The following is a 67,555-nucleotide window of genomic DNA, read 5'->3' on the forward strand; positions in this document are numbered from 1 at the left end:
AAGGGGAGATGTGTCTGATGCTTTAGGAAGTGATCTAGCAGCAGTGGTTGACTAAGGATGGATGCTCTGGTTGATCTCCATTTTTGGTGTGTCCACAGTACTTTGTCTTTCTATGAACACATGTCATTGTATTATACTTCTGCGTTCACGTTTGCCTTCCTCACTGACACCAGGAGTTCCTTAAGAGAAGTGGCCATGTTTTCTTTCTTTTCCTCTTCTGACATCCTCCTGTCTCATAGTAGGCACTCAATGAACACTGATTAGATGGATAGATCATTTCATTTTACCAACTTAATTATGACATTCCATGTAAGGATCATAACTGTCAAAGAATTACACTAAATTACACACAATGCTAAAACAAGGTAAATCACAATTTGATCTTTTTTTTTTTGGAAATGATTTGTGAAACACTTCAGGAACTTAGTGTCCTACCATCATCTTTGTAAGCAACAATTATTATTGTATAATGAGCCCTGTCTCACAGGATACTAGGTGAGTTTCCCACTGATGGATTTGGGAATGTCATGTGTCAGGTTATATTTCACCAAACCTGTGTGTGTATATAGTAAAAATTGTTCTAGTGCAGTTCATTTATAAAGTGGACATTGGTCCGTTCTATTGTTCAAAGGGGATTTCATTGTAGCTACAACTCCTGGTAAACAAACTCAATATTTTAAAAAATCCAGAGTGGTCATAATTTTCTCTTTACCAAAAGATTCACATTGGCCTGGCTGGCGAGACTCAGTGGTTGAGCATCAACCTATGAACCCAGGAGGTCAGGGTTCGATTCCAGTCAGGGCACATGCCCGGGTTGGGGGCTCCATTCCCAGTGTGGGGCATGCAGGAGGCAGCCAATCAATGATTTTCTCTCATCATTGATGTTTCTCTCTTTCTTTCTGAAATCAAATATATTTAAAAAAAAGATTCACATTGGACTTTTGAAAGTGGTAAAAATTTCCTCTTGATTTAAATAAAATTTGATTTCTTTTTAATCCTCACCTGAGGACATTTTTCCATTGATTTTGAGAGAGAGTGGAAGGAAGGGGAGAGACATGAGAAACATCAATATGAGAGAGACACATCGATTGGTTGCCTCCCACCCCCACCCTGACCAGGGCCAGGGATTGAGCCTGCAACAAGGTATGTTCCCTTGACCAGAATCAAACCCGGGACCTTTCACTCCACGGGCCAACGCTCTATCCACTGAGCCAAACTGGCTAGGGTAGATTTGATTTTTAAAAGTAAATTGAAATGCAAAAAATGAATTGACTTAGGAAACTCTGACTTCTAGTCCCAGGAAACCATCTATAAAGTGAGGTATGCCTATAAGCCTATTTAGATAAAAGGGGTTAGGAGAGGGCAGATTTCTAGTTTGGGGGAGAGTGGGTGGAGCAGTCAAGAGATGATGATCCCTCAAGGAGTTAGTCTCCAGGTTTAGCCATGAAGGACCAGGTCTCTGAACCCTTGTCTCTGTTTGCAGTAAATGTCCTTTCTGCCTCCCTCCTTGATCCCCCACAGGACTAATGCAGTTCTGGGAGGGTGGTGGTAGTATATACAGGTGTTTTTCCAGGTAGAGTCTATCCCACATGTTTATGTGTTCACTCCTTCAACAATGATTTACTAAGTACCTATGTGAGCCAGACTCTATGCTAAGCTCTGGAGATATAACCAAGATCAAGATATTAAAGCAGGGGTAGGCAAACTTTTTGACTCGAGGGCCACAATGGGTTCTTAAACTGGACCGGAGGGCCGGAACAAAAGCATGGATGGAGTGTTTGTGTGAACTAATATAAATTCAAAGTAAAGGAGCGGAGGGGAGAGCAAGAGAACCCTCCGCTCTTTCGGCTCCGTGGGCTGGATAGAACAGCCGAACGGGCCGGATCCGGCCCGCGGGCCGTAGTTTGCCCACGGATGTATTAAAGCCATGATTTCGTCTTCCAGGAAGTGGCAGACCAGCAGGGAGACCTAAGAAAGAAACAGGCTTGGAAGGGTCAGGAAAGTCTTTAAAAAATAATGTTATTGATTTCAGAGAGGAAGTGAGAGGGAGAGATAGAAACATCAATGATGAGAGAGAATCATTGATCGGCTGCCTCTTGCATGCCCCACACTGGGGATCGAGCCTGCAACCCGTGCATGTGCCCTGAGCAGGAATCAAACTGTGACCTCCTGGTTCACAGGTTGACACTCAACCACTGAGCACACTGGCCAGGTAAGGGAAGTCTTCATAGAGACCAGGACCTTCCCAGAGGGGAAAGGGGTCAAACGCTGTGGGCAGACCACAGCTGGTGCACACAGAGAGGTCTGGAGGGGTGAGAGAGAAGTTTGGGGAACTAAAAGGAGTTTAGAGCATGGAGCAGGAAATACAAGGCTGAGAAAAATCACGTACTTGTTAGTAGTTCCAATTTGCTTGTTCTCTGATATGCATGGCTTTCCTCCCTTCACCTACCCACTCCATTGCAAAGAAAGCAGAATTTAATTTAGAAGAATCAGGTTTTATTTAGTGATGTGAACATTAAGAATATGCCTACATCGCTGAAATATTCACAAAGGACATGATCATTCACACTCATACACATAGAGGAAGTCTGCTGAATAAAAAAATGCTCCTTTAGTCATCCAAACTGCTGTCAGGGACAGCAAAGTGCTTGCTTATTCCACTGGGAGGCTTCAGTCTTCATGAATGTTGAATAGTTTAGCTACTTCATTTAGATCTTCATGTTGCTCACCATCCTTAATGATCTGAGGGAGAGGAACAGCGGGTCACTAACACTCTACGTGCAATCTGGCCGGGCTGCACAATGGGGCAGCCTGGGCCAGTCCCCAATCACACTGGGAGGGAGTTGTGGGAACAGCTTTCTACTAACCCCAAATGAGCATGTGCCAACTCCGGGGCTACCCAGCCAGATCCCGAGTGAAATAGAAACATTGCTGAGCCAAGGCTGTATCTTTGTTCTGCTCAGGTACAATCTGACTTGGGTGCCTGGTCAAATGGTACCTGACCAGGGCACCTGATGAAGTCATAGGAGCATATTCCGGCTGCTCCTCCCATCTTCCTAGGAGCTCTGAAAGGCACTTACCTTCCTTGCTATCGGCATTCGGTTGAAGATGTTCCACAGCACAATCCCCACCACCACTTTGTCCCTGAGGTAGAAGATAACACCTTTTCCGTAGTCCTCCCCTTCGACAGGGACCTGGGGCACCCCAGGGTTGCTTGGAAGAACAGGGATTTCTGTGGCCTCCGACTCTGTCTCACTCTCTGATCGAATACCAGTCCCTGTGGCCAAACCCCAAAACAAACAAAACAAAACAGTTATATGAGCTTGGAAAATTCTAGAAGTATCTTTTGACACTTGCTTCAAGCTGCTTTAGATGATTTGTTTCTCTATGCCCTCTCAGTAAAGACTGGCCTTTTTCAGCCCCTCTTCATTGTCAAAGGCAACGAAAGCTCTTCTTTGTCAGCTCTTGGGCATTGCATCAGTCTGATCCAAAACTTCCCTCCCTTCCCATCTCATGTTATTTTATTTAAATATATCTTTTATTGATTTCAGAAAGTAAGGGAGAGACAGAGAAACATCAATGATGAGAGAGAATCATTGATCAGCTGCCTCCTGCACACCCCACACTGGGAATCGAGCCTGCAACCCAGGCATGTGCCCTGACCAGGAATCGAATTGTGATCTGCTGAGTCATAGGTTGATGCTCAACCACTGAGCCATGCCAGCTGGGCTCATTTTAAATTTATACTATGGATATTTCCTGGTATCTGGATTTCTTCAAATTGCAAAAGACTTGCTCTTGTCCTCTGAGAAACATTCTAGAGTTGCATGGTCCAGTACAGTAGCCACTAGCCACATATAGCTATTCTAATTAAAATTAATCAAGTTTTAAAATATTTTAATTAAAATGATATAAAATGTGAAATTCAGTTTATTTGCAGTAGCCACACTTCAAGTGCTAAACAGCCACATGTGGCTAGTGGCTAATGTATTAGAGCAGAGACAGATGATGCTATCAGAATGAAAAGGTCTACTGTACAGTGCCACTAGGAAGACAGTCTAGCCAAAGCAGAAGGCATTTCCATATGGAAAAACCACTGTGGAGGTGTTTCCTCCTGGTGGGAGTGGGGTGGGACAGGGGGTGGCGTGGGGTGGGACAGGGGGTGGCATAGAGAGGGGGCACCTTGTCCTCTGAGAATAACCAAGTTCTAAGTAATATTGACCAGTGGACAGAGTAGTGACCTGGAGTTGAGAAGTCTTCGGGTCCCTCTCCTGGATCCACTTCCCAGGAGAGGTCAGAATTAAGGAGTGGGTGTATGTAATCAACTTGGATTACACAGAAAAAGGACCGACATCCTATATAATAAAAGCCTAATATGCAAATCGACCAAATGGCTGAATGACATGCAGAGCAACTGGTTGGCGGGGGGCGGGGCCCACAAGTGGGTGGCACCAGGCCAGACAAGGCGGGTGCAAGTGGGGGCCCTCCAATCGCCCCACTGGTCGCCCCGCAGAGGGAGTCAACCAGTGGCAGCAGCGGGGGTGGAGCCAGTGAACGAGCGGCTCCAGACCAGCCAAAGTGGGTGCCAGCAGGGGCCCCCGATTGCCCCGGTGGTCACCCCACAGATTGGCCCTGATCACCAGCCAGGCCTAGGGACCCTACCTGTGCACGAATTTTGTGCACCGGGCCTCTAGTATCCATATAATGTCTTGTTTTCTCCTTCTTAAAGAGCAACTTGTCCTTGAAACACCTCTGATAAGAGTACACAGAGGTTAAGTAACTTCAGCCAAGGTCATGAAAGGGAGAGAGAATAGGCCTGGAAGTTAATGAAAGATATGTGGGGGAGAAAAATTCATTCCGAGAGAGTTGCCTCCCATCTAAAGAAAACCTGGCATTAAGATCTGATAAATGGAATTAGAAGCAGCTCAAGAATTATTCAGCCCTGTTCCCACTACCCAGGGTCCATGGAGAATAGCAGGCCCTAAACAACAACAAAAAAACAAAACCAAAAACGAAACAAAAAACATCTAACAAGTTTAGGTTTCCTTTATCAGGCAGGTCTTCCTATTCCCTAGAGACAAACTAAACAACAGAGTAGCTGAGATAGCCACTGCCCAGAATCTAGGATGGAGACCTACAATATCTATGCCTAATGCATTGACCAGGATACCTGATTTTGCCAACTCAAATCACTAGTGAGGACTTTGGGTTTGGTTTATTTATTTATTTTAAATATATTTTTATTGATTTCAGAGAGGAAGGGAGAGGGAGAGAGAGATGACAGAAACATCAATGATGAGAGAGAATAATTGATTGGCTGACTTCTGCATGCCCCCTACTGGGCATGTGCCCTAAGTGGAAATCGAACCGTGACCTCTTGGTTCATAGGTCAATGCTCAATCACTGTGCGGTGCTGAGAGAAGTGGTTGGCTGTCCTTACCTGACTGCTCTGTGGCAGATTTCGGGTTATCTTGTGCAGATGCTTTTGCAAAGACACCAACCGTGGGCAAACTACTGTCCACAAGACCAATAGCTTCATAGCCAACATCAGGGCCCAAATCACTCCTAAGGAAGGAGAGAGAAGAGGTTGCTCTGTGATGGACTGTAAAGAATTACACAGTAGGACATTTTTCTCTAAGACACCACACTTTTATGCCAACCAAGGAACTTGGTATGTGTGACAAAAAGAGAAACGCCAAATTGATCTGTCTCCTGCTAGGGCACTTGGGAACAATCGTGAAAAAGCATGGTTCTCCCAAACAACTTTTATTTTCCTTAAGAAGCCATTATACATATCACATATCCATACAACATTCTACACTTTCTTCAATTTAGTCATGCTTTTATCCCATACCACATTTGGGGAGTGATGGGTTCCCCTCATTTACTATTCACTACCTTTCTTTAACTCATCCTAAAACTGTCTTTTAGAAGTTTTAAAGAGTGATCCATATTTATGGAATTCGGAATCTGGGGTATTTTATGGTTTCATTTACTGACAATTTTCCATCTTAGCCTTCATTTTTTAAGGCCAGAATGCTTTCTATAAAGGGGTACCTCCACCTAGTTGGTCATTTTAACTGTTCTTCTTGGAAAGTTTCCCTATCACTGTCGTACTGTTCTTAATATGCTAGGAACTTCACAGAATATTTGCAGCACAGACACACCATGGTGTGTAATCACCTAGGGTGCTTGAGCTATTCTGTTTCTGGTCCTCTACATTTTGTTATCTTCTTGGCCACAGAAGTTCACTGAACTGGTGTCTTCAGGGAACAGTCTACAATGACTTCTTGCTTTCTGTTCCTGGGACCTAGCTGATAATTGTATAGCTGTGGACTATTTGTTTCCTAGCTGCATTATCTTACATGTATTTATTTTATTTATTTTTTATTTTTTAAATAAATCTTTATTCAGATTATTACAATTATTTCTCCTTTTTCCCCCCATAGCTCCCCTCCACCCATTTCCCACCCCACCTTCTGCCCTTACCTACCCCCCACTGTCCTCATCCATAGGTGTATGATTTTTGTCCATTCTCTTCATGAACCCCCCATACCCCTTTCCCCCTGAGAATTATCAGTCCACTCCCTTTCTATGCCCCTGATTCTATTATATTCACCAGATTATTCTGTTCCTCAGGTTTTTAATTCACTTGATTTTTAGGTTCGCTTGTTGATAGATATGTATTTGTTGTTCATAATTTTTATCTTTACTTTTTTCTTCTTCCTCTTCTTTAAGAATACCTTTCAGCATTTCATATAATACTGGTTTGGTGGTGATGAACTCCTTCAGCTTTTTCTTATCTGTGAAGCTCTTTATCTGCCCTTCAATTCTGAATGATAGCTTTGCTGGGTAGAGTAATCTTGGTTGTAGGTTCTTGCTATTCATCACATTGAAAATTTCTTGCCACTCCCGTCTGGCCTGCATAGTTTCTGTTGAGAAGTCAGCTGACAGTCGTATGGGTGCTCCCTTGTAGGTAATTAACTGTTTTTCTCTTGCTGCTTTTAATATTCTCTCTCTGTCTTTTGCTCTTGGCATTTTAATTATGATGTGTCTTGGTGTGGTCCTCTTTGGATTCCTTTTGTTTGGGGTTCTGTGGGCTTCCTGGACTTGTAAGTCTATTTCTTTCACCAGGTGGGGGAAGTTTTCTGTCATTATTTCTTCAAATAGGTTTTCAGTATCTTGCTCTCTCTCTTCTTCTGGCACCCCCATAATTCTGATGTTGGTACGCTTGAAGTTGTCCCAGAGTCTTCTTACATTATCTTCAACTTTTTGGATTTTTTTTTTTGCTTTTTGCTTTTTCGGTTGAGTGTTTTTTGCTTCTTTGTATTTCAATTCTTTGACTTGATTCTTGTGTTCCTCTATTCTGTTTCTGGGTCTCTGTATAATATTTTTTATTTCAGTCAGTGTATGTTTAATTTCTAGTTGGTCCTTTTTCATATCTTCGAGGGTCTCGTTATATTTATCGGCCTTTTCTAGGATATTCTTAAAAAGTCTTATAACCGTGGTTTTGAATTCTATATCCAGTCATTTGTTTTCCTCCATTTCTTTCGTTTGTGATCTGATTCTTTGACCCCGCATTTTCACTGATTCCCTGAGTTGGTAAGGTAGATATTTGTGCTAGGTTTCCAATATGGCCCAGTGGGTCTGTTTCCCCAGTTAACCTGAGGTGGACACTCTTGGTGCACCCCTTTGTGGACTATGTGTACAGCCTTGTTGTAATTAAGTCTTTATTGTTGTTGGTATCACTGGGAAGAATTGACCTCCGGGCCAGTTGGCTGTAAGGATCAGCTGTGTCTATGCTGGGAGAAGTTCGGTGCTGGAGACAGCCTTATAGGATTAGACTTGCCAAATTGCAATAGCCTCTGTGCTCAGCTTGGATGGGGTGGAGTCTCAATCTTGGCTTCCTGTCAGCCTTGCCCTTGCGCGCATGTGCGCTTTCAGTCCTCCGCCTTCCCCGGCTCCCGAGTCTCCGCCCGAGAGTCCAGACTCCCCCCACAAGAGCGTGGGTCCCCAGGGGCTCGCCTGGAACTGGGGTTCACTGCAGTCAGAACTGGGGCTCAGTGCAGTCAGAATCCTCTGACTCCCTTCCACTAGGGAAAGCCTGTGGCAACTTCCGCAGCCTTTGTGCACACTGGCGCGCGCGCGCGTGCGCACTTTCAGTCCTCCGCCTTCCCCGGCTCCCGAGTCTCCGCCCGAGAGTCCAGACTCCCCCCACAAGAGCGTGGGTCCCCAGGGGCTCGCCTGGAACTGGGGTTCACTGCAGTCAGAACTGGGGCTCAGTGCAGTCAGGATCCTCTGACTCCCTTCCACTAGGGAAAGCCTGTGGCAACCTCCACAGCCTTTGTGCGCACTGGCCCGCGTGCGCCTTCAGACTTCTGCCTTTCCCAGCTCGAGTCTCCGCCCAAGAGTCCAGACTCCCCCCGTAAGAGCGTGGGTCCCCAGGGGTTTGCCCGGAACTGGGGTTCAGTGCAGTCAGAACTGGGGTTCAGTGCGGTCGGAGGCTTCCTTCCCCCTTCCGCCAGAGAAAGTCAGCCAGGCTCTCAGCCGCCCTTCCTCTCTGCGCGCACAAAGCCCCTTTGCTGTACCTCCAATTCTCTGTGAGCTTTTCTCTTTCCTTCTAGTTGTAGAATTTTCACTCAGCCAGCTTTCCTGTGGTTCTGGATGGTGTCCATTCTGTCTTTTAGTTGTAGTTTTGAAATTATTGTGCGAGGCAGCAGTTTAGGTGTTTACCTATGCCGCCATCTTGGTTTCTCCTATCTTACATGTATTGACCCTGAAATCCATCTGTTATGTTTTTGTTGCCCACTCAGAAAACTGTATGTGATCATCCTAAAATGTATTCTCCTCAGCTGAGAATTTCCATTAGAGGTTTCTGAAACATTGAAGTTTCTTAAGTACCCCATCTTTCAAATCAACAAGATGAGAGTGTGCCCCAGTACTCAGGAATGTCCATTGGTAAGTTTTTGCTACCCAGAGAACTGCCTATATACGCCTGACTTTGAACTCTTGATGTTAAGGGTTACAGATGAGTAGGCTGCCTTTTTTGTCAGCCTGTTAGGCTCATTAGGGTTAGCAGCAAAGAAAAAATTAAAATATACTGCTGTCTATACCTAAACAGTACACTTTTGTACCACCTACTGTAGTTTGAATCCTGAGTTATTTTAATAGGAAGTGCCAATGCCCTCTCTGTTCATTCACCTAGTCTAAGCTATGCCAAATGGGACCCTTTTACCAGAACTGATCTGGGGTAAAATGTGTGGACATGAGAAGGAATCCCCCCAACCCGTCCCACATAAATCTAACTGACCCACAAGGAAACCAAACCATAACTCTGGTTCCATTAATTCTGTGTTCTAACTGGTTGAGTCCTCAAGGCACAGAACTATTACCAGAACATTGACTGATGCCAGTATGGCTTAGCAGCTCCAGTCATATTTTCTCCAGCCAATCTTCCGCTCACAACAGCATGATCATGGTGTTCTACCCGCCTCCTACCCAATTTTATATCGTAGAAGCATGCGGCATCTCCTGCCTTTGGAGACAAATACATTACATGAGCACATGATTAAAAAGAAAAAGCAAGTTAAAGACAGAACATAAACTTTTGGGGTTCAAAAATGCTTGTGACATCAACTAATTAATACTTCCATCTACAAGCCAGAATCATATATACACTATCAAAAATAGCTGAGATTCCATTTTTAAAAACTATTCTGTTTCCACAAAGCTAACTTAAACCTTCTATGCTCTAGCTCATACCTATTTCTTCTCATTCTGCCCTTAACAGAGACGGAATATTTAATAACTACGATTTGCAGAATATTCTTTCCTATGTGTGGAAACCAGTTTTTTTAGATGTGACTGCCTCTTACCTAGAAATCTTTTTGAAGATAAGATTTTTTTTTGTTGTTATTTGGTATTCATTCATTCATTCAACAAATATTTATGGAATATTTCTTCTGTATAAAGCATTATACTGTCTGGGTTGCTGAGACAAACCTGGCAGGGACCTTGCCCACAAGGAGTGTATAACCTAGTTGAGGAAGGTACAGTATTGCTCCTCACAATGCAAACAAGAAATGTGCCATGTGAGAGGTACAAATCAAGTGAGCTCAGTGTTTCACGGATGGAGAACCCTTGGCTGGAGGTAAATGAGGCCAGTTTCATAAAGCAGGTGGTATAACCCTTTGCTCACCTTTGTGGCTATTCAGATTTCCCCAAAGACTTCCCTAAAGATCAACACATGGGCAATAATGCAATAAATTATGAAAACCTCTTAATGGAATATTATGCAGTCATTAATCTGTTTACAAAATCTGAAGCAATATGGAAAATACATTAAAATGTTAAGTGAAAAAGAGAAGAATACAAATATTCATACATAGTATGCTCGCCATGACCATCTATGACAAAGGAAAAAAAAAACTATGCACAAGAAAATGAAGGAAAGGAAATACACACACAAAAAACATACATGGTGGGGATGGGCTAGAAGAGGTCAATGGGGGAAAAAAGGGGACATATGTAATACTTTCAACAATAAAGATTTAAAAAATAAATAAAAGGAGAATAAAAAAATAAACAAACAAAACCTATACAACACAAACAGTGGTTGCTACAGGTGATTTCTCCCTTTCTCCTACTTGTTTGTCTTCCACATTGAGTGTGTTTTTCTTTTATAACAAGTTAAAAAAAACAACACTCAGTACACTTTATCTTTAAAAAAAAAAGCTTTAAGGGAAAACACCTTTTAATGTTCCTATGTCCTTCACTGCAGAGTCCATAATCAAACACAATACATTTGTAATGATTTAACAATGGGGAAATTACCTCATGGTTCCTACACACTATAGTGTTGTTTATGCCACAACAGATTTTTAAAAACAGCTAAAAATAGTTCTCAAGGAAAATGAAATTGGGAGTAATTTTCCTTTCTAGAGAATGTCATCAAATTGCCTCATTCTCCATTCCCTGGACTCATGTTCAGGCAAAGGGAACAGCAGATCACTCTGAAAGCCATGCACACGCCCGCCAGGGTAATGCCAATGGCTGCTGCCAACAGCACTGGAAGAGCTCTAGTTCTCTAGGCATGCACACTGCTCATTTCTTTCTCCACTAGTTTGCAGCATGAGACCATACCTGTTCTTGTAAAGCAAGCAGTTCATAAGTATCTGTTCTCTACTCTTGGCCTCCAAATACTCCGATCCTATTGTGGTAAGCTACTAATGAGCTTTAGCACCCCATCGGGCAGACTTGCTCCTAGGCTGGGGACAAGGAACCATGCCTGGTCTCGCTGTAGCATACTTACCACCCAAATGTTAGAGCGTGCTTGGAGCTCTGCATTTACCCGGAAGCCACCGAAATCTGAGTCTATTTCTAGTCCACCAGTCTTAGCCAACTCAACATTGGGCTCTAAGCCCACAGCTGCCACTATGTGGTCAGTTTCTACCTGAGGGAAAAGAGAAATAATTTGGTCAGTTACCAGTTTCCAAGAATGCCTATGGACATAGTAACTGCATGTGATGTCATTAAGAACTGGGGGTTTACAAAAAAAATCATTGGTTAACTCTGATAAACAGATTTTTTATATATATGTATATTTTTTATTAATTTCAGAGAGGAAGGGAAAGAGATAAAAACATCAATGATGAGAGAAAATCATTGATTGGCTGCCTCCTGCACGCCCCAAACTTGGGTTCGAACCCACAACCCGGGCATTTGCCCTGACCAGGAATCAAACCATGAACTCCTGGTTCATAGGTCAATGCTCAACTACTGAGCCATGCCGGCTGGGCTCTGGGAAATGGATTTTAAGTTCTATTTCATAAAGTACCCCTGCCCACATACCCCATATCACTTGAAGAGAAATCTGCCACCCTAGTCAGATATCAAAAATTTGTGATGTGATAGGAAGGGGCAATGTGAAAGTGGGTCACAGGTGTTTACTCTGGCTCTCACCATTCTTATTTTAATGCATGGACAGTTCATTCAGAAATCATGACAGTTTAGTGGTGGCTGCCAAGAAAACTAATCTGCTGGTATCAAATGAAGGAGTCAGAATGAGGAAAGGGGAGGGAAGGGCTAGAAGGTCTTCTGGCAGCCTGTCTCCCCCTCCTTACCTTCCGGCCATCTTTCAGCTTGATGAGTAACCTGCCACCGCTGACTCCAACTGATTGCACAATGGCATTGGGCAGCACCTTCACCCCCTCTGTGAAGGCAAACAAGACCTGAGGTTGAGCCGGTGAGCCTAACAACTTCATGAAAAACAGGGAAACTGACTAGAGAGAAGCCCAATGTCACGAAACCAGTAATCATCAGTATGCAGGCAGTCTTGGAGAGCCGCAAAAAAACCTATACTCGTAGTTCATTTTCAGCACTTCCAGGAATTTGGTGCATCAGATTCAGAACCTACATGAACTTGGCTGACTGGAGAATGGTAGAAACATTTAATATGCCTGGTGATATGGTTTATGTCAAAAGGGTTCCCAAAGAAGCAAACATTGCATTAGGCCTGAATCAAAGGAAAGTGTGGCAGCATATGGAAAGAGTCCCACTACCTCGTCTGACTTTTTCCATGGTCCAGTTGCTGAGGTATTCGGGGAGGACCTTTCCCATATTTCCTTTCTCAGGGAAGAGTTGAATCACTTCGGTGCCTGAGGCCTGAGCTGGGAAAAAGAAAAAGAGTAGGTTTAGCAGGAGGCAAAAGCCAGCCCTAAGACTGGAAGAGAAGTAAAGGACCAACAGGCAGGCGGCCATTTAGTACGGCCATTTAGTACAGAAAGGACAATGTTCTGACTCAGGCCAGAGCTCCCATATGTGGGGCACTGGGGCACGAGGGCATTCACAAAACAAATACAACAGATGCCAGAACTGCTGTCCCTGGATGTGACTACATATTCTCAACACAGCGCACTTGCACCCAGGCCTCACCTCGGGCTTACACAAGTGCCTTGGGACCTCTGAATAGTGAGCACCCCCCTGAGAATATGCTCTGATTTCACACAACTTAAGAAAAATGGTTGCCATGAAACATTCAAGCCATAACTCACAGATATATCATGCTGGGAACCACCATGTGTCTGAAGGAAGTTTTTGACTATTACAGGGAGCAGCAGTTCAAAGATATGTACACCTCTGCAATTTACACTGCTCTTACCATCTTAATAATTCACTTTGCTTAATATTTTATTTCTAAGGAATCTTGCCCTGGAGGCTAGAGGAAAGGAAAGAAAGCACTGCTGCTCGATTGCTCAAATGGCAGCTTTGTGGTCACTAAAGGATTCCCTCATCAGAACTAGTCTCAGAACTAGCTTTTCACCGTATAAACCTCAGTCAAACTCTTTTGACTGATTCTGGCAAATGCATCTCTGGAATTTGTGAAAGCCCCCAAAAGCATGTGATATCAGACCAGAGAAGAAAATTGAGGTCACCCCAATACTCACATTTTCTGCCAAGAGCACAGGCCAGTTCACTACCAAGGAAGCCCCCACCGATAATTGTAATCGACTTGACTTCTCGGGAAATCTTCTCTAAGGTTCTAAAGTCTCCAATCTGCAGGATCACACCAGTTTAGTTCATTGATTTCCCAAAGGGCATAGGATGATAATACCAGGGCATATTTTATGCTAAATCTTTGACAACAGTAATTTGCACATAAAATCTCCTTGTATAAAGTGGCTCAATTATAGCCCATATGCTATTTTTCAGCATTAAAGTAGTGTTCTTATTGTAATACCTTTAATATTAAAGAATTACATCGCTTATGGGGGGCATTGGCTTCTAATATAAGTAAAGCCTGGAACATTATTTCTAGAAATAGGTTTTGTAGCTGAAATGCCTAAGTTTGAAATCTAACTTAGCCATTTATTGCCCAAGTCACCTCACCAAGCCACTTACCCTTCTATGCTTCAGTTACATCTACTATAAAATGAAGAAAATAACTGCAACAGTTGATTTTATAATGAGAAAAAAATAGATGACATGTAAATAAAGCACTTCCTAACAGAAAACTGCATCCATATAAAATGCTAGACAGAAGATAATTTTATTATTGAATTATCGGTTTTTTATTTGAATGATCAGAATAGGAAACCCCAAAGAGGATAGGTGACTTTCTCAAGGTCACACACTTGTTAGTGTTCTTTTTTTATAATTGGAAGATGAGTTTATTTTTTTAAATATGTTTTTATTGATTTTTTTTAGAGAGAGATAGAAACATTAATGAGAGATAAACTTCAATCGGCTGCCTCGGGCACATCCCCTACTGGAGATGGAGCCCACAACTGGGCATGTGCCCTGAGCTGGAATCCAACGGATGACCTCTTGGTTCATGGGTTGACTTTCAATCACTGAACCACATCAGTTGGGCTTGTTAGTGCTCTTTAACTATATATGTCACATTTCAGAATAGCCCATGTTATTGATGTATATTTCTTTCTCCAGTGTCACACTCAATCTGACAAAAGTGGTTCTCAACTGGGGGAAGTTTTGTCCCTTCACCCCAGGGGACACTTGGCAATGTCTGGAGATATTTTTGGCTATCACAACTGGGGGTGGGGAGGTGCTGCTTTTAGCTAGTGGGTAGAGTCCAAGGACATTGCTAAACATCCTACAATGCACAGGACAGCCCCTCACAGCAATTATCCAGCCGAAAATGTCAGCAGTGCAAAAGCTGACAAACTTATTCTGCCCAGAACTTCAAGGACAGTACAAATCTTTTCAAATATCCATAGGAGTAGTTGGAAATTTTCAGCAGTTTTCATAAAGCAAAGCACAGTGATAAGAAGCAAACCCTCTTTCTTTCTTTCTTCACTTAGGTACTCTGAACCTTTCTCTCCAAAGTCTCCACTATTGAGCTTGCAATGAAAAATGCCAAGGGGCTCTAAAGCAGTGGTTCTCAACCTTTCTAATGCCACGACCCTTTAATACAGTTCCTCATGTTGTGGTAATCCCCAACCATAAAATTATTTTCATTGCTACTTCATAACTGTAATTTTTCTACTGTTAAAGCATCATAATGTAAATATCTGTGTTTTCTGATGGTCTTAGGCGACCCGGCTAGCGGTCACGACCCACAGGTTGAGAACCGCAGCTGTGGAGCCTAAGACCATCGGAAAACACAGATATTTACATTACGATTCATAACAGTAGCAAAATTACAGTTATGAAGTAGCAACGAAAATAATTTTATGGTTGGGGGTCACCACAACATGAGGAACTGTATTAAAGGGTCGCGGCATTAGAAAGGTTGAGAACCACTGCTCTAAGGAGTTCCAATGACTCAAATGCATCAGGAAAAAACAACTATGGAAGGGCTGCCGGAAGGAACTATAGCAAGCAATAAAAAACACCAAATGTATTTTTCTCCTAGGAGCTTAAAACCCTTGAGTGAGGTATTTGAGGTGCAGAGAGAGGAAGTGACTTGCTCAAGGCCAAATAACCAGTCTGTAGAAGAGGCATAAAGAGAACTGGAATCTCCCAGTTCCTGGGTGAGTACTTGGGGACCACAGGATTATGCTACCTCTTCAAAACCGACTCAACGAAAGCACTAAAGCAGACAATTACCTTTCTGAAAAGTGTTGTTCTACTCTTCACCTCTGCTCCAGCCCTATCAATGGCAGACAGAGTTCTTGGAGTGCCTCCTGGAAATAAGAGGAAAACCCTTTAGCCCAATAAGCAGGAGCTAGCCCACATGACCCCCCACAAAGGTGGTGCTGTGATGTGTGTGCTCCTGCTGGTGCCAGGGCAGCACAACTGGATAGGAAGCTTTGTTATTTGCAACTCTGCTCACAGCAGGCTTTTATTCATTTCCTTTGAGAAGCAGATTTAAGATTGTCTCTTCAAAGGGCCCCGCCCTCCTCGCAGATGGTCACAAGGCCTAACTTTTTGCTTCCCCTTTCTCTTCCACTAGTTTCTCACCAGATAGCATAGCTACCTTTGTTTAAGCAACTGTTTTGGTCTCCTCTCTTGATTTCTTTTTTTTTAAAATATATTTTTATTTATTTCAGAGAAGAAGGGAGAAGGAGAGAGAGATTGAAACATCAATGATGAAAGAGAAGCATTGATCGGCTGCCTCCTGCATGCCCCACATAGGGGATCTGGAATCAAGCCAGCCCCAAACCCGGGCATGTGCCCTGACCAGGAAACACAACCGCCTGGTTCAAAGGTTGACGCTCAACCGCTGAGCCATGCCAGCTGGGCTCCTCTCTTGATTTCTGATTAGAATGGGCAATGAAGCCACAAAGCTATATCACTTTCAGGGTAGAGGTCAGAGTGCAGGGGCTAAGCAGGGAGAGAAAAAAAAAGCAATCCTCTTTTATACACATCCATGCCTTTTGGGGAAAGAACGGCAAGGACAATCTAGAAATGCTGCTGATGTGATGCCAATAGTTAGCCGGACTCTGTACCAAGATAAAGACACCCACTTCAGAGAATCTGGGTTTTGGTTTTCTTAAGATTAAGTAATACCTTCTATACTAGAACTTGAATGAGCTATATATCAGAGAAGAAAGTCATCTCCAGAATTCTCACCTGTTGCAATCAAGCACTTTTCATAGGTTATTTGAGAGCCATCATTAAGTTTCACCATGTTGCCTCTCACATCTAGATGTACTACCTGGTACAGTCACAAAGACACACAACAAGATATAAGGATAAATTAGCTTTAAAACATTTTTATTGAGATATAATTCACTTAATATAAAATTCACCATTTTAAAGTGGTTTTTAGTATATTCACAAGGCTGTGCAACCATCACCACTGTAATTCCAGATCAATTCCATTACTCCAAAAAGGAACACTGTATCTATCAGCCATCAGGCCCAATGGGAAGAATTAGTTCTTGACCTAAGTTGATCAATCCTTAAGAAACCATTTCTGGATAATCGTTGGCACCAGTTTCTGGTACCCAGTTTCTTCAGGTGGCTCTTATTCCCTAAGCATCCAACCTTAGAGCAAGTCCCTACAGTCTCAAAGTTCCTGCTCAATTTGTAGAGATGAGAAACAGGGACAGACTTATCTGTTTAGTGCTTTTGAACCCTGACTTCCCTGTCAACTTTCCTACATCATATTCATTTTTACAGGATGCTTTGTACAACTTCTAACCCTCACTAAAACTTAGCTGCTTCCCAAGACTGCTCCATCCTCCCACACTCCTTCCATCACAAGGCCAGGAGGGGTGTTGGCTGCTGCTGCTTCCAAATTCCTGTACCCTCATGCCCCTCTGAGAGACAACTACCTATATCCCTACAAATCACTGTTATCCAGCCACCTCCCAGCCATTCCTCCTCATTCATTGAAGACCTGCAAACCTGGCTCATACTTTTCCTGAGTCACATCCAGAATCTTGTTGTTATCTCTTATCCTCTACTTCTACCTCAGATATCCCACTCTTTGGTCACAATTTTTCCATCCTTCCAGTTTTCTCTCAGTCCCACTATCATCTGTAGTTGCTTTTGATTTTCTCTGCCCAGCAGTCTATTCCATCTCACTGTTCTTTTGCCAGCACCCTTAATTCCCTTGCACCCTATTCCATTTTAAGGTGAAAAGCTTGAGCTTTGGAGTCATAGAGACTAGGGTTCCAATCTCTGCTCTACTCCTTAGTAGTGGTGAGACGATTCATTCAAGACATATTTATTAAGCACCTACTATGTGTCAGGCATTGTGCTAAGTGCTGGGATACAATGGTGAGAAAGATAAGATACCTTCCCTACCTTCAGAGTGTATTAGCAAAGCAGATAATTTAACAAATTCTACAATCAAGTGTGAGAAATCAAGTGAGAAATGCTCTGATAAGGGAAGTACAGACAGTGCTAGGAACATAAGACAGGTACACCCAATCAAGCTCCTGGAGGCAATGACATACACTGAGATCAGATGGATGAGTAACTTCTTTAGCAGTCTTTGATTTGTCCTGGGTAAGCTCCCTCTTCAATTCCACCCCACTCCTCAACCTTCATACTGATCACTCTCACAAAACCACCTGGTAGCCTAGTTCAGTGGTCAGCAAACTCATTAGTCAACAGAGCCAAATATCAACAGTACAATGATTGAAATTTCTTTTGAGAGCCAAATTTTTTAAACTTAAACTTCTTCTAACGCCACTTCTTCAAAATAGACTCGCCCAGGCCATGGTATTTTGTGGAAGAGCCACACTCAAGGGGCCAAAGAGCTGCATGTGGCTCGCGAGCCGCAGTTTGCCGACCACTGGCCTAGTTTATTGCAAAAACAAGTGAAGCCATTAGATATGATCTTTCTCAGCTTCCCACCTCCCAACCCCCAAATAAAAACCTTAGTTCCTTTCTTCCAGCTTCTAGGATGAGGTATCTTTTCTGTTATCTTTCTGTGCCTTTCCCTCCCAGAACCTTCCCCTTTTAGTCACCCACTCATTACCCTACCTCTCCTGACATCCTAGATCTTCAGCCCATTAACATGCTTAAGTCTGACCCATACTAAAAGTCTCACTTTTGATTCTAGGTCCTCCTCAAGTTTCTGTCCAATTGCCACCAGTCTTTTCTCATTTAAACCTTTTGAAAGAGTAGTTTATCAACTGTTTCCTAATTTCCCAAAGACATCTGTGCCACTAAATCAAATGAGTCATTTCACAATTCTTACCAGATTCCTTTGCTGCAGTAACACTGTGGATCACATCTTCCTCCTTGAAACTCTCTCCAACTTCAGCCCGTCCTGGGCTCTCCTCATAGTGCCTTTTAACTTCTTTCCTAGTCTCCTTAGTGGACTCTTCTTCTTAAACCTGCTTCCTACATGTTGGGATCCCAGGATTCCATCCCCACCATACTCCTCATACTCCTCTTCTGACTACAGAACTTCTCCATGGGAGACCTCACTCATTCTCATGGTTACAATTTCTACACATATGTGGATAATTCTTGAAACTCTATCTGAGCCCAGACCTCTCCCCTGAACGTCATAGTCATAAGATCCACTCTCACAAAACCACCTGGTATTCTAGACTTGTACTTTCTGCTCTGTCAGTACCTAGCTGCTTATGTTTCCCTACACCAAACATATTTTTCATACCCTTGTGCCTTTCCTTATGCTGTTCCTTTTTATTTGAATGCTCTTAACTTCACTCTAATCTTGTGAATACCTCTTCATTCCACAGATTTCCCATTCTATAAGACTTTCTCCTCCAGGAAGCCTTCCCTGAAACCATCACTATACTGGGCATGCTTCCCAGTAATTCCCACAATATACTGTGCATCTTTTTAAAAATTCTTCACCCAAGAATATGTTTCCATTGATTTTGAGAGAGAGAGAGAGAGAGAGACTGATTGGTTGCCTCCTGTATGAGCACTGACTGGGTATCGAACCCGCAACCTAGGTATGTGCCATGACCAGGAATCAAACCCACAACCTTTTGGTGTATGGGATCACGCTCCCACCAACTGAGCCATCTGGCCAGGGCTACTGTGCATATCTTTCTCATTCTATATCTTTTGTTATGATTATCTGTGTATATTTCTGTCTAATACTGTTAACCTTTAGAGGGCAAGGGCCTGTGTGTTATTTACACATAGGGGATACTTAATACATAATGTCTCAAACATATACCCATCTTCTCTGCCTAATGTTCCTTTATAGAAGTGGGCCTGTCCCTACCACAGGTCCCTCTACTTGTGCTCTGATCTCATCTATTCTGGGCTTTGCTCCTGGTAACCATTCCATTTCTAGTGGAACACCGCCATTAGTTTACAAATGCACTCTAGTACTTCCCATTAACAAAAGTGAAACATAGTACAACAAAACAAACCCTCCCTGTGCCCCACAAATACCTGTAATAACTGCTCCCATTACTCAGGCACTTACCTTTGTAAAGGCTGACAATATTTTCCATGCCCACGTTTCATGCAAAATCTCTCTCTCTCTCTTTCTCAAAATCAATGGAAACATATTCTTGGGTGAAGAATTTTTAAAAAGATGCACAGTATATTGTGGGAATTACTGGGAAGCATGCCCAGTAATTTTATGCCTGAATTATTTTACTATTCTGAATACACATTTGCCATTTTCTTATCATCAATAATCCCAAAAAACTGTTAGTGTGGAGAAATAGGAAGAAGAAGAAAGGACAGAGATGCACATCAGGAGAAGGAACAACTTCAGGGTCATGGTCCTCAATGATTTGAACTTCCTGGGAAAGATCAGTTGGCATGCTACTCTAGGTTCTGGTGCTTTCCCCAAGAAGACACACTAAGCATTGTAAACTGGCACTATTAATCCTAAAATGACTCAATCCTTCTTTGATAAACTACAATGGCAGGACAGAAAAAAATGGTACTGGGAATACAAGTCACCATACTCACTGCCCACACAGGCACATACGTGGAGCCTGACAATGGAAGCAGCCCACTTGCTCACCTTCTTCCCAGTGAGGACAGCCACACCACCATTCTCAATGTGAGGCAGGTCCTGAGCAGAGACGTAGAAAGAAGGTGGCTGGAAATATATGCTGTACAGAGAAAAGGGAGATGTTATAAGCACCTGGAACTGCTATCAACGTCCCCCACAAATTTAATAAAATTGTTTCCATCATGAAAAACTTTTAGGAACAATTTCCAATGTAAGTCTCCAGGGCCACTAAAAATTGGTTGTGACTTACATATACAGAGTTATTTTAAATCAGTGGTTGTCAACTGGGGGCAATTTTGCCCCTTCCCTGGGGCATTTGGTAATGTCTGAAGACATTTTTGGCTATAACAGCTTGTGGGGGAGGAATGCTACTAGTACCCAGTGGGTAGAGGCCAGGGATGTTCTTGAACATCCAATAGTCCACAGACCACCCTTTCAACAAATAATTATTCACCCCCAAATGTCAACAGTACGGAGGCTGAGAAACACTGCTCTGGATTTAGGTTCATTTCAAAATTAGAATAAGAGGTGTTCTCTAGGCACACATTCACCCAACGAGCTGTCCAGATGGCACTGGTCGATGGTCTAGCTCCTGAGATTATTTTGCCTCAAACAGTAGACAGTAACTATGAGATATTAATTAGGGATGGCTAAGATAACTGGAATTATGCATTCTGCTTGAGAAAGGAACATTATAGTGGGGGTGATGGAGGTGGTAGCTTTATAAAATTAAATCCAATATCAAAGGGATCACTAATGAGAAAAAAATTGGGACCCAAAAAAACTGCATGGTACTTGAATCAAGAGATCCAAGCCATCCTTTAAAGGAAAAGGCTTGGCCCAGCCAGTACGATTCAGTGGTTGAGCATCGACCTATGAACCAGGAGGTCATGGTTTGATTCCCAGTCAGGGCACATGCCCAGGTGGAGGGCTTAGTCCCCAGTGTGGGATGTGTAGGAGGCAGCCAATCAATGATTCTCTCTCATGATTGATATTTCTATTTGCTTCCCTCTCCCTTCCTCTCTCAAATCAATAAAAATATAGTTTAAAAAAATAAAAGGAAAAGGCTTGGACCTGCATTTCTAAGACTGTCGTGTAAACATTTTAATAAAGAGGTTCTTCTCTACCATGTGCCTACTCTATCCCCACAATCTGGAATGTTTGCTAGGGTGTTAAAGAAAGTGCCATAAAACAGTGTCTTTTCTTGTGCATTTATGGGACATGCTTAAGGCAAGTGTAAGGAAGTGACAATACAGGCCAAGCTAATCATCCCTGGAGAAGTCTAACATAAAAGTCCTAGAAATAGGAGCACTAGTGCTTCAGAGGCCAACATTATACCTCCAATTGTTGGTAGATCTGGTTACAGAATCCAGGACTCCTGCCACTGTAACCTGCTGTCCCTAAGCTGCATCAAGTGCATACCAGAGCGGACTGCAGTGTGCAGTCATGCCATCCATCCTATGCATTGCCCACGTTTCATGCAAAACCCCAACTTATTCCCTGTTTTTAGTTGAAGTTGCTAGTCGGGCCCATTTTACATAAGTGAACACACCTTCTCTCTTTTCCATTCCACTGCCTGAATCGCAGTGTCTTTGTGACATTTGGATCATCTGAAAACCACAGTTCTTTTGAAAGAGGAGGTCGCATGTATGGCAGCTCAGGATCTTCAGATACAATCAGTACCTTTAGACACAAAATAATGATACTTATCAGAACCAAGTCATTTAAGAGGCAGATGTCAAAGTGTTCACATTGACTAAGTGCTTACAGACTATACCCTCTGTGACAAGCAAAACAATACGTGCCTTACCCTGGCCCCAGGATCCCGAGCCCTGATGGATCTGGCTGCAGCAAAAGCAGCAGTGCCTCCACCAATGAGCAGGAATGGAACATGACTTGGTACCCTGACTTGAGCAACTGGCTCTCCTTCTGGAGCTGTAGGCAATAGACCAGACAGGGTGAATTTTCTTAAAGTCTTAGATGATTCCTTGCCACTTTAAAATCACCTTGCACTTGTCTCAATCCTTTACATAGAGCTGGCAAAACACTGTATCTACAATTATCTTAACAATTTCTCAGCATACTGATGGGACAGGAAAAGCAATTATTCCCTTCATTTCATAAGTGGAAAATACCCAAAAAAGAATTGAACGATTTGGCCAATGTCATTCATTGATTAAGTCTGTCAGAACTAGAACCGAGCTTAAATATTTAGCAATTTCTAAAACACCCAGGAGGTTAATTGGGGATTATTATACAATGTTCAAGAATAAAGAGGTGTTATTTACAAAAGCAATGTAAATCGCCCACCCAGGGTTATGGGGCTTATTAAAGGATTAAAACATTTCTCTCTGAAAAAAGCAAGCCAGTTGTGTGTGATAGAAGTGCTGGCCATGGCTACATGCTTTAGAAAAACAAATACATCTTTAACAACTCAAAACTCCAAAAACTCAAGAGAACAAAATAGACCTAAAATAATTTTTGCGTAGAGAAAAAGGCTTTTATCTCTTTTCCAATAATCTTCCTCTCTAAGCTTGCCTTTTTAATATAAAGCTTGCCTTTTAAGAGTCTAAGAAAAAAATAAACACCCCCAAAAAACAAGGGAAAAAAAACACACAAAAAAAGAAAAACAACCAATCATGATCCTCACTTTCTTCTCAAACATAAATTCCAAATACTTTAACAAATCGCTGTCAGGTGTGGGATAATACCATAGATTCTGGAAGCTTACAATCTCTCAGCATCATCGTGTCTACAAGATAACTACAAAGCATAGTACCAAACTGTTTACAACTTTCCCTTCATATATTGAGCCTCAAAGCATACTTACCAGATAATGCGGCCCTCTTCTGTTTCTCTTCTGGTGTCAGCCCTAATCCTGAAATTCTTTCATTATATCTTTTTTGGTCACTTTTTATAAGCTTGTAGGCCTGTAGATCCAAACACGGAGAAAATTTATTTCATAACAGAACTAGCTCATACCATCAGCAGTTTCATTATTTTCCAATTAAATGAGAAGCTTTTGTCTACTTGAGGTAAGTTATTCTATGTGAAAGTCACTAAGGCAAATTTATTTTCTTAAGAAATAAAAAATATTAAATGTGTACAAACTTGGTGTGGAAAGAATACAGGTTAAGCAGATGACATTTTTCCAGTTTTAAATTTCCTTAGGGTCTATCTTTGTGAAGAATTTTCCTCAGACTGTATTTAATTCTGAAGGTATGAAGGAGTAAGAAAAACATTTTATAGAAGAATAAAGTGTTAGGAAGGACTGAACTTTATAAAAGGGATTTTGGACTTTGTTGGATACTAGCTGTGAAACCAATCTACATGGGTAGGAAGCTAGGACACACGTTTCGCTGGTAGGTGTCCTAAGTTTTGTCCCTGAAACCTGACCGCAGTATCCTAGTCTGATAAGAGTAACTAATCTTTCCCTCAATGGTCTATCCTTTCATGACACTCAGATATTCATTAAGGGTCAAACACCTTGCTTAAATACCAGTAGTATTTCAAATATACTATTTTCTCTATGTTTTCAAATTAAAGAAGGGTACTTTAGCATTATGACTAGCTGTTTTTTATATACAGCATCAGAACTTATCGGGAAAAAAAATAAAAAGCAGTAGGCAAGAATGACTTGTTTTTAATTAGAACACTTTTTGCTCTTTTGTACCCCACAGGGACAACAAGACAGGAATTTAAATGATGTTATGTCAATTGGAATCCCAGATTATTAATTAATTGGAGGAGAAAGTACAGAAAATCAGAGGAAGTATAATAAAACATGCTTTAAGAATATTTCTATGAGCCCTTACAAAGCAGCTCATTAGGCACTGTGCTACAATAAAGAACCTGGCCCCTGAGACCTCAACATTTATCAGCCTGGAAATGTCCAACATATGATAAGGATGGATTAAAAAATTAAGTACTGTATGTTAAAAGGCAATGGTTATACCGTGAATTTTCCACTAAGTTCATCAAAATGAATTCAGCTAACATTAATTAAGAAAGTTTATTTTTATAAATATATTTTTATTGATTTCAGAGAGGAAGGTAGAGGCAGAGAGACAGAAACATCAATGATGAGAGAAAATCATTGATTGGCTGCCTCTGGCACACCCCCTACCAGGGATTGAGCCCACAACTCGGAATCCAACTGTGACCTCCTGTTCATAGGCCGATGCTCAACCACTGAGCAATACCGGCCGGGCTAGAAGTGTTTTGTTTTTTTTTAATTTTGGCATCAGATACTATATATATATCTATATCTATATATCTCCAGTATTTACCCATACTCTAAATACACACACATATATCTATATGTATGTGTGTGTATACATATACATTTGTTTTAAGAGACTTTTACCTAAAAAGATGGCTTAAGCTGGTCAACATGAGTGAACAGAGAAATAAGCTGGGGTTATGTTCACAATCAGAGGGATATCCAAAAATAGGCTAGGCCCTCTCACACCTCCTAATAACATCACACATGAGAGGAAGAACAGACCAAGAAATGTCTTGAGGCTTAGTGGGGAAAGGACAAGAATGAGGTTTGTCATATATTTATAACCATATATATTTACATATTTAGCTTTTAAGTAAAATGTTCTGATATAAAAACAAGTTTGCAGACATACTAAATAAAAATTTACCTTTCCCCCAAGTGTTTCTGTATTCTCAGTTTGAACATATTTTTAAATAGTGATGTGAATACATGTAAGGTTAAGAAAAACTACAAATTTATGAAAAACATTAGTGGAGCCTGGGACGGTTGCTCAGTGGTTAGTGCGTTGGCCCTGTGACCAAATGGTCTCGGGTTCAATTCCCAGTCAAGAGCACATACCTCAGTTGCAAGTTTCGCAGCGTGTACACGAGGCAACCAATCGATCTGTTGCTCTCACGTCGATGTTTCTCTCCCTTTCTATCTCTCTCTCTCTCTCTCTCCCCCTCCACCCTCCTTTCCACTCTCTCTAGCAATCAGTAGAAAAATATCCTCCAGTGAGGATTTAAAAAAAAAAAGAAAAAATATTAGTGGAAACAACTTTTGAAAGCAGATGAATATGGTGGCATTTAGTCAACTTAAAGGAATCTGAAAGGAAACAGGCCATTTTCTCAGAGGGAACATGATCCTATCAGTTGAACAAGGGCATGCGGCCCAAATACTAAATCTCATTAAGTATTCTAAAGGCCACTTGACTCTGCTCACTGACAAATAACAGGACTAAGATTAGGGGATTTGCCTGTGGTCCTAGAGAAAGTCACTAGCAACAGAGGGAGGAACCGCTCACATACACACGGATTAGGAGTTTCTGTTTGCGATCTAAGTTGAAGTGTTCAAATCAGTGTTTTTCAAACAGAGGTTAAAGCCCATTAATGGGCTGTAAAATCAATTTAGTAGGTTATGACCAGCATGAAAAAAAACAAAAAACAACCCAAACACAAACAGAAGAGAAGAGAAACTACTGAAGTATATTACAACTAGTATTATTTCAAAAATTTTCTGTTTTACATATTTATAGTTATATAACTGTTGCAAGATAAAATTTATTTCTTCTTGTGGATTGTGGTAAAAAGAAATTAAAAAGCTGCTGGTTTAAAGTATAGACCCCTGGCAAACATTTCAGAAAACTTGTTCTTAGTGCTGCTCCCTTATTTTGGGAGGGTGGACTGTCTGTGTGGGGGGAAGGTAAAGGGCTCCACAATCAGGAATTATAGTATTTAAACTTTAATTAGAAACATGTTGTCATATGAGAAACATTATGAACACTGTTATGGACAGAATGCTTGTATCCCTCTCATCTTCATATGTTGAAGCCCTAACTTCCCATGTGATAGTATTTGGAGATGGGACTTTGGGGAGGTGATAAAAGTTAAATGAGGTCATAAGAGTGGGGCTCTAATCCCGTAGGGCTGGTGAAAGGGAAGAGAGAGCTCACATTCTCTCTTCCCCATGTGAGGACACAGGAGGGGGCCATCTGCAAGCCAGGAGAGCGCTGTCAGAACCTGACCATGCTGGCACCCTGATCTTGGACTTTCAGCATCCAAATTGTGAGAGAATAAAATTCTCTTTTAAAAATATATTTTTATTGATTTCAGAGAGGAGGGGAGAGGGAAATATAGAAACATCAATGATGAGAGAGAATCATTAATTGGCTGCCTCCTGCACACCCCCTACTGGGGATCGAGCCTGCAACCCTGGCATGTGCCCTGACTGGGAATCAGGAATCAAACGGTGACCTCCTGGTTCATAGGTCGACGCTCAACCACTGAGCCACGCTGGCTGGGCGAGAATAAATTTCTGTTATTTAAGCTACTGAGTCTGTGGTACTTTGTTATGGCAGTCAGCGCAGACTAATACAAACACTAAACAACTTATAGCCATAGGTCATCAAGTCTGAACTCTGATTTTAAGTTAACAATTCTCTTTAGACTAATATCAATTTCAGAGAAAAAAAAATCTAAGCCATCTCAGGTCACATTTTAAATGATTTAAAACCTAATATAAAACTCTACAAACTAAAACCAAAAACAACTCTACAAACTAGATAATGGCTATAGGTAGACAAAAGCTTATCATTTAACCTGAAACCATTATAATATGGTAGCTTTATTATTACCAGTGTTGGATAAACACAGAGGGCAATGAGGCATTTAACTGAATGGCTTAAGAGGCACTGGTGCTTCGTAGATACTTCTAAGGCAGGAGAAAGCAACAGTGATGGCCGGATCTTGTGGCCTGGGGTCAAGAGATTTGCCTGGCCAGCTCTGTGGAGGCCATCCAACTCTGGTACAGCAACATAAACCAGAGGTTTAATAGGTTTAAATTTTACAAACATATCAGATGCAAACACTTTAAATCTATTTTTGAATGAATGGAATGGAACTGATAGGAAAAGTTGAGAGAACTATGGAATGGGAAAGTTCAGACTCAGAGGGTGGTATCTGAATTATAAATGAGAGGCACTTAAGAAAGAAATCTATAGGAATATGGTAGCTTATACCACTTCAGCCACTAGTTTGACCAAATTAGAGATTACAAAAGGGACACTGCCAAATGAATTTACTTTGAAATAGAAGCTGGGGGCGAATGGGGAGGATTTCTCTGACTTTTTGGACTTCCTCAGAAGCATTCGATAAAATGCCTTTTATCAATAAAAGTAGAGTTAATTGATTGTTTGGCAAAAAACACATAATTTTACCTAAAATAATTCAAAATGGATGCTGTTCATGTTATCTTTACTTGCTTAGTCAATGTTTACTCTTTGAGTCTGTCTTGGTTAGGTATGCAGCACTAAAGCACAATATAATTTAGCATCATAAAAATAATTACGATATGAAATTAGCAAAAATTTTAAAGAAAGGGTTAGTGATGAGTATTTATAATACTCATTAAATGTATGGCTTTGGATATATCTGGTAGGACTTCAACAGTTTGAAGAATGAGATATGAGGACTCCCTAGTGACTGACAATGTCCCTTTAATAAAGACCTAGAAAGCACATGCTGTGAAAACTTCATTGTGTTCTAATGTATCAAGTTTTCATTAGTGCCGTGGTCTCACCCACCCTACCCCAAGATATATTTTAGTGTAAGCATCTTACATAATAAACTCCTGCCCCAGTGACTGTTGCTCCTACAATTAAGAAGTATACTAGTCTGCTGCCATCTTTCCCAGAAGCACCTGCGGACGCTAGTGATCTAGAAGGGGATCCTAGGTGATGACACTGCACAACTGTAGGTAAAGATAAGGCCAAGAAAGAAACAAAAGGAAATAGAAAAAAGAACTAAGTATTAATGAAGAAACATTCAACACAAAGGCGGGGATGCATTTTTGGTTACCCTGTGCTAAAAAAGAAAAAAATGCTGCTCCAGGATTGAAGGAGAATGCCTATTTCCTAAAAGTCTGTTATCTGACAGAGCTCACCTACTTTTCACTCTAATTTGACTCACAACTTGCAAGAGCCACCTACTTTTCTTGTGCATTTGGAAGTCAGGTCAGGGAATGACAAACTAGATAAATTCAAATAATTTTCACATCTCTTTTTTTAACCTAGTGATCAAGAAGCAAGATAAGTTCACTGTCTTACCAATGTAGAAAGAACTAAAATTGTAATGGCGTCCAACCATTTGCTCTCAGTAAGTAAAACAAACAGCTTCCTTCAATCGAGGTTGTTACTAGGTGTTATCTAAGTTGGTTCCCTCAACTTTATATGATCCAACTTTAGACTGACCTGCTTAGTCGCAGTAAACCCTGCCAAGTTAAAAAAAAAAAAAAAGTACACCATAATTCCTTGGTAACCAATTAAGCTGATCAGAGTTCATTCAAGGAGATGGAATTGTGCTATAACTCATAGCAGTGAAAACCGTATTTCTCACCTCATACAAACTCCATTCTAAAATTGGAGATACTAGGACTAATTCTATAATTTGGTCTTTGGTGAGATTCAGGAATAGTTTTCCTATTAGGAACGATTACTATTTGAATTGTAGGCTGTTTTTGTTTTTAATGTCTATCCCAAGCTGAGGAAAAATAAAACATTTGACAAATGGGTCAATATCAAATATTGTGCTAAGTAGCTGCAATGAATTTTGTCCTTATTCACAGGTTAGTGTGTCACATCCAAGAGCAAAGGTACAATTTTTTGGTACTTGGTCAAACCTAAGAAAACACAGTGGCTTTCAAGTAAAGAATAAAAAGACAAGTGAAAAGAGCAAAGATAATCAACATGAGATTAAATTTCAGTCATTCCCAAATTGGCCCTCATAGGATATTAGACAATAGGCACGTTAAAAAAGGCCTCCAGGAAATTTTTTCAAAAGGAGGAAGGGTGATTAGTTGCAAAAGTTTTAAAGCAGAGGCTATTAATATTGAGGCTATTAATGGGAACTGTTTGGCAGCTTCTTTTACACAAGCCACTTTTCTACTTACATATGCACCAGCACCTATTGTTGATAAGCCCACAAAAAGGACTAACACAGAATTATCGATTTTGCCCCCTGATGCACCAGAGCTAGCCATTTGTCTTGTCATCTGGAGTTCTAGAGGAACATGCCATCGCTGGAACAAGTTGCCTAAGGAACACAATTTATTAAGACACACACACATAAAAATAAAATAGTTAATACATGTTTATGACTAAATGTCAATGCATTGTACAAGTCAGGACTTACTGCCCACTGGCTGCGTGATGTTGACTGTTCAATGACCAAGAAAAAACCCCCACCAAAATTGTATACAAATACGACAGGTATCAGAATGCATACTCTTAAAGTGGTTAGAGTTGTTAAGAATGCTGCCCAGGGAGGAAATTTACAGTTTCCAGAAAAGATAATGAAAAACGTATGGGCAATTCATCAAATACTTCCCTCGTTACTTCTTCACCATAAATGAAGTAAACACGGAGAGTTGACTGGATAGATATAAAAAGTTAACTACAGGCTACCTGGAGCATTATAACAACCACTTAAGGAGAAATCTAAACAGCTGCCTCAAGCCTTGCACAAAATAAAACCCTGCCACACAATCTAACCAAGACACAGCTCAGTCTTTGCATGAAAGGTAATACATCTTGGAAAACAGGAATGTTAAAGCTCAGAAGAAAATCAGAAAAAAAATTTTAAGTGACTTTATCTCCCCCAAGAACTGAAGAATTTTGGGCTATGAAGTATTTTTTAGAATGACAAAATTTAAAACATCCACCAATTGTTTTTTTCAAATATATTTTATTGATATTTTACAGAGAGGAAGGGAGAGGGATAGAGAGCTAGAAACATGGATGAGAGAGAAACATCCATCAGCTGCCTCCTGCACACCTCCCACTGGGGATGTGCCCACAACCAAGGTACATGCCCTTGACCGGAATCGAACCCGGGACCCTTCAGTCCGCAGGCCGACGCTCTATCCACTGAGCCAAACCGGTTTCGGCCAATTACTTGTTTCTTAGTCCTCCGAAATAATACGAAGTTTATGCTGATGTAAAACTCTGTGCAGCTATGGAATGACCTGGTGATCCAGGTCATAACAACTTTCACACACTGAAATGTAAGAATCTGGTACATTTCTTTCTCCATGAGGATGCTGGCATTTTCAGATGAGGAAGGTCTCAGAACCTTCTATGCTTATGATATTCCTTGTATTAACTATTAACCTAGAGCAGGGATTCACATACGTTCTCTGTAAAGGACCAGATAGTATATGTATTTTCAGCCTTGGGGCCCATACGGTGTCTGCTGCAACTATTCAATTCTGCTGATGTTGAACAAAAACAGCTGCAGACAATATATAAATGAATGGATGTGACTATGTCCCAATAAAACTTAATTACTGGATACTAAAATGTGAATTTTAAATCATTTCCACGTGTCCCTAAATAGCCTATTTAACATTTTTCTTTAGCCATTGAAAAAAATATAAAAAAATCTTAGCTCAAGGGGTAGTAAAAAAGCATGTGTTTGGCCTGTGGGCTGTAGTTTGTCATCCTGATCTAGAATACTGATTCTAAAACTTGCATCAGAATCCCCTGGAGGGTTTGTTAAAACACAGGTGGATAGACCTAACCCCAGAGTTTCTGTGTCAGGAGATCTGGGATGGGGCTCACGAATTTGCATTTTTCAAAAGTTCTCAGGTGATGATGCAGGTCTGCACTTTAAGACCATTGGAGGCAGGTAGATACGTTCCTGATCTGACCAGGCTTTGAAAGACAAACAGGATGGGCACTGGTAGTAGCATTCCATGTGTACTTACAGAGGTCAGAAATAGGGAGCTTTCCCCCTTCCTCTTACAATGTCAGGACACTGCACTCTCTTACCAGAAATCCTTGGGAACATGTGCAATCCAGAATGTTAGAAAAAAAGGTTTTTAGTTCTAAGAGTATAGGTCCATAGTCTCTTATCTATAATTCAAAAATCAAAATAGACTAAAAATCAAGTTTTTATAACTCAGTGGCCAATAAAACCTGATGTAACAATCTCCTTGGAATCTTTTGTTTATCCCACTCAGTATGAGTATGACTGGTCATAGACATATGAATATGTGTGACTGTGGCTTGCTGAGTGCTACTATATGGTATATGCACTATATACTTAAGACCAAACAATTCTTTGGGGGAGATAAATTCATGTAAAAATGTTTTTCTGGTTTTCTTCTGAGCTTTAACATTTCTGTCTTCCAAGACATATTGCCTTTCACGCAAGACTGAACTGTGTCTTGGTTAGATTGCGTGGCAGGGTTTTATTTTGTGCAAGGTTTGAGGCAGCTGTTTATTTATTTTCTTACCTGCTTTAGAATCCTTCATTGCCATGTGAAACAAAATGGTTTATATTTGGAAAGAACAAATCATGAAAATAAAATCATGTACAAGGGTGGAGAAGCTTATCTCAATCTGAGTAAGCTTTTGATTTTCAGAAGTCGATAAGAATGATGAAACATAAGTAGAAACTAACAACTCTCAGAGGTTAGCAAATGAAACTGGGTAGAAAAAGTTTCACGTAGTTAAGTTTAATTCAATGAATTAAAGTTTAGTTCAATTTCAATGAGTTTTGTCCCTCACCCCACCCCACGTTTGGTTGCTGAAATTTTTTTTAAGTTCCATTGATTCCTCTAGAAGATCCTAAATTCAGAAATGATAACTTTATCTATAATAATAAAAGGGTAACATGCTAATTAGAGCAGACATCTTCTGGACGTCCTTCCTGATGAAGCTGGGGCGGGAGAGAAGCCAGCCCGCGTCCTGGGTGCCTGCAGGTGGCCAGAGGGAAGCCAGCCCAGGTCCCGGGTGCCTTCCTGCGGCTGGAGGAGGGAAACCTGGGTCCCAGGTGCTGGAGGGAAGCCAGCGCCGGCAGCCAGGAGAAGGCAGGCCTACCCTTGCATGAATTTTCGTGCATCGGGCCTCTAGTTTTAATATAATAGTAATGTGTTTATTCTGGTTTTGTTTGCTTTTCACAAAATGATAAAACCAAGAGTGTAGATTTGGGAATGTTCAGCAGTTTTTGCCTCAATATGCCCCCCAAAAGGGCATTTATAAGTAAACTAATTTTTTAAAAAGTAAATTGGTTAACATTTAAACTACTGCTTGAAAAAACAAACTACTGCTTGAAAAGAAGTGCAATACAACACTATTATCATTAACAAACCAACTTTTTACATACCTACAAAGTGACTTTAATTTTGTAAAAGGTGGTAAGTATTGTATGGATGTTATTTCCCACCAGTTTTCTTTTACCCACAAAATTACTCCTACACTTCTCCCCACCCCCAGTGCTTCAAATTTTAGGAAATTTTATATCACGACTGAAACATGCCTTTTCACTTGTCTTACTGATGTGGGAAAGCCAAATTACTCCTTGATTTCTCATTATTGCACCAGTCTACTTGTTTTAGATTTTCTTCAGTCAGACCACAAATAGAGGTAGCACTTCCTTTCTCACACTTAGGACTCAATTCTTTTATTTGATACATTTATATATTATAAAATGATTGCCATTGTAGTGATAGTTAAAGCCTCTATCATATCACATTATAATTTCTTTTTACTGTTTGGAATAATTAAGATCTAGTCTCTTAGCTAGCCTGATAATTATAATACGATACTATTATCTATATTCATCATATTGTGCAAGGATTCACTTCCTGAATAAATGTTACACAGAGCAACATTGTCTAACAGATTGGAGGTTTGTTCAATAAATATTTGTTGAATTAATGAAGGAATGAACTAGAAATTCTTCCCAATTTTAGTGATAAGGAATAAACATTTTGAAGAATTCTTTGCAAAGAAGTTTTAGCCAGACCCTATTTACTTCAGGTTGCTTAATAATAAATCAGTAACTTCAAAACCACAGACTAGTATTAGAATACTACCTAAATCATCACCGAGTTCATTTCTGTAGATTTCAAAATCTCCTGTTTATCCATACTCCTGGAAGGCCTTTCCCAGAAATACATCCACACAATTGAAACACCTATGAATCTCAAATAAATAGGTCTATATGCTCTTGAGTCTTATCTTTGAATGTCAAAGAAAACTGATTTTTCTCTGACATGGATAAAACACAAGCAGGACAAGTCTAGATGATCTATTCATTGTAGCTAGGCAGCTCTTCATAAGGAATCCAACAACTATTTACCTTTATCAGTCTCTTTTTTTTTTAGCATCAACCTTTGATTGAATTTTAGAAGAATCAGAATATAATAGCTATAGTAGAGTGTGAACCACTCTGAAGAAAGGCCAGAGGAAAAATTATTCAGATGACAAAAAAAAATAAATAAATAAAGAAAATTTAACTGTTCTGCAAAGTTAAGCCCTTTAAAGTAACTAGAGTTCAATCACTGAGAGTTTACCACATGTCAGAGAATGTACAAAATGTGAGGACAAAAAATAAATAGGACATGATCCCTGACCTTGGGTAGTACATAGTGTAGGAGGGGAGAATGACTGCAACTATTCTATCAGAAAATGGGCTTGATACAAATCATAGGAGACTCAAGGTCACTCAATTTTATTAATCCTTAGGTCAGTGGAAGAGAAGGAAAAGAATCATTATTCACTCAAAATAGTATTTTCCAAATTTGCCTGATCATATTAATTACATCAAGGAGTAAAATAGTAGAGGCCCGGTGCACGAAATTCGTGCACAGGTGGGGTCCCTAGGCCTGGCTGGTGATCAGGGCCAATCAAGGCCTTCCGGCTGCTGGCCAGGGCCTTCCTTCGTTCCACGCCACCTCCTGGTGGTCAGTGCATGTCATAGCGAGCGACCGAACTCCCAGTCTCCTGGTCAAACTCCTAAGGGGACAATTTGCATAGATAGATGTAAATTCCCAGGCCTCTCTCCTGAAGATTCTCATTTGGTAGGTTTGGGGTCCATCCTCCCCTCAATTTATATGACCATGCAACTTTGGAATGATCATATTGTAACTGTAGCAATTCCCTTAAATGTTAGAAAATATATTAACTGGTTGCTGACTTGCCATAGATTTTCTTCTGCAAAGCTTTGCCTCAGCAGAAAGAGTGGGAAAACGCTCATCTTCTAGGCTTCAAAAGAAAGCATCATTTGGCAGTGTCCAGGAAGTCTGGTTCCTTACACACAAGAAGTTCAATTTCCTTTTTATTTATTTTATTTTTTATTTATTTTTAGAGAGAGGAGATGGGGGGGGGGAGAGAGAGAGAGAGAGAGAGAGAGAGAGAGAGAGAGAGAGAGAGAAACATCGATGTGAGAAATATCAATTGGTTGCCTCCTATATGTGCCACAGCAGGGGATTGAACCTGCAGTCTGGGGATGTGCCTGACCAGGAATGGAACCGGCCACCCTTTGGTGCAGAGGATGAAGACGCTCAACCAACTGAGCCACACCAGCTAGGGCCCGATTTCCTTTTTAAGGAGTTGAGAAGGATTCTGAGTAGAGGAAAATGTTCAAATATTTGACCCCTCCGGTCAGGGATCGGTGATCAATTTGATCACATGGGCAGCACAATGTTTGTTGACCAAATAAAAATACTACAGAACAGAAAATATCCATTTCCTAACCTATCTGCTCCTCCTTGGTGCTGAATGCAGACATACTGGTAAAGTGGTGACTATTAATTACCTTCAATTATTTTTGGAAAGAAGCAGAACACCCAAAATAAAGTAAATAAATGGTACCAATTATGGTTTTAAGGGAAAAAAAGGCAACATAAAATGAAAATGAACCTGACAATGGTGACAGATGTGGAGGTAGATTTAAAGTTTGCTAACATCCTGGCAGAGAATTGAAGGGGAAGAAGGGAAAAAAGGAGGAGGAAATGACATATAAACAAACAATGCCTCTTCCCCACCTATGCAAAAACATATGGCAGATAAAACTATGTGAAAAAGACATCAGATTAAAAGCAATTTGTAATGAAGCCACAAAGCATGGTAAATTCATAAAATGACAATTGTTTCTTTTTGAAATTGTAACCTCAGCCCCATCTATTTCTAAAGACATATGATGTTATATTCTGGTGCTTGGCCAAAAGACAAAGAATAAGTGTATACAAAGAGATGGATGGATATGTCAAGAAGTCAGAATATATTCTACAGCAGAGCACCTTCATATAAAGTTATTCAATGGGGAAAAAGATATTTTGAGTCTGTAATTTTTCAGTACTAGTTCTAATATCACCAACCACCTTCAAATATCTAGTAAGTCAATATAACTTTGGAAATCCATATTTAATTGCTGAGAACTTTTGGTCAGACTTCAGAATGCTGGTAAATGTTTGAGTTTTAAGCAAAATAAGTGCACAAAGTTAGAAAGGCCAGTGTGGATGAAAAGCTTCAGCTTACCAAAATTTCTGTGCAACTTGCATAGAGCAACCTCATTTCATTGCACAAACCCATACATACAGATGGCATCACAGACAGGATGTTAGTTTAAAAGCCAAGGTAGAGGTTTTTTAAGTTCCAAGGGCAATATGTCTTAGGACATACCTCAGATACACACCCATCAGGAAACATTTTTCTTTTTTTTAAAATATATTTTCATTGACTTCAGAGAGGAAGGGAGAGGGAGAGAGAGACAGAACCATCAATGATGAGAATCATTGATTGGCTACCTCCTGCACATCCCCCACTGGGGATCGAGCCCACAACCTGGGCATGTGCCCTTGATCGGAATCAAACCCGGGACCCTTTAGTCTGCAGGCCGACACTCTATCCACTGAGCCAAACCAGCTAGGGCAGGAAACATTTTCTTGAAGCACAGCAACTGGAAAAACTTTTCAAATGCACTTTTACAAATATAACAATATAAGAGAAGCATTTTCCACTTTTTATTTTTAAATCACCCAGAAGGTGATTGCATGTTAGAAAGGTCTTAAGGATAACTTCTGACATTGCAAATGTGAGTGTCCTAAATGGTCAATCAAAAATTATTGATTTAAAAATAAATAAACCCACACCTCCTACAGTGGATAATTCTTTACCACCATGAAATTGTGCTGATTGAAAATGAGCAGGCACAAGACATGCTCAGATAAATTCAGAGATATCTGATGCACAACAGGCTAAAGAGCAGTGTAGAGTTGAAGCAAGGGTTTAGGGGCCTAGAGACTGGCAAACTATCCTTTGCTCTACCTATTAATTAAGTACATGACCTTGGGCAAGAAAATTTCACCTCTCCATGCCTCGGTTTATTATCTATAAAATGAATGGGTTGAACTTTACCACAGAATCCCTTCCAGCTCTAAAATTTGATGAAACAACTTCATGGAGGGCAAACACAATGCGTTCTGCAAACTCTTTCTTGGAAGCATTAAAGACCACCAAGAATTACACTGACCAGACACCTCAAATTAATTAATGGGTCAACTCTCCTGGTGTCTGGAGCACAACTCACTCACTCTTTACTTGCAATGCACTGTTTGTGTTTCACAGGCTACTCAAATCTACGGATCTCATCTGGGATTTGGAAGGTAGTGCAGGTAATATCCTGATTTACAGAAGGAACTAAGGCGTGGGGCTTAAATGTTTTGTTTAAAGTCTCACAGTCGTAAATGACAGTCTACTTGACCTCATTGTCTAAAAGAAGTGGACGAGGGGTGGCCCAGAGGTGGCATTGGATAACACTAGACATCCAGCTATTCTGTTATCATTGAACAGCAAATCCTCCCAGGAAAAGGCCTTGAGCCAACTACTGGGTTCAATTCCCTTGAAGGTCAGGTGCGCACACCTTGCAAAACTAATGGATCCGGCCAACTTGAAATTCACGCAACTGTGAGCTTGTTAAGTTTATCCCGGGGGTGGGGGCGGGAAGAGCTGCGAGGCTTTGGGAGTCTAAGCAACCCAGGCCCTTGATCTACGGAGGTGGGGGTTGCCCGGTATGGGTCAGTCACCTGGAAGCCGGTTCCTTTGCCTCGGGCCTCGGACGCACACTGTCCGCACCAAGGGCGCCAGCTTCTGCTTCAAAGCACCCGCTGCCAGGCTTCCACACCGGTACATTTCAGCAGCAGCTACTGGGGACCTCCTCCTTCCTTTCTTCTCACGCACTGACGGGTCAAACACCCTGGGCCCCGGCCCACTCCCCCCCTCCGCTTCGCGCACACGCACTCCACGCAGGCTCCTCCTTCCAGCTCCGGTTGGGCATTGGACAGTTCTGCAGGCTTGCTAGAGCCAGGGAAAGGGAAGTGCTACCCAAGACCTACTGCGCAGGCCTAGTACTCAGCGCCGCATTGTGATTGGCCCGCACGGGAGAGAAGGTTTGCGCATGCGCCTAGTTTCTCCCAAGCTTGCAAAGTCCTCCCTGGCCTTGACTGTAAATTTCCACGGATTAGGGACAGTGAGTTCAGGAGAGCGAGTTCAGAAAGCCGCCCAAACTGAGACCCGTGGGTCCGCTTGGCCTGGCTTTTGTGGCCGGTGCTGCCGCTGTGTTGTTGGAGGAAAATGATAATAGCACCTCACAAAGCATGGCGCCAGCGATGAATTTTGTTCTTTTGTTTTATACAACAAGCTACTAGGTACTAAGCCCGTGGTCGGCAAACTGCGGCTCGCGAGCCACATGCGGCTCTTTGGCCCCTTGAGTGTGGCTCTTACACAAAATACCACGGCCTGGGCGAGTCTATTTTGAAGAAGTGGCGTTAGAAGAAGTTTAAGTTTAAAAAATTTGGCTCTCAAAAGAAATTTCAATCGTTGTACTGTTGATATTTGACTAATGAGTTTGCCCACCACTGTACTAAGCCTTCGGGATTCTCTGGCTTGACTCCACTTCCAGTCTTAACGTATAGGTCCGAGCTGGGTCTCTCGGCTTCCCAGTTTTAGATTGATCTTTTACAAATTGCTGGCACTTTCCCACCCAACCTCTGCTTCTAGGGCAAGTATTCATTCCGCTCCGTCTTGCCCCATATCGCTTTTATATTGTGCAATTCTGATTCCTAGAGGCTGTATCAGGTGCTGCGGATAGTCTCCTGTCAATCTTCCGTGCTTGAGAGCAGGATGCTGGCAAAGCGTTCATGCTTCAGACACTCTGTGAGAGAATTCCTAAACAGGACTTTTAGAGTTCCGGGGAGGAGGGGTTAGGTGTTTTGACTCTACAAAATGTAAGCTAAATTGGAAATAAAATTTTGGCTGTATGCAAAACATAGCATGTCTTTTCTCAGAGTTTTGTGTTACATATTCATTTAACAAGTATTTATTGAGCACTTGCCACTTGGCCATTACTATGAAGGGGGATCTAGAGGTTTATGAAAAGTATAGGAAGTGGTCACTGTATAGTTGGGGAGATGATAAACTGGTTTTATATATATATAAAACCAGTTTATCATCTCCCCAACTATACAGTGACCACTTCCTATACTATATATATGATGTAGTGCCAGAGCAAGAGAAAAGACTATGGGATGGAATAGCTAAGGAAAGACTTCATGCAAGAAGTATTACTTGAGCCTGTCTTCAAGAATGAGTAGTAAAATTCAAATAGTGGAGGAGGAGGAATATTTCTGATGGTGAATACACTGGGACCAAAGGAAATATTTTTAGTGTTTATACGCCGCTAACTGTGGATGCAGTCTGCCCCAGGTTGAATCCTGGCTTTGCCACTTGGGCATGTCACTTAGCTATGCCTCACTTTCCTTGTCTACCAATCTCACAGGTTTGATATGAAGATTAAATGAGAAAGCTCCATGCTATATAAATTAAAAGGCTTGGAGGTATAAAATGAACACAACCCAGTACATTTTCAGGCGACAATGGCAGGGAGTACATACTAGGAAGTTAATAAGAACAGGTTAATAAGGTGGGGTCAGATTTGAACGAGCCAAATAGTTTGTCCCCAATCTTGTAGGTGATGATATTATTATTTTTTTTGTAAAATAGGGATAGAGGATGAAATTAGAAAGGCATTGTTTTAGAAAGTTTAACTCAGGAAGCAGTCTTTACTGGGTGAAAATGATCCAGAGTTCCCTTACGCATTTAGAATAATGTTCAGGAGGGGCGGAGAGTGAGGAGGGTGGGAAATCAACCAAAGAATATATATGCATATATGCATAGCCTTTTGACACAGACAATAACAGTAGGGTGAAGGCCTAGGGGGGCGGGGGCAAAGTAGGAGGCAAAGGTGGGGAAAATGAGGGACATCTGTAATAGAGTCAACAATAAAAATAGAAAACAAAAAAACAAAAAAACAAAATATAGAATAATGGGTGTTCAGAAGTACAAGAATAGGTGACTTTTTTTAGATTTTTAAATTGATTTTTAGAGAGAGGGGCAGGAGGGGAGAGAGAGAGAGAGAGAAAGAAACATTGATACAAGAACAAAACATCCATCAACATCCATGGGCTGTCTCCCCCCCCCCCCCACCTCCACCCACACCCCACCGGGGATGGAGACAGGCTCCTGCATTCAAACCAGCAACCCCTGGGTGCACAGGCCAACACCCAAGCAACCCAGCCTCACCGGCCAGGGCTACTCTTCTGTAGATAATGATCACCAGATTTAGCTTCACATACAGAGAAGAATGATGCTGAAAACTATTACCTAGACATCAGCCAAAAAAACAAAACAAAACACAACACGATGATAGCTATTCACACTATAAAATGGGAATTGATATTCATAATGATGACCTTGGTTTAACCAACAAAGATTAAGTCCTTCTCGAGATGGTTTTAATATTGAATAGCATAATCTAGGATTTTAGAAATAGGTGACCCACATATATGTGTAAAGAGTTAGCTATAACTATATCTGCTAACTCAGCTAAAAAGCTTGTTAACTAGAAGACCCTATCTTTCTAGCCATTTTGAGTAACCTGGACTTGGCTGAGCAGTTGCATTACAGACCTATCACTGATGCACTGAATTGTTTTTCTTTCTTTTTTAAAAAAATTGTTTTTCTCATATTGGGATGGATTTAGTCACGTTTGTCTCTTCTGCAGCTCAGCCTTACATACAAATAAGATGGCAGCTCATGTGTGCTGCTGGAATCCCTGACCTTGATGGCATTAGCAAACAGCTCATGTCGGTGCTATTGGCATATGTCAATATTACTCCTATGAAATATGTGGGAGGATGGATAAAGTCTTAAAAGCAAACATTAAAGGGGTACAATTTATTGTATGTAAATTATACCTCAGTAAAGTTAATTTCAAATAAAGTCTGAACCTGAAGTCACTTTCAGGGGACCAAGATGTGTGATGCTTAGTAAGCTTTGGGAAACTGCCCCCCCTAATACTGTAAGAAAGTTCTGTTCATTTATCATCTTGCAAGCATAATCTAGGCTTCTGGCAAATTAGAGCCGACCACTTTCTTCTACATTCAGTTGTAGAGGGGTGAACCCTCCTAGGGGTTTTCAATTCCTTTTGACACTCCACCATTCTAGAAGGACTTATGATTGTATGGAGAGCTCGGGAATGCAAGACACTATGAGGTTTATGCCTTGTCCCAAGATCCCTCCACCTGGGCCTGAAATGGTTAGTTCCGGGAACAAAGTCCCCTTTTGCTGGAGCTTCCACCACTAGCTTCCCTCCTCCCCTACTCCCTGTTTGGCCCTCTCCCACGGCGGGCCTTCCCCATTGGCCAGTCAAACACAACCGACTGCAGCAGCCAATGGGAGTCGCTCTCCTGAACATTCAGAGGATGGGTGCTCGTGGTGTGATGAGGGGGAGGTTGGCGCCTGGCACGCGCCCCTCTACATCTGGCAAGTCTGTGACAGAAACAGTAACACCCCCTACACACGCACACCAGTGTCCCCTGCCTCCCTCCTCTCAGCTGCTCGGGCCTCCGCTACCCAAGGCTAGTCTTGGCAGCGCCCTCCCAGGCTTCTCCTCGGGGCTCGGGAGTGCACCTGCTTCCTCAATAAGAGAGCATCCCTTTATCCCAAGGCTTGGGAAGGGGCAACGGAGGCGCGGCTCAGCTGGCCGCTGCTCCTGAAGTGAAAGAGGTGTCTCCGCCCCGCTCAGTAGAGTAATGTTGCTCCAAAGCCAAAGTGCTCCAGAGATGCCTTAGAGTGCAGCTGTGTCCTCCCCAGCTGTGCTCCTGGCCCGCTGACCCCCGCGTGCTTCAAGAAAGTGGGGGTGGGGAAGGCTGAGATCTATAAGATAAATGGGGGCGAGGAGAAGGGAAGACCATCCCTGAGTGGTGTGCGCCCCTCTCCCCACCCCCTTTCCTCGTAGGCTTCCTCCCTGCGGTGTATCCTTGGGGATCTGGCAAGGGAGGATCCTAGCCTAAGGCGCGGCAGCGGCTTGGGGCACGCTGTGGGTCTCAAGCCCGAGTCTGGTCTGAGGCACAGGAAGGAGAAGGCTCACGGCTTGCTGTCTCTCTTTCATGTCTCCCTTCCCTGCCTGGCTTTTGTGTTGGTGCTTCGGAAATGTGAGGAGGGTGAGCTGGAGGAGAAGGAGGGGGACCTAGGTTGAGAGGCACCCACTGCACGCGCGCGCGCGCACGGGGCCGGCGCACGCACACACACGCGGACACACACTCACGGACACGCGCGCACACACACACACACACACACACACACGCACAAAGCTCGCTCGCCTGGAGCGCACTAACGTGGCCGTTTTCTTTGTGTGGAGCCCTCGAGGGGGGTTGGGGCCCCAGTTTGGTCCCGTCCTGGGGAGATGGCGCAGCCCATCCTGGGCCATGGGAGCCTGCAACCTGCCTCGACTGCTGGTCTGGCATCCCTGGAGCTCGACTCGTCGCTGGACCAGTACGTGCAGATTCGCATCTTCAAAATCATCGTGATTGGGGACTCCAACGTGGGTAAGACCTGCTTGACCTTCCGCTTCTGCGGCGGGACCTTCCCGGACAAGACTGAAGCCACCATCGGCGTGGACTTCAGGGAGAAGACCGTGGAAATCGAGGGCGAGAAGATCAAGGTGATCCAGCCGGTCAGGTCCAGGAAGGGTGGGCTCTGGGAGGGGTCCTCGCCTGAGGCTTGGATCTAATGGTTGTGAAGCCTCAGACGCATGGCTGTGTCGCTGTTTGCTGAGCCCAAGACCCTTGGCACCTCCTCATCCCCCTTTTCCTCTCTCAGCTGCCGGGTTCCAACCTCACCCGTTTTGGGGGGCAGGCCGGAGTGGGTGCATTCATGCCCTCTGCCCCTACCTGACAGCTCCTGCCAGGAAAAGCATGTGTGATCCCATCCTTGACCTTGCACCAGGAGCAGCGGCACCTGTGGGCAGAGGGAGGCAGGAGGGAATCCGTCCTGGTGTGGGATGGATCCCAAAGCACTTTATATATCTTGAGGTCTCTTCTATCTCTTGGGTGCCAATAGGCTGAAAAACCCCACTTTGGTTAAGGCACTAGAGGGGAGGAAAGGATGGAAATCCATAGAAAATTACAGTTTATGGTTAATGTTGGGGCTGAAATGGAATAGGGGTGGAGTGGGGTGGTTTTGGCACAAAGTCATGAACCCTTTTAAAGAAATTGAGACAGGGTCACCCACCTTCATAATAGACAAAACTACTTCTTTTGGAACAGTCTTCAAATGCTATCTTCTGTATTTGTCGCTATTCGCCATTACTCATTGTGCTGTTATTGTCTTCAGCAGGCCTTTGTAAAAATGCAGAGCAACTTATCTGAGGGTCAACAGAAGTGTCTTGGTCCTCCCTTCTCGGTAGTTTATGAAGTAGGCTAAGTACAGATATTCTTGTCTGACCATTTGTACTCACTTTTGGTTCAGAAAAGGTGGAAACTCAATAGAACATGAATAGTTCAATGCGCAGAGGCTAGTGGGAGGGAGGACATGACAAGGGCAGCTTCATGTGTCAGGGGAGTAGAAAGGGGGCAGGTCCATGGGTAGGAAAGTCACCTCAAAAGACACTGTGCACTAAAGACCAACTCCACTAGACCCATAGCTCACCTTTTCTTGAGCTTATGGTCAGACCTTGTCAGGTAAAGGTAAAAAGCTCCCTCCTGCAGAGTGATATGGACAGAAGGGTTTAGCATCTGGGGAAAATGACGAAAAACATTGTAAACTCTGCAAGACTCTTGACTTCTTGGTTTTTATAATGAACGTGTTTTAAAATGGCTTCAGAAACCAGGCCAAGATGCTACATGTGTCAGGAAGATGGACAGCTCAGTATTGATAAGGGGGAGCTCTCAAGAACAACTGAGTTCCAGGGTCAGGAATATAGGACAATGTTTTGAAATAGTGATCGTTTTCAGCCCTTGCATTTTTGGAGGAATTACTACATTTATTTTTTAAAGTCGAAGTAGGTATCTGTCTTTCTCCTTTCCCAGGGCTTTATGTTGATGGTTTAGGACTTTCTCTAGGGTGTCTAGCTTCTTTAATGTGAAGTTGTAAGATTCTGTAATTTCTAAAGCATGCCTTAACAATCCAAAGTAGAAATAAACTTATGTATGTGCTCTAAGACCCTTAAGACCCTTAAAATGTAATGCTACTGCCTGTTTAAAATCAAGTGTCACATTGAGCCAAACAACTCTCTGGATTTAAGAGAGGGAAAAGAAGCCCACCTGAAATTTACATAGAGAAAAAAGAAAGTGTTTGGGAGTCTGGGGGAGAAGAGAGGAGGAAACTAGAAAGTGTAAAATGGGAGGTGAAAATGAGTGGAAAAGGGTCACCACCCAATGCCCTTGGGGAAATTTTTTAAAGTTCCCTTCCCTTACAACAGCCCAATACTTAGCCAAACTGGATTTTACAGTCTCTGCCAAAGATTCTGGACTTTTTCCCAAGGGGCAGAGCCTGTGACAGTGTGACTCACTAGAAACAGAGCTGAGCAGGACACCACATGCAGAGAAGTGCTCAATACAGGCTTTTTAGGGGAAGATGATATTTCAAGAGGGCGAAACCTTGTGACACTTCTGAAGGAGCTCTTTGAGGGCAGATTCTGAAGGATCTCAAGGTGGGGTATGGGAGTGGGGAGATGCTGACCCTGCCTCATCTAAAGCTGCTGCAACCTCAGGGCCAAAGCCAGCAGGTGAAGACCAGCTTGTGCGTGGGAAGATGGCCGAGCATGGCAGCGAGCACATGATCTCGAAGGAGATTTGGCCCCACACTCCGGCTGGCCTGGAGTTTCTCAAGGAACAAGTAACAAAACCACACTAGGAGGTGGCTGCCAAAGGCTTCTCCCTTTGGGGGAGAGAGAAAAGTCCTGTGTGCCAGGCTGAAGTGGCCCTAGACCACAGCCAGCAATAGAAGGCTGTCAGGCTATAAAATGCCAGCTCTCAAAGGAGACTGGGAAAGAGGGCTCAGTGAGCTCTTCTCAGTCCAAGAGTAGGGTGTGGCCTCTACTGGGCTGCTTCCCTGTGCCCTAGGGTAGTATATACCGTCAACCCCTGTAGGGAGATGACTGATTCAGTACATTTGGGACAACTCTCTTAATTACCAGGGCCATCCCTTAGGCTTTGAAACCCAATTTGGTGTCTCCAGTCAAGGTGTCTTCACACCCTCCCCATCACAACATTTATAATCCAATGTTTCCTAGTTAACATGAGCATCAAGAAAAGCCTCCAATGAGTAAATAATAATAATAATAATAATAATAATAATAATAATCTCCTGCTTTGTGAATAAATGAAGAGCCCAGACTGGATACTCTACATACACTACCATATTTGATCTTCACAGCAGACCTATGAAATTAGGACTGTTATTATCATTCCTGTATATAGATAAGGAGATCAAAGTTAGAGAGATTAAATAACTTGCCCAAAGGCATATGGATCTGAGCTTCAGTCTTTGACCCTTGAACCTAACTAAGCACTTCACCATGTCATTATCCTGCCTTCCCGTGACAGGACCAGTATTGCAACCTAGATTCAGAGCCCAGGCTCTCTACCACCACACTCTACCCTCAGGGGCAATATCTGGCCTGGGGGAGTGTGCACAGGGGGAAGTGGCTTCCCTCACAGCAGCCTGGTAGTCTCTTCTAGGCCAGGGGTCCAGGGTTATAGTCCCAGGACCCAGGATCCTTCAAGTTGTCTCCTTTAACTGCACCCCAGACACTGAGCTGAGTACCTAGGTTTTACTTTTTATACCTTGACTGTTTCACCTTAGCCGTGAGAATCAGAGAATGTTCAGAGATGGAAGAGACCTTAAAGAATCTTTAACCCAACATCCACATTTTACAGATAGCAAACTGAGGTTCAGAGAGGGAAAGTGACACAACTAAGATCACACAGGGCCAGGCTTACAACTCAGCTCTCCTAATTTCCCTTCTGGTGATTTTTCAATATAAATGCCTGCTTTGGGCTTGTCCTGCTGTCCAGGCAGCCTATGCAGTCACCTGTGACAGGGATACAGAGACACATCATATGGGAAAGCTGACAGTCCTTCCTGACATCAACCTTGGTGGAGGCATGTCCCAACCTCCAAAGAAAGAGTGGAGCTTCCCATAATGACCATTATGGATCTGTCTCCTTTAGCTTTAGCTAAATCATATTGAGCCTGTCTCAGACTAGAAGCACTGGAAAATGCCAAATAAGAGTGTGTGAGGGGTGGGATGAAGGAGGTATTAGAGAGGAGACTCAGAACTAATTTTGGAGCCATTCTTTGTAAATTCTCATGGGAGCACCCCTTCCTCCCTAGTTTGGTTCCTTACACCTAGCACCCCCTCAGCCCTAACCCTGCGGACCAGGCAAACTGCAGGTTAGCCATGGCTGTGGGCAGGCGCCAACCAGGACTGTGGATATCTCTTTCTCTGCTGATCACTTGGAAAATCACCTTCCTGTGTTACATTACCAAGTGGACCAAGGCTGAGCTAAATGTTCCCTCTGAAGCTGCCTGCAGTCAGAATGACATCATGTCTTCCTTAGGGCTTCTGAGCTTCTATCTTCTGCCAGTTAGCTTAATGGTTAATTATCCATCAGTGTGTGTTTCTCTGTCTGCCTTGTTTCCTTGCTTTCTGTGCATTAGTTCCTCTTTGTCTCTGTCCTTCTTTGCCAATCGCTGGGGCAGCCTTGTGTGTGTATCTTAGATGCAGATGGGACAGTCTAGCTAATTTAAAAAAATATTTGTTTTAAACTATTCCCGTCATCCACTCAGGCACCCTCCGAAGGTTACAGATGTATTTTTCTCCACTTTTCCACATCTACACTCCCCTGCTGGCCTCCAACAAAAGGAAATTCATGCCTCATCTATAGAAAGATGCCAGATATGTTCCCTAGGGAAAAGAAATATTCGTGTCAGCTATGAGCATGTGCAGGGAGTGGAGGACTTGCTGAAGCTTGCTCAGGAAAATGATGAAAAAGGCTAGATTTATCTTTGGTAGCTCCCCAGGATGTGCCCCTCGACCATTCTCCAACATCTCTGTTATATTGGGCCTACCCCCAACTACCCATGGCAGGTTGCTGGCATTCCTCTCTCCTCCCCTCCCCACTGACTGCCTGTGCCTTGGCTCTATCTCATTGTCAAGAAGCCAAGCTTTCTGGGCTTTCCAGGATGAGAACCAATGGGTCCAAGGAGCAGCTACTAGGGCAGGGCTGATGGGCCTTCTGAGTCAATAGCAACAACTAACATGTGCAGAGCACTTTATATTTTGCAAAAGCTCTTTTTCGTGTGGTATTTCATTTGCCTAATCATTTACTTAGCTACTAAGTGAAGGAACTAGGAGCCAGGTCTCCCAATTCCAAAACTACTGCTGCATTTCAACAGTGGGCCCGGTCAATTACTTGTCGGGTCAGACTTGATGGTGGAGGTTTGGGGTCAGGGTGGAAGGGAGAGTGTGTATTAGGCACTGTGCCATGTGCTTACAAGTAATGCTAATCCTCACAGCATCACTACAAGATTCCTGTGGTTATCCTCAGTTTCCAGGGGAAGATACTGAAGATAGACTAAGTTACTTGCCTAAGGACACCTAACTAGTAGTATGTGATTGGGCTGAGATTTGCATCCAAGTTGGTTTGACTCCATTACTCCCCACTGACCCTTGGAGAGAAAAGAAGACCGGAGGAGCATGTATGTGGCTAAGGGGCAGTTGTCCCCCCAGGGTCACCATGTGGATACAGTGCCCACAGGAAATGAAGGATGGATGAGAGGATTGCCAACTGCAAAAGAGGAAGGAGGTGACAGGGGCTTATACCAGTAAGGATGTTGAGAAGAATAGGAACATCAAACTTCCAAACAAAAATGAGGTCATTTGTGTGTCCAGTGAGCCTGACTACTGTGCTCTTCCTTTGTGATGGCTTTTCTGATTTTCTGCTGTGAGTAGCCTGCTTCCTGGCTCACTTCTCACCACAAACAGGGGTTCAAAGAGTTTAGAGTGGGGTTTATAAAGAGCTAGAATGAGAGCAGTGTCTTCAGTTTAAATTCTGAGTCTCCAAATAAAAGCTTCAAGGCTCCCTGTATCATTGAAAAGGCAGAGTTGGTCTCCAGCAGAGAGGGCCCTCCCTGTAGTTCCGGCAGCTTGGGTGGTGTACACAATTTTGAAGCCAAAGAAAAGCCAAACAACCAACCTACTCAGCCCCAAACACCTCACACACTCCCACCCCTGTTCTTGCTAGTGGCAGGTATTTTTAGAGTCCTGAGCTCATGGTGGTAAAGCATCTGCCACATGCCTGAGGGCTGGTAGGGATTCAGCCTTACTCAGAGGCAAGAGTTAGAGATCAGGATATTCTTGTGCTATACCCTATCTCTTCCCACTGACCTCCATTCCTTTCCTGGCCTGCTCTCTCTTTCTTCCTGCTCAGAGGACCAGAGCAGTGGAAGAAATGAAAATCTTTTCTGGCTCTGCATGCCAAAGCAAATCAGTCTCCAAGGACTTATGTTTTTTGCATAACCAGGGTTGAATGTTGTCTCTGAAATCGCCTTGGCAGATACCTAGGATGCCAGACTGCTTGTAGTTTTGGTAGCTCAGGCCAAAACTGCTTGTTGATAATGATGACAGTTTTGACGACAACCATATTGATAAGTGATCGGATGCAGAAAAAGACAGCTTACAGTTTAGCTGGAGTTATGCCAAGAGCAATGATGAAACATCTAGAGAACAAATAAATATATTCTGAATGGTGTGGTATGGACTCAAAGTGCACTAGAAATGCCTAAGAAAGAGAATTGAAGAGAAGGTGGAGAAGGTTTTAGGAAGAAGGTGGAGGCATGAACCGAGCCTTGAAGAATGAGCAAGATCTAGGTAGGGTAATGAGGGGGCAACTGATTCTGTAGGGAAGCATGAACTAGCAGGACCAAAGGTACAGAGGGAATGGACCAGGTGTAGCTGAGTAGTTTGAAACAAGGTTGGGTAAGGTAAAATTACGACAGACAAAACTTTCTATTTGATGCCACATGCAGAAGAAGGCTAACATAATTTCTTAATGAGATGGATGACATGCTGAAAAAGCAGGGATTCAGGAAGGCTAGTTTGAAAGCAGTATGAGGAAGCATGGGAGTAGAGACATCTAGAATCCAAAAGACTTCACTGTAGTCCAAAAGTGAGGAGAGAAGGGTCTGTCCTAGGGAAATGAAAATCAAAATACAAGAGTGAGTGAATCTGCCCTAGTTGGTGTGCCTCAGTGGTTAGAATGTCAGCCGGTATAACACAGAGTCGAGGGTTGGATTCCAAGTCAAGGGAATGTACCTGGGTTGCATGTTCACTCCTCATCCCCTGTTGGGTCACTTGCGGGAGGCAACCGATTGATGTGTCTCTCTCACATAGATGTTTCTCTCTCTCTCTCTCTCTCTCTCTCTCTCTCTCTCTCTCTCTCTCTCTCTCCCCTCCCACTCTGTGCAAAGCAATGGGGAAAATATCCTCAGGTGAGAATAGCAACAACAAAAAAGAATGGGTGAATCTGAAGGTCATGTCAAAGGCATGTAGTGGCCATGTCCATAGAGGGAATGAAGGGGAGCCTAGACAATGAAAATTGATGTTCAGAATGATGACTCTGGGGCCCTGTTAAGATCTTCATTCAGCAAGAAGATTCAATTATATTTACTAGATTATACTGACTGACCAATAACTCCAAATAAAGGCTATACTTTGTTTTAAGAACCATAGTAGTCAATTAGAGACCATAATCAAATTTTCTTTGATAACAGAATTGTATAGGGCCTTGGGACCATCATTCTGTGTATGAATTTCTCTTGTCCAAGACTTTGGATGTATAAAGAGAAATAGATTGGGCAGAATGTGTGTCGACTCCAGAGTATCCCTTGGGAGTTGTGTCCTGGTATATGTTATATCAGCATTTTTCCTTCATAATTTGGCCTTTATCCCAAAAGGTGAGATACAGAAGAAAAATCCAGTGAGCTAAATTACCATTTACATAACAAAGAAGTGAACTTAAAGTAAATTGAGCTAAAAGCTGAAATTTAAACACTAACTTTGTTTTCTTTAAAAAGTCATCAAAAAATGCCCCAACAAAACCCAAAACAAAGTGATGAATACAGTAAAAAATTTGGAAAATACAACAAAAAAGAACTAAATAAATATTACCTATAGTCCCACTGCCCTTAAATAATCATTAATGTTCTGGTGTATACACTTCCAGTTTTTCCTATGTATATGACTATGCTTAATTTTTTTTAATTGGGACCATAGCATATGAAGAATTTCATATCCTGCTTTCACATATTTTGTGCACACTTCCTTCATCATTTATTATTTTAAAACATTTTAATGGCTGCATAATAACCCACTGTATAGATATATACATAAACTTTAGCTATTCCTCTCCTACTGAGCATTTAGGCTGTTTGCTGTTTTGTTTTTTTAATATCTTTATTGATTTCAGAGAGGAAGAGAGAGAGAGATAGAAACATCAATGATGAGAGAGAATCATTGATTGGCTGCCTCCTACACACCACACACTGGGAATTGAGCCCACAACCTGGGCATGTGCCCTGACCAAGAATCGAACTGTGACCTCTTGGTTCATAGGTCGATGCTCAACCAGTGAGCCATGCCAGCTGGGCCTGTTTTATTTATTTATTTATTTATTTATTTTAATCCTCACCCGAGGATATTTTTTCCATTGATTTTTAGACAGAATGGAAGGGAGGGAGGAGGGGGGTGAGAGAGACACATCGATTGGTTGCCTCCTGCATGTGCCCTGACCAGGGCCTGGGATCGAACCTGCAACCCTTCGGTCTGCGGGCTGATGCTCTAACCACTGAGCAACCGGCCAGGGCTGTTTCCTGTTTTTTAAAAAGTATAAATAACATGGTGATTAAGACTTTTGTACAAAATTTTGACCACATATCTACTATTTCTTTTGTATAGATGATTGGAAGTGAGATTATAGGCTCAAAGAGTTTTTAACATTTTTTATTTTTTTTTTAATATATTTTATTGATATTTCACAGAGAGGAAGGGAGAGGGATAGAGAGCTAGAAACATCGATGAGAGAGAAACATCGATCAGCTGCCTCCTGCACACCTCCCACTGAGGATGTGCCCGCAACCAAGGTACATGCCCTTGACTGGAATCGAACCCAGGACCTTTCAGTCCACAGGCTGATGCTCTATCCACTGAGCCAAACCGGTTTCGGCTGTTTTTAACATTTTTAAGGTTCTTGATAATTTTGCCAAATTGCCCTCAGAAAAGTTGATTAATGTACATCCCAGTTTTTCAACTAAAAATCTTAAGGTTTTTCAACTCAAGATTTTCAACTAAAAATCTTAAGAAAAACTTTATAAATCCTGAAAGAAACTTCTCTCTATATTTTTATATATATACTAGAGGCCCGGTGCATGAAATTCATGCATGGGTAGGATCCCTAGACCTGGCCAGCGATCAGGGCCAATCTGTGGGGTAACCGGTGGGGCAATGGGGGGGGGGGTTCTGCTGGCACCTGCCTTGGCTGGCCTGGCGCCACCCACTCACCGGCCCTGCCCCCTGCCACTGCTGCCAGTCACCTCCCTCTGTGGGGCAACTGGCGAGGCAATTGAGGGGGCCCCAACTTTGGCTGGCCTGGGGTCTGTGGGCTGGGGGCAGCTCCTGCATTGAGCGTTTGCCTCTTGATGGTCAGTGGGCATCATAGCAATCCGTTGTTTGGTCAATTTATATATTAAGCTTTTATTATATAGGATAAAAAGGCTAATATGCAAAGTGTCCCCTTGGGAGTTCGACCAGGAGACTGGGAGTTTGATCACTCACTATGATGTGCGCTGACCACCAGGGGGTGGCACAGAACAAGGTGGGTAACCAGCAGTGGCGGCAGGGAGCTGAGGGAGCAAGGAAAGGAGGAGGTGGAGAGGCGGGGAAGTGGGGAGGAGGGGAAACTGATTGGCCCTGATCGCAGGCCAGGCCTAGGGATCCTACCCATGCATGAATTTCGTGCACTGTGCCTCTAGTACTTTTATAAATCCATCCTGCCAATCTGTCAAAGAACTACTTCCGGTGTTAGGGCTTGTCACCTCAGCTCTATAATGTCACAGAACCATGTTTTCTCCTGTCTATTCATGTTTCCTTTCCTGACTCCAAACATGGGTTTTTATATCTTTCAGGTTCAAGTGTGGGACACAGCAGGTCAGGAACGCTTCCGCAAAAGCATGGTTGAGCATTACTACCGCAATGTGCATGCAGTGGTTTTTGTCTATGACGTCACCAAGATGACATCCTTTACCAACCTCAAAATGTGGATCCAAGAATGCAATGGGCATGCTGTGCCCCCACTAGTACCGAAAGTGCTTGTGGGTAACAAGTGTGACTTGAGGGAACAGATCCAGGTGCCCTCCAACTTAGCCCTGAAATTTGCCGATGCCCACAACATGCTCTTGTTTGAGACATCGGCCAAGGACCCCAAAGAGAGCCAGAACGTGGAGTCAATTTTCATGTGCCTGGCTTGCCGATTGAAGGCACAGAAATCACTGCTCTATCGTGATGCTGAGAGGCAGCAGGGGAAGGTGCAGAAACTGGAGTTCCCACAGGAGGCTAACAGCAAAACTTCCTGTCCCTGTTGAAAGCAAATGATGTAAATACAAGATCAGTCATCACTAGTTTTTTCTTTCCCTTTTTCCCGTGTCTGCATAATGCTGACACCTGCTTGTTTCCATAGAAATTGATATTAAAATAAAATTTGTATAGATTATCACATGCCTTCATGTCTTGCTTTCCTCTAAGAAGACATTTCTGATTGTGATGAGTAGAAGAGGCAGCTTACCCCACTGGAATAGTATGTCTGTGCCAAGGCATACTCCCTATCAGCCTTCTATGCCGCCTGAAGATCTCATTGTCTGAGTCACTTCTTCAGAACTAATTCATTGTCTCACTGAGTGTCATCAGTGGACAGAAACATCCAGAGGGGGTGGCATACAGTCCAGATATGGTTTCTTGAGTGCCAGTGCAGGCAGCAGGATATATAAGACTTGAAAGATGTTTACTCACAAGTATTTCCTAGGTTCCCTAGAGGAGGCTGCTCTCTCCTTATTTCCCAAAGTTTTAAAATAAAAAGTATAGATTGCCCAATGGGCCCAGCTGCTTCCAAAGTAATTAGGGTCTTCTTCCCATGTTCTACTAAGCAGTCTCTAACACCAAAAGTGTTTTTGCCCCCCTTTCTTAGAGAGGACAGGGCTCAAGCTAACAAATATCTATTATGCCCCCAGATCTTTGCTGTGTGCTATGGAGCAAACATAACAAGAGGAGGATTCATCCCCTATGTTCAAAGACACTTGGATCTAGTTGCGGGAACATTGTACATACTGAAACTACTTGGGAACGAAAATTAGACAACTATATCACCAAGTGCATGGTTGTGTTATGGGAATTGAGAGCGTTATGTACTCAACATTGGGGGGGGGGGCACTGAAAAAGAATTGTACTTATTTCCTATGTTGAATAAAGTGTAACGTTTGGATTGGTAAAGAGGTGAGGAATGGGCAAAAGTCAGGAAGCAATAATGACCTTGGGGGTTGAACAGGAGGACAACTAGGAGTGTGGCTCACTGACAGCTGAGCAATCTTAGTGGGAGAGCCCAGCGTGGGGAGGCCTGCACATCAAGCCAGATAGTTTGTTGCCTTTTAAGCCAAGGGGGGGCTTTTGGTGACTCCAGTAGGAGTCCTGTAGGAATTTTTTATATGGCTGGTCCTAGGTATGTGAGAGTCCCTTGTCCAATTGTTAGAGTACCTAAATGGCTATAAAGGCATTTCTACAATAGCCCCGGGTAGATCTCTTTACTTGGGGGGATGCTCCTTAAGGTGTCTCTGTTGTCAGAAGCCTGTGGAGAGAGAATCATAGGCAGCCCCTTAGCATGTTTCTCTGGTAGGTAAATGCAGGTCTGCCTCTTGTCCCTTGCCAGCAAAGAGTAGTACATCCCAGATGCACTTCCCACCCAAACAAATAGCCTGTTTGATCCTTCCAGATTGTCCCTACAACCCTCTTTCTCCTATATGGTTAATTCCCCATCCCACTTCCATCTCCACCCAGCTTCAGTCTCAGCCTAGCCCCCAGGCTGGTTCTCATTACTTGGCTTGTGCCTGGATCCCAGTCTTTGGGGTCTTCTTAGTATCTCAGTGAGTGCTGTTTTCTTTTTAGTTGTTCCCTCAATGTCCAGCCCCTGAATCTCACCCAAGGGGCTGGACTGTCTGTTGGTGAACTGTCTGCTGAAACCCTCACAGCTATACTTCTCCCCACGGAATACACTAGGGACTTGTCTCAGAATTTAGATGCTGACTCCTTGCCCAGGACACGAACTCCTGTTGTGTTATTTGGCTCTTATGACCTGACTGCAGAGCTAGGCCACCTCTCAGGGGCTGAATGTATACTTGTCCATTCTAATGGGTACATTTCAGTCTGGGCCCTGGCCTGTCTTGGACAGGGCGCCTTTGTGCTGTGACAGGGTCAAGATGACAACATTCCAAGTCCTCTAACCAGGATTGTCACTTCTAGACCTGAATTACCTCTGACATCTTTCAGCAAACATATACTGGGCACTTACTATGTGCCACTGTTCTAAGCCCTAGAGGTACTTAGGTCAACAAAATAAAGTCCTGCTTTCATCAAGGAGACAGACATTAAATCAGAATTGAGACACATAAATGAGATAATTTGAGAGGGTAATAAGGACTCTAAGGGCCATAATGGTAATTAAATAGAGAATGAAGAAAGTGGGGGAGGGCTACATATTAAGTAGAGTGGTCACAAAAAGCATATCTGAAGAGATAACATTTAAACTGAGGCCTGAATGAAGAAAAGCAACCAACTGTGAAGTCAGGGAGAAGAGAACCCCAAAGGAAACAGTAGATGCCAAGTTCCTGAGGCAGAAGTGAGGTTGGTGCATTTGAGGAACAGAAAGAAAACTAGGGTGGCTGAGCAAGAAAGGGAGAGAATGTGGAAGATTAGGCAAAGAAGTAGGTAATGCCAGGTTGGGATTTTATTTAAATGCAGTGGGAAGCCAGTGCAAGGTTTTAGTATCATCTAGACTCAGTAACCTTGGGAAATATTGAGTAGGCTTGCTGACCTGCAAGAGGGTAACACCTCTACTTTTCATAGCATCTCCGAGAGAAATAGACACCCCTTCCTGGGTGTCTCCTGCATGTGGGCCGCAGGGCTGCAACTTCCAAGCTGGCTGTTTCCCACCTTAAAAAATAGTCTCTGAAAACTTCTCCCAGATTTTTACCTTTGGTCCTGCAGAGGCTCTGGTAGTTTTGCTGTGAATAGCAGGCACCCACCAATCCTACCTGCCTCTATTCACTGTGTCTCATCTGCTTGAACCTGTCCTTTCCTGCAGTATGACAGTATTCTTCCTCAGGTGCCTGGGGACAGCCAAGATGCCCCAGGACTCCCCACTGTGGCCCCAGGGATCCCAAGAATCTCGGGGGTCCACCCACTCTCCCTGCCCCAGAACTTCCTGCTATTACCCACACAGTGACGCTCAGGCCCCCCTCAGATTGAGCAAGAGGACTTGGGAATGGACTGTACCCAGGGCGCACCCAGAGGAAGGGAACTCCTGAGGCCAGAGAACCGTGACACCCTTGATGTTATGAAGGTGGTGAGGGGTAAGGGTATTCAAGGGAATCAGGGTGCTTCCAGGTGCCTCATTCAGCTTCGTTAGGTCTCTGGAAGAATCCATGATTGCCAAAAGCTCTTGTCCAGGCGTCCTCAAACTACGGCCCGCAGGCCACATGCAGCCCACAGAGGACATTTATCCGGCCCGCCGGGTGCCGCTGCCTGTCCTGCTTAGCAGCTGACTCGTCCTGGGCCCGCAGTGCGCATAGGAATTTGTTCATAATTTTTTTTTAAAACTATAGTCCGGCCCTCCAACGGTCTGAGGGACAGTGAACTGGCCCCCTGTTTAAAAAGTTTGAGGACCGCTGCATCTTGTCTATAGCTCCTCTTCACTTTCCTACCTTGAGTCTTCACCAGTGCTACAGAGACAGGACCCGGATAAATAACTACCAACAATTGAATGCCTATTATGTGCCAGGCCCGGTGCTAAAACATGTTACATTCTTTCACTAGCTCATTTAATGCTTCTTCAACCCCATTAGGTAGGGATGATGATTTCCATTTTACAGATAGGAATATGGATGCACTGAAAGATTTTAGTGGCTTGTCTAGGGTAGTAAGTGGTGAAGCAAGATCTGTCTTACTACACGACTAAGTTCTTTGTATGATATCGTCCTGTCTTTCCAGCTAGTTCTAAGCTGCAGGACCCTTTAAGGGATTGCAGGTTGACTCAAGCTAGTCCCTCTGACCCATGGGGTTAGGTGAGCATGACATTCAATGTACAAGACTGGGACATTCCTCCTTGAATGGGATGCCCCTGACCAGATACCTACAAGAAGCCCAAGTGGCTGACAGAAGTGACAGCTCTAGATCAAAGGAGTTCCTAAAATGTCCTTGCCTTGGACAATAGCTGGGAACCATACAGCCAGCAGACTCTGCTGCTCATCCTTAGGGGCTATAGGATCTTGTCATTGCCCCCCCCCCACCCACGTAGTACCTGTGCATTTGCTCAGGTTCCCAGATTCAGACTGTGGACTTACTCTGGCCAAACTCAGTGCAGCTGAGAACTATCTTAGCAGGATCCTTTAGTTAGCGAGCCCAAGACCAGATGCTGTTCTGAGCACCACCAGCTAGAGCAGTGCCTGGGAGGGATACACAGCCCAGAACAGCTGGAGAAGTTGATTGCAGCCCATCCTGAGTATGTGTGGGGTGAGGATGGAGAATGTGGAGACGTGCTGAGAGCCCCCTCAATAGTAAGGTTCAGCTTCTCCAACAACTTCGAGTGGCAGATGCAGAAAGAGAGCAGTTATTCTCCTGTAACACCTGAGGGGACAGAGTTGCTGCCTTAGCTTAGAAACCTCCTTCCACTCACTGTCCCTCACCCTCTCACTGGGAGGGGCCTTGCTTTCTCTGGAAGGAATGGCCTAGGCTTCCCTGGTTTCAAACCTTGTTCTGACTCCAAGTCTCCTTGATTGTCAACGCCCCTAAGGGCAGGCATTGGAGCAGCAGGACTGAGATAGGGGTCCCAGGGATTCCCCTAGATAAGTAGTTCCCAAATGCTGATTCACAGCCGACAGCATGAAGTCAGTTGGCAACTTGTTAAAGTACAGATTTCTGGAGCACGAGCCCTGAACACTCTGATCTACTATATACTAGATCTGGGGACAGGGCCCAAGAAGTTGTATTTTTAAAATGTCCATAGTTGATTATAATGTACCCCCAGGTCTGTCTCTGTGTCTCCCCCCTCTTTCCCTGCCCCCATCTCAAGCCAATACATTTTTAAAAATTAAAAAATAAGAAACTACCTTTCCTGAGCCACAGCTTCAAAACTAGTGGTCTAAGAAACTATGAAACCCCAGCCTGGTGAGGTAGATACTTTTTAGAGAAATACAACTGTTCCTTCCAGTCACGCCAAATGTCTTAGGCCATTCATCTAGAAACTAGTAAACAAGAGTCTCTTAATCATGAGAGACAAGTGAAGAACTAAGCAGAATATAAACACCTCTACACTGCGAGGACAACTCTGGATGCCAGACACAAGATTGATAATTCAATAGATTGCATGTCTGCTGTGCGCCCTCTGCTGGTAAATAAAGGTGTTTCCCAGTAGGAGTTTTTCTGACTTGTACTGACCATTTCCTGAGATGGAAGGCCATACAGAAGGAGCTAATCCTGTCCCAGTCTGGGCACTTAGACACCTGGAATTAGAAGGGTTACTAATCTAAAACCACATCTCTTTATTGAGGTATAAGTAATATATAAAAGTGAACTTAATGTATACAGTTTGATGAGTTTGCACATATGCATACATCTGTGAAACCATCCCCACAATCAGGGTAATAAACATACCAGTATCCATCACTTCCAAACGTTTCTTTATACCACCCCCTTTTTAAAAAGATCTTTAAATTTATTTTTTAGAGAGAGAGGAAGAGAGAAAGAGAGAAAGAGAGAGAGAAACACCAATGTGAGAGAATAACATCAATTGGGTGCCTCTTGCATGCCCCCTACTGGGGATCGAGCCTGCAACCTGGGCATGTGCTCTGACCAGGAATTGAACTGGCAACCCTTCAGTACACAAGACAATGCCCAATTGAGCCACACCAGCCAGGGCCACCCCCTTTTTTATGATAAGAACTTAAAATGTGTTGAGGGTAGATCTCATGTTAAAGGCTACTCTTATAAGTAAGCTACTTATGTCCAATCACTGGGGCTTTACTCTCCCAAGGGAAATCTGTGAAGAGGGCAGCAGGGAGGGAAGGGGACATTGAGAAGCACTTCACCTGCCCAGGGAGGTAGATTTTGAAGCTGGGTAGGTAAGTAGCTCTGGAGTCTTAAGAGAGACCATTGTGGGTAAAGGAAGATTCCAAGCCATGAAGCAGTAGAATTAAAGTGAGAGAAGGACCTCATGGCCTGAACTGACTCTGTGGTTGGTGCTTAACCCCTTCCCCAGTGACAAAGTATGTACTGTAACCCACCACATTTACTTTTAAATTACTGGAGGGAGTATCAGGTGAAAGCAGGGATACAAAAGCTGGCCTGCTTGATCCTTACCCACCAATACCAGGTGGAAACCCCAGTGCTTCAGATAAAGGGGAGGAGGGTACCCCAGGTATTTTGGCCCTGCTTGTCCTTCCAGGGAGATCATTAGATGGGGAGGATATCAGACCTAGCCTAGTTTTCAACCTCTATACCTCCAACTGAAGTAATGACGATTCATGGCAGCTCATATTTATTGTTGACTATGCACTGCTCTGTCCTCTGTTATGTGCTTATGATGGACTATCTATCATGCTTACTCCTCATAACTTCTGAGGCACAGAATGCTCACAGCAGCTTGCCTATGGTTATACTGCTGGCCAGTGTTAGAGCAGACATAACCCAGGTCTAACTGCAGAGCTAGGACCACAATGCTAACTTAGTTTTCTCTAATTCTCTTAGTTTTCTCTAATTTTGAGAGGAGGATGTACTCTTGGGCTTGAGACTAAGGGCTCCACCTCTGCTGTGTTCAGGACTAAGTAGCAGATTTGCTGGCAGCTGATGCTAGATGCCAGGGCTTAAGCTGATGAAATCACTATTAGCTCAGATGCAGGCTGAACCTAGGGTTTGGCCCCTCAGGAGCAAACTGTCCTCCTAGGAGGGGAGGCCAAGGCAGGGGCTGGAAAATCTAGGAATGGACCAGCTCAAACAACTGTAACTTTTAAAACAGAGGTATTTTAGAAAAGCTTCTTGCACTATTTGAGAGATGGAAAAAAATTACCTCTAAGATCCTTTCTAGTTCTCCATTCCCATGAACAACAAAAATAGTGTGATCATGCACTAGCTCTATTTGATGGCCATAGGCATTTTTAAAAAATATTTTTATTGATTTCAGAGAGGAAGGGAGAGGGAGAGAGAGAAACATCAATGATGAGAGAGAATCACCTATCAGCTGCCTCCTTTATGCCCCTACTGGGGATCGAGCCTGCAATCCCTGGCATGTGCCCTTGTCCAGCCAGGGCACTATAGGCATTTTAAGGCAGCTATGAAGATAATGAAGTCTTAGGCCTCTGTATAAGGATTGCTTACTTGTCTACAGATCAGAAGTCAGCTTTGAAATTGCAGATCTCCCATTTAAGAAAATGCTCAGATTTGACCAAAACTGGGACAGGGAGGATGATGTTTCTATAAGGTGAACAAGTCAGTACTTCCTGTTACCATTGTATTTTCAGAATTACAAGGGACCTCAGTTTGCTCATCTGTAAAATGGGATTGAAAATCATCTTTACGTGGTTTTTAAAAAGATTTAAATAAAAAATGTTATGTGTGTGAAATCTAGTTTATGATTTATGAATAAATGTTTGCATATTATACTTTAATTCCCCTGATATAAAGGGCACCAGGAAAAAACAAATACAGAAGACCATTCACGTTTTTCCTGATCATTCAGTTTTAAAAATAAAGCTGTGTTGAATATATTCTTCTTTTAAATTATTCAGAACTGAGGTAATTTGGCCATAAAGCCACTTGAAAGTCACTAAGAGAACTAAATCAACTTTTAAAAATCCCTTCAAATTGTGGTCTTGAGTGCATTTGATTTAATCAACAGACAGACAATTGGTTAAATAGCCTAGTTTTCTAAGCTTGAGATATTTACTGATTTACTCAAGGATTCTTATGCTCTGAGACTCTGAAGATTTTCTAGAGAGAAATATACCATTATATTCTGAATATTTTATCAGGAAAAAGAAATGTGTACAACTTAAAACATTCCTTCTATTCTAATGTCATAAAGTCCTGCAAAAAGCAAGGCCACTTTATTGTTGGTATTTACAATTATACTTTTCATAAAATTCATAGTATTGGATAAGTGACCAAGATTTCTGAAAATGAAATGCTGGTAATAATTACTAAAAAGTTTCCTGTAAAGAAGGGATCCTCTAGGCACAGAAGTAATACTTCATTCCAAAGCAGATTTGATTCTGTACTAGTTTTCAACAAGGCAGTGTTGTTTCATAGTCTTTAGGCAGGAAAAGCCAGAACTAGACTCATTTACAATTTTAGAGACTTCTAACACATGTAATTGAAGCACTGTGATAAAATGTCATCCACCCAGAAGTTTGGAGGAATATATTGCAAGACCTGGGAACTATAAGCCAAAGTTATGGATAACCACAGTGCTGATGGATTGCCACTAAAACTGTCAATGAGAAGATTCCACTGCTGTGTAGTTTCCAGGGTCTCCTCTCAGCAGTGGTAATAGTAACAGCAATGATAGCAACAACAGTGGGAACAGCAGCAGAAAGAGCACTAACATTAGTGGTAATAGTGTAAGCAACAGCACTTGAGTCCCTACTTTTTGTCAGGCCAGTACCAAATTTTATCTATCTGCCTATCTATCTACCTACATATTTATCATACATTATCTGTGGTCCTTATCATTACAGTAGAGGCCAGTGCACAAAATTCATGCATGGGTAGGGTCCCTAGAGGCTGCCGGCCACCAGCTGGGGCCTTCTTTCATTCTGTGCCACCCCCTGGTGGTCAGTGCACATCATAGTTAGCAATCAAACTCCCAGTTGGTCAAACTCCCTAGGGGACACTTTGCATACTAGGCTTTTATATATACTAGAAGCCTGATGCACGAAGATTCGTGCAAGAATAGGCATTCCTTCCTCTGGCTGCCAGCATGTGGCGGGCTCGCTCCAGCAGCCTGTGCAGCAGCGGCGGCAGTGGCAAGCCCTGCACGCTCCGGTGCTGCTTCCTCCTCACCCTCCTTCTCTGGAGAGTTCCTCTGTGCAGCGCTGGTGCTCCCGGGGAGGCACAGAGGGGAAGAGATGGGGGGAGCAAGGCAGGCGGGGAGGACTGGAAAGGTTGGGTGCCCTAGTGTGTTTCACTTTCCCATTGTGAAAGTGGGATGCAACTGGTGCCCTTCCTCATCCTCTTCCTCCTCTGCCCTCCGAGCTCCGCCTCCTGCCCGCCTGCCCTTCCTCCATGCCCATCACCCCTCCCTTCTAGATTTGGTGAGATAGGGAGGAGGGAGATCTGATAATTTGGGTTACTGTGTAGGTGGCCTCTTTCATCTATTCAAAACAAAGCTGAGCCGCCTGCCACTGCCGCCATGGCCGCTACCATCGTCCCTTGGCTGGCCCAGGGCTCCCGGGGCACACTAACTGCACCAAGCGAGCTCCTGTGTGTATCCGTGCCTGCAGGGCTGCTCCAACGCTAGGGTTTTGTTTACTAGAGCAGCAGGACAGGGGTGGGGTAGAGGGAGATGCCAGACACTGGGAGCTACTACCTCAGGCACCAGAGGGTTGCCTCTGAGGCCAGGGGCTGGGCCACAGGGAGGCTGCAAGGACAGTTGACAGGTGTGGAGTGTGGCATGGAGGCCCTGAGGAGGCGTGCTGCCCAGAGCCCGGAGCGGTCAGGGGGCAGGGCCACCGCCATCTTTGTCAGGTTAATTTACATACTCACTCCTGATTCGCTGTGGTCGTTGCAAAGTGACAGTCAATTTTCATATTTCTCTTTTATTAGTATAGATAATAGAGGCCCAGTGCATGAATTTGTGCACAGGTGGGGTCCGTCTGGCCTGGCCCCAATCGGGGAGGATCAGAGCCAGGCCTGTTGGGAGGAGGAGACAGCAGGAGGTTGGCTGGCTGGCCCGCCCCGATCAGGGCCAGGCAGGCTGGGGGAGGGGCTGCAGGTGATTGGCTGGTGGGCCCTGCCCCCGATTGGTATGGGGGGGTGATCAGGGGTGGAGCTGGCTGGGGGGAGGGGCCGCAGGCCAATCAGGGTGGTGGGGGCTGATCGGGGGTGGGGCTGGCTGTGGGGAGGGGCTGTGGGCAGTGGGCCAGCCAGCCCTGCCCCTGAATGGGATGGAGGGGGCTGATCAGGGGCCGGCAGCCTGGGGGAGGGGCCATGGGTGGTTGGCCATCTGGCCCTGGCCCTGATTGGAGTGGGGGGGGCAATCTAGGATGGGGCCAGGTGCAGAGAGGGGCTGCAGGAGGTTGGCCAGCCAGCCCTGCCCCCTATTGGGATGGGGAGTGCAATCAGGGGCAGGCTGGCCAGGGGGAGGGGCTGCGGGCCTATGGTGGTGGGGCGAGCTGATCGGGGGCAAGGCTGGCTGGGGTAAAGGGAGGGGGCATTTGGCTGGCTGGCCTGCTCTTGATCAGGATGGGAGAGTCCAATCAGGGGCAGGCTGGCAGAAGGGAGGGGCCATGAGGTTGGCCGGCCGGCCCCATCCCCTGATCAGGCTGGTTCGCTGGCCACAGTGGGCATCATAATGACTGGTTGTTAAGGTCGTTATGGCCGTTAGGGTTGCTGGCTTTTTATATATATACTAGAGGCCCAATGCACGAAGATTTGTGCAAGAATGGGCCTTCCTTCCCCTGGCTGCCGACACCGCCTTCACTCCGGCTGGAGCCACCTTTCCGCCTTCCCACGCTGCCCAGAGGCCAGGAGCGGCTGGGGCAGTATGGGAAGCCTGCATTGTTGCCATGGCTGCTTGGCACCTGCATATGCATATTAACCTTCCATCTTTGTTGGGATAATTTGCATACTCACTCCTGATTGGCTGGTGGGCGTTGCAAAGGTACAGTGAATTTGCATCTTAGTCTTTTATTAGTGTAGATAGACTAGTAGCCCTGTGCACAAATCAGTGCACCAGTAGCTCACTGCCGCCCTCCTGTAGCTCCCCCCACCCCCCCCATAGCTTGCTGCCCTGCCCCCTCCTGTAGCTCTCTGCCCACTGCCCCACCCTCCTGTAGCTCCCCTCTGCTCCCCTCCTCTCATAGCTTGCTGCCCTGTCCCCTCCTGTAGCTCTCCACCACTTGTACCTCGCTGCCCCACCCTCCTGGTGATCCGTGATCCTGTTGTCATGCGGTTGGTTGTTACTTCAAGGTGTAATGACCATTTGCATATTACATCTTTATTATATAGGATACCTTTCACTGATAAGGAAGCCAAGGCTTGACAAGTTTAGGCAATTTACTTGAGGCTACCTGGCTGGTTAGATACAAAACCAGGATTTAAACCTAGGGTTGTCTTTCCAGTGATTCAAACCCCTATCATCTCCCACTTGGATTAACACAATAGTATCCTAACTGATCTCCCTGATTTCTGCCCTTGGTCCCCTGAAGCTTATCTTTAAGATAGCAGCTACACTGATTCTGTTAAGACTATACTTAAGGATTTTTGTTTTTCATTGAGGTGTAAAACACTCATCTACTCAAAATCCACTAATGGCTTACTATCCCAGGATAAATGCCAAATCCTTACAATTGCTTTTAAGGCCCTGTACTACATGGTCCATATCACCCCTCAGGCCCCATATTGTACTATTCTCTCCTCCCCCACCCCCCCAATACACACTCTACTGTAGCATCATGTCTTGTTGCTATTCCTTGAGTCAGGCATGATCCTCCTTCAAAGCCCCCCTTTTTACCCTTCCTCGTCATTATGTTAGCTATAGATTTTTATTAGATTAGGTTAAGGAGGTTGCCTTTATACTCCTAGTTTGCCAATGTTTATTTCTGATTGACATTAGAGAGAGGGAGAGACATCAATTTGTTGTTCCACTTATTTATGAATTCATTAGTTCATTCTTGTATGTGCCTTGATTGGGAATCAAACCTGCAACCCTGGTGTATCGGGACAACTGAGCTACCTGGCCAGGGCCTGATAAGTTTTTTTGGTACAAGATTCACATACCATAAAATTAACCATTCTTAGTGTTGGAATGGTGTACCTGAAATCTGTGTCATTTTGTTAACCTGTGTTACCCCAATAAATTCAATAAAAATGAAAAAAACAAAACAAAACACCCCACACCTTAAAATGAACAATTCAGTGGCATTTTGTACATTTACAATGTTGTGTAACCACCATCTCTATCTAGTTCCTAAACATTTTCATCACTGGGAAAAGAAACCCTGCAACCCATTAAGCAGTCACCCCCCATTCCCTCCTCCCTCTGCCCCCTTGTAAACACCAATCTGCTTTCTGTCTCTATAGATTTGCCTATTCAGAGATTACATATAAATGAAATTATGTAATATGTAACCTTTTATTATTTTTCCTTTTTTATGGCTAAATAATATTTCATTGTATGGATATACTACAATTTATCTCTTCATCTGTTGTGACGTTTGGGCTGTTTCCATCTTTGGGCTACTGTGAATAGTGTTGCTATGAGCATGTATGTACAAATATGAGTCCCTGCTTTCAATTAATTTTTTTTTTTTAATTTCAGAGAGGAAGGAAGAGGGAGAGAGAGATAGAAACATTAATGATGAGAGGTAGAGAGAGATAGAAACATTAATGATGAGAGAATCATTGTTTGGCTGCCTCCTGCATGCCCCCTCCTGGGGATCGAGCCCACAACCCTGGCATGTGTCCTTGACCGGAATCGAACCCGAGACCCTTCAGTCTGCAGGCTGATGCTCTGTCCACTGAGCCAAACCGGCTAGCACCCTGCTTTCAATTATTTTGGATATACCTAGAAGCGGAATTGCTGGGTCATATGGTAATTCTATGTTTAATTTTGGAGGAACTGCCAAACTTTTTCCCACAGTGGCTGAACCATTTTACATTCCCACCAGCAATGTATGAGGATTCCAATTTCCCCTTCAAGGCTTTTGCATTTGCTATTCTTTCTCTGGAAGGCTTTTCTGATAGATACCCAAGTAGCTCACTTCCTCACCTCCTTCAGATATTTACTCAATTGTTACCTTCTCATGGAGGTCTACCCTGACCATCAAATTAAAAATGGCAGCCTCCCAACCCCCAACCTCTAACTCACTATCCTTCCCTACTTAATTTTCTCCATGGTATTAATCATCATCTAACACACTATATAATTTTCTATGGTTTGTCTTCCACAACTGAAATGTAAGCTCCACAAGGGCAGAGATTTCAGTCTATTTTCCAGCACCCAGAACAGTGTCAGGCACATAGTAAGTGCTCAATATTTGCTGAACAAATAAATGAGGCTCAAAGAAGTGTTTTAGCAAAGTGTGACAATAAAAGAGCAAGAAACTAAATCTCTATAGTTTACGGGTTATTTTTCTAGTAACGGTGATGGATTGAAACTGAGTCAATCACATCTTTTACTCAGCTGTAACCAAAAAGCACACATGCACAAGATGGCCATTTCTGAATCAGCTGAAAGCATGACTGTTAGAACAGCCATCAAACCAAAACTCATTAGCACCAATTAAAACTCAACTAACCACCTGTAAATAAGTAAGCTTAGTACTGACCATCTAAAATGTTTTAAACAAGTAAAAAAATTATGCTATAGGAAACAGAATTTTAGGAGTATTATACTTTAAGAAAATGAGAAATTTGCCATAAGAAATTGAGTCTTATGGAAGAATACAAAGCTGTACCCCTACCTAAAATATTGCTATAGCAAGAATGTAATTTATATTTTTAAACTATGACAGAAGCAGAGAAAATATATAAAAAGAGAAGCTATGTTAAAACCACAAAGAAGTTATTTCTGGCAAAAGCTTAAAACTTGGTATAGTTAATAATCAATGCTGCTGAACTGTTTACTTGAAAATGGTTAAAATGGCAAATTTTATGATATATATATTTACATTTTTAAAAAAATATATTTTATTGATTTTTTACAGAGAGGAAGAGAGAGGGACAGAGTCAGAAACATCGATGAGAGAGAGACATCGATCAGCTGCCTCCTGCACGCCCCCTACTGGGGATGTGCCCGCAACCCAGGTACATGCCCTTGACCAGAATCGAACCTGGGACCCTTCAGTCCGCAGGCCAACGCTCTATCCACTGAGCCAAACCGGTTAGGGCTATATTTACATTTTTTATTGTTAAATGTATTACATAAGTCTCCTTTTTCTCCCATTGACCTCTCCCCAGCCATCCCCAACCCCCAGCACATGCCCTCCTCCTTTTGTAAAGTAAAAAAAAAAAAAAAAAATAGGTAGAAAGATGGTGGATTAGCCTGGCCAGTGTGGCTAAGTGGTTGAGTGTCAATCTATGAACCAGGAAGTCATGGTTTAATTCCCAGTCAGGGCATATAACCAGGTTGTGGGCTCAGTCCCCAGTGTGAGGAATGCAGGAGGCAGCCGATCAATGATTCTCTCTCATCATTGATGTTTCTCTCTCTCTCCCCCTCTTCCTTCCTCTCTGAAATCAATAACAATATATTAAAAAGAAAGAAAGGTGGTGGATGAAAAGCCATCCCAGAGACAGATATGGAAATAAACAGTAGAATACCACCAAGCCCACTACTAAGAAAGAATCTACTTTTGAAGATTTTGGAAAATCATTTATGCAGAAATCAGTCTGGAAAATTAAAACTAATAGATTTAACTCTTTTGAGTATGAATTGCAAAGATTAGACTATATTACAAGTGGTAATTAAAACTGGCTTTTAATAGTTTCTGTTATAGGCTGAATATTTGTGTCCCTCTTCCCTCATTCATACATTGAAACCTAACCCCCTGCCGAGACCGGTTTGGCTCAGTGGATAGAGCGTTGGCCTGCGGACTGAGGGGTCCCGGGTTCGATTCCGGTCAAGGGCATGTACCTTGGTTGCGGGCACATCCCCAGTGGGGGGTGTGCAGGAGGCAGCTGATCGATGTTTCTCTCTCATCGATGTTTCTAACTCTCTGTCCCTCTCCCTTCCTCTCTGTGGAATATCAATAAAATATATTTGAAAAAAGAAAAAAAAGAAAAAATAAAATAAAATAAAATCTTGCTATGATGACTTTAAAAAAAAAAAAAAAAAAAACCCTAACCCCCAATGTAATGCTATTTTGAGATGGGGCCTTTGGGAGGTGATTAGGTCAGGAGAGTTGAGCCCTCATGAATAGCGTCTTTATAAAATAAAACCCAGAAAAGTTTCTTGCTCCTTCTACCATGTGAGGACACAGCAAGATGATGACTGTCTATGAACCAGGAAAGAGGTTCCCACTAGACACTAAATCTACCAGTCATGGACTTCCCAGCCTCCAGCACTGTGAGAAAAATTTTCTATTGTTTATAAGCCACCCAGTCTATGGTATTCTGTTATAGCAGCCCAAGTGGACTAAGACAGTTTTTTTTTTAAGTTATTTCAGAGAGGAAGGGAGAGGGAGACGGAGATAGAAACATCAATGATGAGAGAATCATTGATGGGCTGCCTTCTGCATGCCACCCACTGGAGATCAAGCCTGAAACCCAGGCATGTGCCTCAACTGGGAATTGAACTATGATCTCCTGGTTCATAGGTTGATGCTCAACCACACCAGCTGGGCTAAGACTGTTTCAAAATATAGTTCAAGGATTCTGATGTTAAGAGATGAAAAACCACTCATGATTGAATCAAACAACTTCAGAGTCCACCCACCTTCATGGTTATAAAGATCACAAAGGAACTCTTGTCAGCCTTTAAAG

The 67,555-nt window shown here is 43.1% G+C and overlaps 2 protein-coding genes across 6 annotated transcripts; one reads left to right on the forward strand and one right to left on the reverse strand.

Moving 5' to 3' along the window:
• Positions 1 to 2,394: 2,394 nt before the first annotated feature.
• AIFM1 (apoptosis inducing factor mitochondria associated 1) lies at positions 2,395 to 37,439 on the reverse strand. 4 transcript variants are annotated; one of them, XM_080652059.1, is made up of 16 exons: positions 37,227 to 37,439; positions 29,304 to 29,446; positions 23,205 to 23,304; positions 22,185 to 22,309; positions 21,927 to 22,057; positions 20,384 to 20,474; positions 16,534 to 16,618; positions 15,568 to 15,644; positions 13,446 to 13,554; positions 12,561 to 12,668; positions 12,123 to 12,211; positions 11,312 to 11,452; positions 9,393 to 9,535; positions 5,441 to 5,565; positions 3,081 to 3,277; positions 2,395 to 2,742 (listed from the first exon to the last, which is right to left on the reverse strand). In XM_080652059.1, the coding sequence occupies exons 1-16, from the start codon at positions 37,330 to 37,332 to the stop codon at positions 2,671 to 2,673; spliced, it is 1,842 nt and encodes a 613-aa protein (XP_080508185.1). In that variant the 5' UTR covers positions 37,333 to 37,439; the 3' UTR covers positions 2,395 to 2,670. The 4 variants fall into 4 exon arrangements, with proteins under 4 accessions (XP_080508185.1, XP_080508186.1, XP_080508187.1 ...); XM_080652060.1 differs by lacking the exon at positions 29,304 to 29,446 and adding an exon at positions 27,976 to 28,106 and having other exon boundaries at positions 37,227 to 37,419; XM_080652061.1 differs by lacking the exon at positions 29,304 to 29,446 and having other exon boundaries at positions 37,227 to 37,410.
• A 4,154-nt stretch (positions 37,440 to 41,593) lies between these two features.
• RAB33A (RAB33A, member RAS oncogene family) lies at positions 41,594 to 52,312 on the forward strand. 2 transcript variants are annotated; one of them, XM_080652063.1, is made up of 2 exons: positions 41,594 to 42,202; positions 51,727 to 52,312. In XM_080652063.1, the coding sequence occupies exons 1-2, from the start codon at positions 41,945 to 41,947 to the stop codon at positions 52,180 to 52,182; spliced, it is 714 nt and encodes a 237-aa protein (XP_080508189.1). In that variant the 5' UTR covers positions 41,594 to 41,944; the 3' UTR covers positions 52,183 to 52,312. The 2 variants fall into 2 exon arrangements, with proteins under 2 accessions (XP_080508189.1, XP_080508190.1); XM_080652064.1 differs by having other exon boundaries at positions 41,633 to 42,219; positions 51,727 to 52,303.
• The last annotated feature ends 15,243 nt before the right edge of the window (positions 52,313 to 67,555 follow it).

Source organism: Plecotus auritus (assembly GCF_963455305.1).
Source record: "Plecotus auritus genome assembly, chromosome: X".
NCBI classification, from domain to species: domain Eukaryota; kingdom Metazoa; phylum Chordata; class Mammalia; order Chiroptera; family Vespertilionidae; genus Plecotus; species Plecotus auritus.

Coding starts and splice junctions, on each gene's coding strand:
- RAB33A (XM_080652063.1), top strand. CDS start 41,945: ATGGCGCAGCCCATCCTGGGCCATGGGAGCCTGCAACCTGCCTCGACT. Junction 42,203..51,726: donor TCGAGGGCGAGAAGATCAAG/GTGATCCAGCCG, acceptor TATATCTTTCAG/GTTCAAGTGTGGGACACAGC.
- AIFM1 (XM_080652059.1), bottom strand. CDS start 37,332: ATGTACCGGTGTGGAAGCCTGGCAGCGGGTGCTTTGAAGCAGAAGCTG. Junction 22,058..22,184: donor CTCGGGATCCTGGGGCCAGG/GTAAGGCACGTA, acceptor TTGTGTCTAAAG/GTACTGATTGTATCTGAAGA. Junction 12,212..12,560: donor CATGGAAAAAGTCAGACGAG/GTAGTGGGACTC, acceptor TTGCCTTCACAG/AGGGGGTGAAGGTGCTGCCC.